At 49.2% G+C, this 72089-nt stretch overlaps 1 protein-coding gene across 1 annotated transcript; it reads right to left on the bottom strand.

The window, feature by feature from the left end:
* Nucleotides 1-31517: 31517 nt before the first annotated feature.
* Nucleotides 31518-70502, bottom strand: CNPY1 (canopy FGF signaling regulator 1). The gene is made up of 4 exons (XM_063098678.1): nucleotides 70404-70502; nucleotides 37319-37522; nucleotides 35472-35568; nucleotides 31518-31555 (listed from the first exon to the last, which is right to left on the bottom strand). Exons 1-4 carry the CDS (start codon nucleotides 70500-70502, stop codon nucleotides 31518-31520), a joined length of 438 nt encoding a protein of 145 aa, XP_062954748.1.
* Between the last annotated feature and the right edge of the window lie 1587 nt (nucleotides 70503-72089).

The raw sequence follows: 72089 nt of genomic DNA, 5'->3' as shown, positions 1-72089 counted from the left end.
GCCCGGGCGTACTGAGCGCACAGCGAATACGCAGACGCTGTCCGTGCAAGTGCGCTGGCGGGCGCGCAGGCGGGCTGGGGGCAGCCGTGACCTGGGGCCCTGCCGAAAGTCCTTCCGGCGCCCGCTGGCTTCACATCCGACATCCGCGGGCTCTGCTCGCCGCCTCAGCCCCCCAACGCCCCCGGGAGGGTCCCGGCTCCGCCGAAAACTGCGACCTGCCTGGTGGAGCCGCCGCGCGGTGGGAGGTTAATAGCGGAGCGACCGACGACAAAGGGCCGTGGTGCGATTCCCAAGGCACAGATTCACCGGGCGAGGCAGAAATCAGCCTCGGGGAGACGGACCTGCCCCCATCCCGACGCCCCCTACACACGCCACAGCCCTGGCACCAGGCCTCGGGGCGGGGACCCCTTTCCCGCGCATCTCGGTCCCATCTCGGAGGACTAGGCTCTCTCTAGGCCTTGAAGAAGGGAGGGGAGTGACTGATGCGGACGAGTAGGCCCAGGCGGGGCAGAGCGTGGGGTCCCCCGGACCCGGGGCTGGTGGGCCCCGGCGCGCGGGGGCTCTGGTGCGCTGGTGCCTGCCGCGCGCAGCGCGAACCCCGCGTAGGCCGTTCACGACTTTATTCATAATCTCGATCACTGTATTATGTTTATGCTGCCCGCGCGTTGAAAGTAAGAGGCCATTCTTAAAATTGCCTGAGATGTAATAATATTCATTAAAGTGTCTCCTAATTACGTGATTCAGTCAAGCGTGGTGCGCCCGCGCTGTCGGCTCTGGCCATGGCAAGGCCAACGACGATGCTATTATTATTGGTGGTGGCGGTGGCCTCACGCTGGCCGGCGGGATGACGGCCAGCTCTTCCGTTTAGGCTCAGTCCCCTCAGAGGGGCTGGGGGGGCCCCACGGTGGGGGCGGGTTTCTCCGGAACGAGTCGCGCGGACCAGGTGAGCCCCGGGCGGCTGCCCTTCTCCGGCCCCAGCCCCGGGCCCGTGCCAGCTCCTCCAGGCGGACGGCAGGGCTTCCCCACACCCTCGGGGCCCTCCGTGTCCCTGGGGCACGCCCGGGCCAGCTTTCTGGGAAGGGGGAACTTTGGGGCCGGAGTCCAAGGCCCGCCCCCTTCTGTCCCGCCCCTCCAGCGCTGAGCCCCGCGCATGGCCCGGAGCACAGACAAAGAGTCGCCGAGATCTGCCTCCCGGGCCGCCTTGTCACCCCCTCGGCCTGGAAGGCGTCCCAGAGGGGCCCCGCCCCCGCCTCCCCGGAGCCCCCGGGGAAGAGCTGCGGGCCCCGTGGGCCTGCGCGGCTGCCGAGGCCTGAGCGCTTTCCTCTCCGCAGAGGGGCTGGGGGCACGCGGCGGCACGGAGCCCGTCCCAGCGTCATGGCGAAGATCTGGAAGGGACTGGGCGCGCCGCCCTCGTCGAGACGTGACACTTGCGGCAGGGCCCGGCCGACCCCTTTCAGCGAGCGCTTCGGGCTTCTTTCCTCCCGCCAGTCCTTTGTCTGGAAGGGGACTGTCAGGCTGCGCCGTCGTGGTTTGCCCGCCTCCTTCCCCAGCCTCTACCCCCGCCACCAGCGTCCCATTCCTCCTCTCTCTCTGCTCCGTGGATGGGTGACCACGGGCCGCTGCTGCCCGCGTCCCCGTGCGCACCCCTACCCCGGCCCCTGCTCTCGGCTGCTTCGGGCGCCGCGGGATGTGCATCTGAGCCATCCCTTCAGGCCAAACTTTGTCCCCAGGGTCTTTGACAGCCTGCTCTCCCATTCCTACAACAAATGTGAGTCGTGAAAGCTGTCATTTCTTCAGATTCAGGTAATAGGAAAACGGCAAAATCGCCCAGGCATTTGCAGAATTCTACCCCATGCCAAGTCTAGTACTGTTACTATATTCCCCCCAATTTTTTATGGCGGTAAAATACACATAAAATTTGTCATCTTAATCATTTTAAGTGTACACTTCAGTGATATTAAATACATGGACATGCCGTGCAGCCAACACCCCCAGCCATCATCTCCAGAATTCTGTTCCTCTTTTCAAACTGAAAGTCTGTCCGCATCAAACACTAACTGCCCATTTCCCCTGCCCAGCCCCGGGCAACCACCATTCTACTTTCTATCTCTGGACGCGACTACTCTTAGTACCTTCTATGGTACTGCCACTATATTACTGCGAGTGAGGCTCCGTTTCCAATGTGGCTGGGACTGTCATTTTAAGTTTCATTGCACTTTCTGATGCTAAGCCATCCGGTTGAAGTTGGGAAACTCCCAGTCACCCAAATGAATGACGGACACGTTGGCTTCCAAGCCTCTGTTAGTTCAGGAAGAGACTGAAGCCTGCAAAGGAAGCTGCAGGCTGAGCTCATTTTCGGATGTCCGGAGGACTTCTGTCGCACACAGTGGCTTGCCGACAGTTTGGGTTTCGTGTTTTTCATGCGAGCACTTCTGTAACATCACTTGGCACTGAAAGAAGCATGGTTCAGTGGGAATTACAGAGTTTTGAAATCAGGCAACCCTGTGTTCCAGTCGCAGCTCGACTGCTCACTAACCGTGAGTGTGACTTCCTCCCCCAGAGCCCAGTCATCCTTCCCTCAAACAGGAGGAACTCTATTTGTGGGTTTCCTGCGAGGGTGTGTCGTAAGGTAGTAACACAAAGAGCCCGCACAGCGTAGGGCTGGGTGGGTGGGAGGTGTCACCCTCACCTGCAGGTGAGCCTTTGTGCTGGGCTCAGCAGCTGTGACCTCCACAGCCCAGGAGCTGTTTGGGGTCGAGCCCCTACACCTTGACTGCTTCTACCAAGCACTGAACCATCTATGTAGTTGTTTAGAAAAAGGAAAAGAGAGATACAGTGAATACAAGAGGCAATGTCCTCATGGTAATAACAAGTGGGCTGCTGATGGGAGGTGAGGGAGAGTGGAAAACAACACTGCCAGTACGAGTTGAGCAGTCTTGCTAGCACTTTCCAGAAACACTGCTACCCTACTGTTTTGAAACTGCTACTTGCGTGTTTTGTTATTGCAGGGCTCAAACATATGCATGCATCTTCATTTTAGGATTTTTATCTCCCACACTTTTCTTGACCCCCAAAATAAGCAAGATGTTCTGTCTCGGGTTTCTGTAGAAGCCCAATAACTCTACGTACCACTCTATTTTCCGTTCCAAGTGGTAATTACCACACTAGGCAGAGAGTGCCATCAGGAGGGGACAGATTTGGCTGACAACAGAGAAATGAATGTTTCCCATCACCAGGCGCCCAACTAGGCAGCAAGGGCTGAATGTCAGAGTGCGCCCTTGCACGCCCCACGTGTGCCAGCACCCGACCTGGTAGCTCTTCCTCCAAGAACGAGTGGGTGTCCTGATGGTGCGATGAGCTATTTTGTCTCAATGGTGAAGCGTCTAAGTAGCCCTTTTAAATTAATTGCTGTTCCTATAGCTAAAAGCATAACAGGCTTTGATTACATGCTAAATAGAATGAAACATAATCCTGAGTTAATTACGTGGAGATAATTTTATAATTATATCATTCAATTTAAGAAGCAGTGTGTTGTTAACCTCCAATTTTAACAGGAGCGATGATTCCAAATAAAAATCAGTCATAAACCTGGGCCTTTTAAAGGCCTATCAGGGCCGTCTCTTCCTTTCACCCAGTGGCTGAAAGTGAACAGCAGGGCGTTGACTGCCCACTACCTGTGTGTGCTCCCGCGATAGGGTGGGAAACACTGGAAAGTCTCAGACAAAGGGGGCTGTCTGAGGAGAGCATTTCCCAGCGTTGACCTGCTCTCCAATGCTAAAGAAGCCAATCTGCATTTCTATTCTGTCCAGCTTGTATGTGGAAGTAATGCCCAACGGTCCCTGGCTCTGTGCGCCCAAGAGAATGCCGGGGTCTCAGAGACACTCCAGCAGGGAGTGAATGTGTCCGAGGCCAGGAGCTTGGGGTGAAGGTCAAAGCTCCAGCCACGACAGGTGGCTCATTTCCTGTCCCAAACGCTAGCGCCCTTGGAGGGGGTGGCCGCCAGAGACCGCAGGGCCGGAATTGACTGGATTGTGCACCTGTAACTCCAGGTTATAGTCCCCCTTCTTCCCCTCCGTCCCCTCGCCCCCAAGCCGTGAAAGACAGGGCTTCTGGTGGCCTTGGAGGCGAGGCGACTCTGGCAGGTGCCATGTGGAGGCTGACTCAAGGCCTATTCCGAGTAGTTCTGGGGGGATTTGCGAAGGGCTGGAAGGCCAGAATATCAGGTCTAGATGAAGAGTTAAATGTTCTGATTCTTGAAGGTGACAAAGACCAGCCAGACCCACAGTGCCTCAGAGCGGGAGATCCACCGGTGACTCCTCAGCTCGTGGGGAGAGAGACAGGAGCACGCCCTGGGACTTCCGAGCCCCAAGGAAACAAAAACGGCATGTCAGAGGAAGAATGTAATACAAACCCACTGGAGTCACACGCCAAAGTGGCCCCCATGCCTAACGCTCTTGCGTGACAATGGCCTTTGTGCCAGGCGCCATCCGAGGGGGCTCGGCACCGCGCGGAGTCACGGCGCTGGACACATTTCCACGCAGGTAAGAACGTGGATGAGGGGCAGAGCAGCGGTGGGGGCGCCTTGCTTCTGCTCCATGAGATTTGCAGCCCCCAACCCACCCCCATCCCTTCCCCCACAGGGGTATTTCATTCGCACTTTTTTTTTAAATGCTTCCTAGTCAAACTCGAATACGCAATGAGGCACTGGAGCTTTGTGGCGGAAATATAATTAAACTGGTGAAAGATGTAAAAGCTGAAGAATGGGATGACATCAGGCTGATTTCACACTTGGCAGTCGGATAGCTGGGCCCAAGCCGCGCTCTTGCCACGCAAGGCAGATCAAAGTGCCCTGCCACTGCTAAAAAGGCAAAAGGGGACTTAAGTATGCTAATCCCCAGGACAAATATATTTTAATCTTGTTAGAATACAAGTTAATGCTGCAGCTCAGTGGCTGAACTTGGTCAGACAGTAGAGATCCATTTTTATTTCAGCTATGAATGAGGTAGACCTCTTGGTTTATTCATCAGTAATAAAAGTGAATTTACAAAACGAACCCCTCTTCGGGCTGTGTCACCCCCACCTTGAGCTTTCTGTGCTGGGTGGTGGGGAATTCCAGAGGCTCCCAGGATGGGACTCTCCCTAACACCATTCTTCCCTGTCCTGTCTGTCCCTCTTTTTGCAAAGGATCTTGATGGCCAAGAACGGAACTTGGATCATTTAGCAGAAAAGAAACAGGGAAACTCTAAAATTAATTAAAAGATTCTCCAAAGCACTCTGTTTCCCTTTAGGCCTGAGTTTTGACAACCAAACCAATTCCTTTCTATCAGCCCTCTCACTTTAATTTTTACAACGTCAATTTTCATTACTATTAATTATTTGCTGAGCTCCAACTGTACATTCAGTATTGCCCTGATCAGCAGGAAGCTCTCCCATGCTCGCCTCTTTAAGTTTTGATTCCTGACAGATGTGCATGTGTGTCTACGCACATGTGTCTATGCATGTGTGTATATGCACTTGTGTATATGCACATGTGTATGTTGAAGAAGAAAAATATCAGTCTGCAGAGCTCCCCACAAATAAAACCATTGTGGTAAAACATTATATAGAATCACAGATGTATCTGTACAGCCGAGCATGTGAATGAGTGTGTGTGTTTGTGCGTGCGCATGCTTATCTGTAAGGTTACAGAAGGTTAAACTGCCCTGCAGAACCTGCCTGCTAAATATTGCTGATGGCAGCTGTCTAAAAGGCAATTTCTGTCTTTCTGCTCCAGTGTGTGTTAGAATTCCCTCTGCCTCAGGCAGAAAACCTGACTCCCACTAAAGTGCGCATCCTTCCCTGCATTCCAAAGCCCCTCCTTTGCCCTTCTAGATCCGGCCCTCAGCAGGGGGCGGGTGCTCCGGGCTAACTGCACACACTGTCCCCGAGGCAGCTGGCAGGCCGAGGGGGAGGGGCAGCTGGCAGCACCCACCCCCCCCCAGACACACACAGCTTGGAAGGCCTGGCTGGGGTCCACGCCCCGCCCCCACCGTCCTTGGTTTCCAGGACTCAGGAATGTCTGTCCCTGCTACACGTCTCTCTGTGTACGAGGCACAAGCATGCACTACAATTACTGTAAACACAGCACTGGCAAATGGGAGGCTTCAAAATTCCAGGGAAGTGAAGCTCCGTGAAGCTCCGTGGCAGCAGCCGGAGACGCCAGGAGACAAACGTCTCGGGACCCCTTCCCCCCCACCATTCCTCTTCATCCCTTCAGTGTTTTGTCCTCAGGCTGTGGTCACTTTAAAAGACATTTCAGAACTTTCTTCATGTTTCTTGTCCTGGAAGTCAGGTTTCCCAGACATGTGGTTTATTGCATCTTTCTGTCTCATATGATAGTACAGCTAACACTTACTGGGTCCCTACCGTGTGCCTGTGTGTTGGTTTGCTGGGCGGCATGAGGAAGTTCCAGCAGCTGCGGCTTAAACAGCAGTTTGTGCTCACCGGTCTGGAGGCCGGAAGTCAAAGATCAAAGGGTCAGAGGGGCCTCTCTCCCTCATCTCTTCCATCTGCTGGTGTCTGCCAGCAATCCGGGACATGCCTTGGTTTGCAGAGCCATCACTCCGGTCCCAGCCTTGGTCGTCATGTGGCCTTCTCCCAGTGTGTCTGTGTCCACATTTCTCTTTTCTTCTAAGCACGTTAGTCTCATGGGACTTCGGGCCCGCCCTCATTCAGGATGACTTTCTCATAAGTTGATTACATCTACAACAGCCCTATTTCCAAATAAGGTCATATTGACAGGCTCCAATGGCCACAAATTGGGGGGTGGGGACACTATTCAATCCAGGATGGCCAGTACTCAGCATTTTGTGTAGATTATCTTAAATCACTCTCACAATGCACCCCACAAGGTGGGTGCTATTATTATCATCGCTGTTTCATGGGTGAGGAGACTGAGGCTCAGATAAGTGAGGTGGTCCCGGCTAGCACATGCGGCGGGCCTGTGTGCGCTCCTGTCCACCACGCGCATCACTCTCAGCTTCCTTGGCCGGTTGTGTCACGGTTTGGGCCTGGCCACACTGCATACATGTGCCTTGGTTTCCTCAGCTGAACCTAGAGGTAATAACAGAACCTACCTCGTCAGTGTGACATGAGAATCACCCCGTGAGCTCCTGTCAGGCTCTGGAAATCATGCCTGGCACACAGTGGGCCCTTGGTAAGTGTTAGCTGTGATTAATACGCAATACTCCTATTTCTAATTGGGAAAATATCAAATTATACACTCTTATGTGTTGTCCCCTGGCTGTTTCAATTTTACGTAAGTCTTAGCTCCCTTCTCCTACCTCCCTGAGTTGGCAAAATTCGTCAAGTAGCATGATGTAATGGAGCAAAGCTTCCGGAGTTAGCCAGACCTGGTAAGAATTCTAGCCAAGCCTGGCAGAGCTCTTACTGCTCTGTGCTTTGCCTCCTCACTGTACAGTGGGGAGAATTATACCTGCCTCAGAGGCTGTTGCAATCACATGTGTAATAAGCCTGGCGCAGAATAAACACTCAGTAAAAGGTAGCAATTGTTCTTGCTGAGGCAGGATCCAATTCTTAGCCTTCCTCCTAACAAGTGTGCATTTTCAGGGTTCCATTGGGTGCTCTGTGTTCAATGTGCCCAGGAAGATGCTGAGCACACAGTGGGCACTCGATTATTAATTGTCTAGCTGTTATTATTGCTATTATTATCTTTAACACTGCTGACTAGCTTCCCGTGCCCAGTTTGCACAGAGCAGACCAATAAAGTCAGGTGCTGAGGTTCTCAAATAAGAAGCTGGAGAATTTTCTGTGAGACTGAAATGCAGAAACATAAAACTGAGAGCAACTAAACACATAATTATGTGCCAGGTCAAACAACATGTACTTCCAGGCAGAGAAGAAGATAGGCATCTGGTTAAAACCCTTGGGGAAAGCTTCAGATGGAGACCTCCCCCACTGCACTTTCTTGGAAGCTCCATCAGCATGTGCAGGATGAAGACAGGTTGAAGGCGCCTCCCCGTCTAGGGCCTTGCCGGCCTTCCTCTCTGGCTCCTGTAGCTCTGCCAAGCGTTGGCCTCGTGGTGCTGAGAGAGCAGGTATGTGACACACCCGCCCCCACCAAAGAGGCCTAGTCATGACCACCGATGACAACAGTCACAGGCACTTGTCATGTGCTTAGGAGCGCTAGGGCCGTACAAAGCCCTGAACAGGATCATCTTGCTTCATCCTCACCACAATCGGGGAGATGAGTCCTGGGACTAGTACAGCACTAGTGAGCACAGGGGAGAAGCACCTTTCCCAAAGCCACAGGGTGGAAAGGTCCGAGACTCACCCCTGCAGGAGTAACTGCGTTTTAAAGAGAACCACTGGACGGCAAAGGCAACAGGAATGCCAGGAGGGACTAGCCTCCATGGGTATAGCATGCAAGCACAAATAATTGGCCAAGAGGACTGTGGTGGATAATGTGCCCAAACATTCCATATGCACCTGTGCACTTCCCAGCCTCTGCTGTTGTTAGGTTGGGGACACTGGGTTGGTACTGACCAGTGGTCTGGGAGCAAAAGTGATCCCCTTAGACCAGAGGTAGATGTTGGGGTACAGGACAGTGAAGCCCACATCGCCTGGATCCCTGCAGGACCGTGTGGAGCAGAGCCCTGCACCTCACCTCAGACGTGCAGAGATGGGCCAATGAGATGTCGCAGTTAATTTGTTAGCGCAGCATAGGCCCACTCACCCTGGCCGCAAACAACCTACCTGAACCCTGTATGTCACACCACAATGACAAGGGCCTGTCCATCCTGAAACTAGGGCCAGAGCCCGTTCTGAGAGCAGAGAGGTGTCTCTCTGCCTAGACTGTCCCCGTTTTTATTCCCTCTCCTGTTCTCTCTCTCTGGGTGCCCAGACCCAGGCTGGAAGAGGAAGATGAAGTCTCAGATGTCATGCCCAAATTGTTCCTTGCGTGATAAGGACTCTTTTCCGTTGTTACAGTCACTCACTCTGTAACTGTGAAAGGCAGAGGACGTCTGAAGGCTCTGCTTGAGGGCTGGGACATAAGTCAAGGATGAGTTGAGGTGCGCATGGTGTCCTCCCGGTAGGTGCCCGCATCTCCTGCCGCACTCGCTGCCAGCTTCGATGCCACACTGTTTAGACATGTCGATAGTGGCACCGTTCTTGGACTCTCCTCGGTGGGATCGGTGTTACTCCTCTTCCCCTCTTTGCCAGTGGAGGGTGATTCTGGGTGACACTCTTCTAACTCAAATAAACTTATGTTTTCATCTCTAACAACTTAGCAGGTGAAAACCAGGTGTTTGAGTGGACTTGTGCGACTCCTCTACCCAGGAATATAAAGGGTTTACTCACTACTGAATACCGAAAGCCGTGAGGTTTTTGTTTTTCTCTTGTTTTTCAGAGAACATCCGTCGACCTGCATTTGGAGTTTCATGTTATTTGCTAGCGCAGAGACAGGACGACGGTGGAGAAACAGGCTGTCATATGCAGTACAGCAGGTTGTTGACTGCCCAAAGCAGCCCGCCGAGGTGATCAAGTTCAAACCCAGCCTGCACTCTGTTCGCCAGGCTCTGTGTCCTGGCGCAGGGCTGCATCCACCTTGAGGAAAGTGTGTGTTATTCTAAATCACACAAAGTTGCCACCCACTCACCAGGGTTTGTACCCACAACACTGTGATTGCCCGATGGGGAGCCTTTTTCTAATTTGCACTAAGACGTTAGTGGCAGCGCTGGAAGAGGAGGCTGGGGGAACACAGACAAAGCGGGTAAAGGAGAGGCAGCAGCTTTATCATGAGGTGCAGGTGCCGGCACTTTATTTTACTTCAAACAGAACAAGTGAAAACTCAAAAACAAGCGCCCCAATGACAAACCACCACTGCCTAGGTCTCTTGATAGACAGGACAATGCTTCATAAAGAAGGTATGTGTGTACGTTGACATATAGGGTCTATATTTTTCAGCAACTATTGCCCCCGTCCTTGGGGTGAAGCACTCCCCGCGGGGACATGGAGCACGGCTGTGCCTCTTGCTTTGGTCAGCGAGATGTTGGCAGCGTGTGTGGCTTCACCTTCGCACTCTGGGGATTGACCATGAGGAGAGGACGCTCCAGGTAGCCTGGACTCCGTTTGCCACTGTGGGAAGCAGGTGCTTCTGGAGGGGGTGGCTGCAGCATCCGTGAGGGGTAGAGGGAGAGTGTCCATCTGCTTGTGTTACAAACCTTTGCTGAGTGTCCAGCATGCGCCACCCTGGTCCCCGCGTGGGGCAGGGTGTGACCCATCAGATACGGCCTCCACTTTCCCGGAGCTTGTAGCCCTGCTGAGTGTCAGGAGAGCCTCGCTCGGAGAGCACCAGCCACTCATAAGCGTGAGGCTGATGGCGATGGCCTGCAGATGGGAAGGAAGGACATTGTCCTACACATGGGCCACCCTAGATCTAGGCGTTTCCTTCATTTCTTTGATGACCAGACACAGAATGGATGGAGACTTTTCCTTCTCACACCTTTTCCTGTCACAAACGACATCCTGGCAGTGAGGACCTGTCTTGCCACCCTCCTCCGTCCTGGGTCCCCCGAGGCATCACACCCTGTCCTGAGCCCTGTGTTCCTTTTCTTCCCTGGTGTGGACTTCCGTGCCCAATGCCGCGGCCAGTGAGGGAGGCAGGAGCGGGACTCCAGGGCCGGGGCCAGGCCATGAGGAACCCATGGAGAGGCCGCTCTGCGATCTCACAGCGAGGTTTGCACTGTCCCGTCACTGACACCACCTGCCATCTCCCATTTCAGAATCTCGTGTAAAATCATGTTCCAAACCAACAAGAAGATGACAGTAACAAGCTTACCACTCGTCGTAACTGAGCCCCTTCTGTGGCCGACGGTAAGGCTGGGGGGCCTCTGGAAAGCAGTGTGTGTGCAAGAAGGGACTTGACGCTTCTCCCCCTGACCCCTGTTAGAGGAGAGTCGGGGTGGGCGCCCAGCAACAGACAGCCACCGGAGGAGCTGCTGGGGTAGTGGAGAACTCACCTCAAAGGACACACGGCAGGACTGCATCTCGATGGCTTCCTTTTTGGCACATCAGCTTTTAAAGCCCAACGCACCGATGGGAGGGAGAGACCAGAACATCACACTGTACCACCTCGCACCCACAGTAAGAGGAGTGTGTGTCACCAGAATCCTGTCCATGGTATTCGTGAAAACCCTGTCTGAACACATAGTGGGCAACATATTTGTTAAAATAAAAAATAAAAAAAAAGTTCCGGCCATATCTGAGAAGCTTAGCTGCTGCCCGAGGCCCAGGTACCCGGGACGGTCAAGACAGCATCTGGGTCTCTGGCCGACTGTGGCTTGTGGCCACCGCCTGGGACCCAGTCACCTGCAAGCCAACAGTTCACCCAGCAATCTACCTAGGCCTTGGCCACATCACTGAGAAATGCCTGCCTTGTTTACGTCCAAGTGGGCAGCTTTGGGACAAGCCCCACGCTATGGGGGATGGAGAAGGTGGGGAGCGGTGCTCTGGACACAGAAGGCCCCTCCCAGACCAGAGGCCTGGAAGCTGGGCCTGAAGCTCCTCGTGGCAAGAGGCAGGTAAACGGAGTCAGGAGGGTGCTGCTGGTGGGCCTTGGGGACCCTACCCTGGGGGGCGACCAACTGTGCCCAAGCAGAGGAGGGAGGTCCACAATTGGCCACGAAACCAGAGTGGGCATCTGCAGTGCCCAACCACAGAGGCTGGCGGCAGCTTGTCCAGTGTGGGGGTGGGAGGTCCTCAGGGACACCTGGCAGATGCCAGTCCATGGAGGGGCAGGACAGGGCAGACCACTACAAGTCAGCACTGTGACCAGGCCCAAAGAGAGACGCATTCTGCAACCTGGGAAAGACGGCTCCCTGTGGCTCGCAACAGACACACCTGAGTGCTTGACACCAAATGCTAGTTGTTTTGAGGATATGAAATCAAACCACGATATGTAGTAAAAAAAGAGGACAAAATCTTGTTTTCCCACTGGCATTGTAGAGACTAGTGGGGCAGCTTCAGAGCATCTGAGGTTAGATCTCCCACTGCTAGTAGGATGTTGGGGGATCCCACTGTTTCCAGGACCAGAAGAAGGGCTGGAAGACCACCATGACCAGCAGGACCAGGGCTAGGGAGCTCATAGCTGGTACCAGGACCCAGGCGTCAGTGCACACTTGCCCTGCTGGTGCCCCGTGGCGCAGCCCTCGGTCCCCACCCTGAGCTGAGCCCACAGGACCTCCAACTCTGAAGGTGGGGAGTAGAAACCAAATTTGGAAACAATACCAAAAAAATAGGACTAGTTCTCCCTTTTTTCCTCCTATGCAAATTATAGTTGCCTTTCTCGGTCTGGTCAATTCCCACCACCAGTGGGAGGACCTTCTTAGACATCTAAAACACGACGGAAGCCATACTTTACTACCTGTTCACTGAGGAGGTACGTAATGAGTGCATGGGATGATGAATTGAGTGAGGCTGGTAAATGCAATGCTCACAACAGCACCTCAGGCCTTTGACAAAGTCTCCACCGTCTAAAGCCCTCACTTATCCAGCCCATGGGCATTACGTCACGTGAGATGGATTTACAGCGGTGCCAGTTAGGATGCTTTTAGTCACTGGTAACAGAAAAGACCAACTCAGACCAGCTTCGACAATGAAGGGAATTTACTGGCCCACAAAGACCAAAGTCCAGCAGTGAGGTGGACTTCAGGTAAGGCTTGGCCAAGGCTCAACAACCTTGCCAGGGGCTGGTTTCTTTGGGTCTCTTCCCTTGGCGTGGTGTAGGTTCCACACTAAGGCTTCTTCTCTACATGGATACAAGTTGGCTTCTAGCAAAGTGGGGCCATGAGCTCCCTGGTTCACACCCAGCTGGGGAGGGACCCCCGCCCCCGTCCAGGTTCCATCAGCTCGCAGTGCACATTTCTTGACGCCTCATTGGCTCGCATGAGGTCATGTGCTTTTTCTAAGCCAATGACTTGGTGATGCTGACTGACCCACCCAATCAGGGCCCTCCCTGTGCTGGGGGCAAGGCCACCCTTGCAGACCTGGAAACACTGGTCCTGCATAGAAGGAGGGGTGGAGAGGGTGGGCTGGCATCCTCCTGTTCAGTCACTGGCTCCTCCTCTAGCCTCGACCCAAAGGGTACTGTCCCTTGTTGCTAGTTCCCTGGGGCCCCATTATCATCCCAAGAGGAGCAAAGCCCCTTTGCCACCTGCCCAACACCTGCCTTGGGGCTCAGATTTCATGAAAATTTCTCTGATCAGCTCTCCACCCTTGGTGGCTGCTCCTGCATCTTTCTTCGGATATGGGAGGCCAGCAGGTCCTCAGTTGTCCCCCAGAGGTGGTTTCCCTTGAAAATAGCACACCCCAGCTTCTTCCAAACCCCGCTGCCTCCTGCCCTGGGTCTGAGGCTGTCTGCTGGCCAGCCCACCCTCTCTGGAAGCCCCTCCGTCTTACTCACTCACGCCCCATCCTGCTAGGTTCTCTGTCTCCCGTAAGGTCACAATTACTGGGGAAAGCTCAAGTGTCCCTCCAGGCACTCTGATCTGACTCACTGGTCACTAATGAGACTGGAACCACAGGTCCTAGTGGCCCACTCTCAGGGCTGCTCACTGTCACCAACCACACTGCAGTGCTGTGGCTTCACTCAGGCTGGATGGAATCCAAAACAGGGGGTCAGAGGAGGGTGCTTTCATGAGGGAGGGTCCTCCTAGAGTCAAAGACACTGGCTACTGGGGCTCCAGGGTTATGGGAGGGGATACACGGATATGGTGGCGAGGAGACCCAATGGACAGATGCAGGCTCTGCTAATGGTGTACCGGTCATTGAGGCCCAGGAAGGACTGTGTATTATTGTCACTTAGTGAAAGGTGTTTGGCGACTTATACAAAATTAATTTCTTGACTGTGGCTGCAAATTCCCAGGAATGTGTTCACACGTCAGAGAGAACTAAGAGCACAGTTGCCTGTTATGCGAAAGCCTGAACAAAGGCCGACGGTGGTGGGACAGGAAGTGCCGGGTGAGGGGAGATGTTGACACTGCAGAGAAGTAAAGCACACCTCCACGCATGCGCCTCCACCCTACCCCCAATTGCCGCGAGGGAGGTCACGAGCAGGCGCTGGGGTCCCAGCTGTGTGACACTGGGGATGAGACTTCACCTATCTGTGCCTCAGTTTTCTCATCTGTAGAAAAGGGATGAGAATTATAGCCCTTCCTTCATCAGGCTGCTGGAGGACTGATGGACACCAGGCCAGGACACCTGGGACTCATGTGTGCCTTGGCTGCTTGGGACATCTCCTTCTAGAGTCAGGCTGGGGTCTATGGCCCCTCACTGAAGCCAGAGGTCATAGCCCAGCTGTGCACACAGAACCTCCCTGTGCGCCAGCGTGCAAGAATCAGACAGTGACCAGTAGCTCTCCACCTGGGAGTCCTCTGCTCCCGCTTCTGCAGACCCTACTTTGTCTTGCTTGTCTGGTTCAGTGATTCCCAACCTTTTCAAGTAAAAGGATCTCATTTTAACATCTGAAGACTTTGAGATCTGAATCTAGATGGTAGTTATATTTTTAATACCTTTTGAGAAAACATATAAAGACCAAAAAAACAACTTTGGGTTCCGAGGAGCTTTTAAATGGCTTTGCATTTGACCAGTCATGATAGCGCTCCCATGTATCCAAGGCCTAATTCATAGATGCACACATACGAATACACACAAATACACAGATGTTCAAGCACACAGACATCCTCAAATACACGTGTAAGCTAGGGTGCTATAACAAACAGGGCCCAAAATTCAGTGACTTAAAGAACACAGAAGTTTACTTTCCCTCAGGACATACTCAAGGGACTCAGATCATGGGCAGCTCATCCCTAGGGGTCATTTAGAAACCCAGATTCCTTTCCAGCCCCATCCACTGGAACTTTCTGTAAAGATGAAGACCTGCCATGTAAGCACCATCCCGTACGGTAACCACCAGCATGCGTGGCTCCTGGGCATTTGAGATGTGGCTAGTGCAACTGAGGAGCTGAATTTTAATTTTATTTTGTTTTAATTAGTTTGAGTGAACTGGCAACGGGGACTGAGGCCACTGTGTGGCACAGGCCGCTCCTGCCCAGCCCTGGGGCCAAGTGCCATCTGCCCGCCAGAGCTGTGTCTTGCCTTCCCATCTAGACTGTGCTTGTCTGGACATGGGAGGGGCAGGCCCAGTGTCTCCAGCCCAGGCTGGAAGTGGTGTACCCACTCTCTTAACATCCCATGAGAAATTGAGTCACATGGCCACACCGAGTGCAAGGAGCCTGGGCCTTGGCCCTGACCCGCAGCCCTGCTGGTTACAGTGGTGTTACTAAAGAAGGAAGGAAGTTCTGGTGGGCAGCTGTCTGAGCCATGCTATATAAACCCAATATATATTATTTGTCCTGTCTTCAAAACTAATTGGTGAGAACGTGGGTTTGCAGGCCTTTTTCAATAACTCCTTACCCCAGGGGCCTGTGGCAAGCGGGTGGGGACCATTTACTTGGCTCAGCTCTCAGCTCAAGTCCTTATCTGTTAGAGACACAGCTGATGCTGAGACAGGTGTGAGGCACAGGCAGAAACAAGGTGGGGGCCTACCCTGCCACTGACCCTCTCCACCCCCTTTGACCTCCGGTCCCCATCCTACAGCTGACACTGAGGCGTATTCTGTGGTCCGGGCCTCTTTTTTTAAAGTGTGTTAGAATACGTATAACATAAAATTTACCATCTTAACCATTTCTAAGTGCACAGTTCAGTGGCATTAAGCACATTCACATTGTCGTGCGGCTGTCACCACCATCATCTCCAGAACCTTTTCATCTTCCCAACCTGAAACTCTGTATCCCTTAAACACTAACCTCCCATCCCCCTCCCCAGCCCCTGGCAGCCACCATTCTACCTTCTGTCTCTATGAATTTGACTCCTCTAGGTCCCTGCTGTAGCAGGTGTCGGGATTTCCTTCCTTTTTAAGGCTGAGTACTATTGCATTGTATGGAGGAACCCACAGCCTGCTTATCCATTCATCCGTCGATGGACACTTGGGTGCCTTCACGTTTTGGTTATTGTGAATAGTGCTGCTAAGAACATGGGTGTGCAGATGTCTCTCTGAGGCCCTGCTTTCCATTCTTTTGGGCATATACCCGGAAGTGGAATTGTCGAATTACATGGTAATTGATTTTTACTTTCTTGAGGAACCGCCGTTTGGTTTCCACGGCGGCTGCACGTTTTGCATTCCCTCCAGTGGTGCACACCGTCCGATCTCCCCATTTTCTGGTTGATCGCAGTGGTCTGGCCTCTTGACCCTGCGTGTCAGTCTCTGCACAGAGCGAGACCCTGTTTTGTTCTTTCTCTCCCTTTGGACCTGGCTCTACGTTGCCCCCCTAGCAGGTGCCTGGTCAGTGCCCCATGACCACGGCCTCAAGGAGCTGCCGGGAGCACAGTCCCTGCCCTTTATAGTCTGCACAGCCAGCCTCTCTGAGGAGGAGGGGCGCATGACCCCCTCCCCAGGACCAGGCAGGGGAATGACCAGCTTGGGGCCCAGTCCCAGGCTGAGTCCAGCCATTAGCCACCAGCACTGTGGCCTTGCACTGGTCACTCTGTACCCCTACTGCCTCAGTTTCCTCATCTGTAAAGAAGGCATAATAGTGTGTACTTTGCATGGCTGCAGTGAAGATGAAAGGAGAAGATTTTTATAAAAAGCTCAGGACAGCCCCAGCATGGTGTGAAGGGTTCAAGGGGTACTAGCACGATTGTTATCAGCACTGCAGAATCTCTGCACACCCACCTGCTGCTGCTGTCCCGCAATACCCCTCGATGATCCCGCAGCCCTGCTCAGCCCCTCCAGCTGCCCAGCCCAGCGGGGGCAGCTCCACAAATGTCTGAGGGGGGCTGCCAACCCTAGAGGTTCCCCACCTCTTCCCCAGGGCATTCTTTCTGCTCTTGACCCGCCCTGGGTCACCCCCTCTTAGCCCTGCCCTGTCCCCAGCCCCTGTGCTGGTCTCTGGACTCACACTGCCTGGACTCTAAACCTCATGCGACCACTTGGGGTGAGGGGACCACGGCCCCGAGCCTCAGTTGACTCTCAAGGGGGTTAACAGTCTAGTCTCGCAAAGCACCTGGTGGGCAGGAAGTGGTTCATTACCCTCATGCACACGCTGACGCAGGCCCTGGTCCACTGGACTGCGGTCGTCTGTTCAAAGAGATGGCACCTCCAGAGGCACCTCCCCTGGGCCGAGGGTGAGGGAGGGTGTACCTAAGGGTACTGGTTGGTTTTGGACCAGCGTTTATTGGTCACCAAACTAAAATGTTCTCCTTTTTCCTGAAAATAGACTTTTTTCCCAAGACAGATGCTGGGCTAGGGAGATGCTGCTGGCCAGTGGGGCCCTGGCAGCCCTGGCAGGCCCTGAAGCCCCACACATGGCCCAGGAGAGGGCCCAGGGACCGTCTCTCCAGGTGTGCAGGGAGCGGGTAGAGGGCCCTCCGTCCCACCATCACCTACCATCCTTCTGCACAGAACTCCAGCCTTATACCTGAGCTCGGTCTTGACAGGCTCCTTGCCCCTGTGGGGCCAGGCCCTCCTGTCCCAGCTGCTCTGGAGACACATCCCTGTAGCAGTGGGACGCCCAACCCGAGCCCTGTACTTGGAAGAGCATCACCGAGATTCTCCCGTCTGTGTGACTGTGCTGCCTTTGAAGGCCATCCCAGTCCCTCCTGCGGTCCTGCGCACTTCCTGCGGACGACAGCAGGGGCGACACCTGCCCTGCCCGAAGCAGCCCGTGCTGCACCTGTGGCGACGTCTCCCAGCCCCCGTGCTGCCCTGCGACGACTCTGTCCTCGGCCACCTTCCGGCCCCCACAGACCCTTCAGAGCCGGGCCTGTCTGGTCACCCCCTCCCCATGATTTCCTACTTGTTCTACTAAGAAACTTGATCGTTCAAAATCTGGCTCCGTCCACAAATATTCACGGTATTCTGTAATAAGGGCCAGAGAGCCCCACACCTGGGCTGGCTCAAGTCCTGCCTGTTGCCCTGACCTGGTGACACTCCCCTCCCTGTCCAGGCAGCTCAGTCTGGATGGTAAGTTTCTCAGGCATGTGAGAAGTAGCACCAGTGTGTACTATGTGCCAAGTGTCGTGCCATGGGCTTCGAGTCCTCTCCTGGGCGCCTCACCACAGGCCCAGGAGGCAGACACTCTTTCTGCCCTCTTTTCCAAGTGGAGAGCTAAGGCTGCAGCACCCAGCTGGGATCTGAGGCATGGGTCTTCCCTCCCAGCATGCACAGCACTCTGTGGGGTACAGCAAGCTGGACCAGACCCCGTCTGCAGCCAGATGAGAGGCTGTTCTGCAACGAGCATCCTGCACCTTGCACCTGCGTGGCCGCCGGCGGGGAGCCTGGGCTCCACCTCCCCCTGCAGCCCAGGCCTCACTTCCCTCGGGAGGCTCCCCTGCCCTGCCCCCTCCTGGGCAAACCCCGGCGAGCAGGGTCCTGGACCCCGTGGGTAGACGAGGGGTTGTACCTGTGGAGCTGGTGGGGGCCGGCCAGGAAGAGGCAACTGCAGGCATCACCTAGGAAGAGTCGGAATCATCCCGTTGGACCATGGCCAGGGGTACAAAGGTGACACAGAGAAAATAAAGCTGAAAGGAGGACAAGGAGGCCCTTGATTTATTTGGATGACATCAAGGGCCACTGTAGGCTTTCTAGGGTGACAGATCAGAGCTGTACTTCTGGAGACTTCTCTGGCAGCTGATGGAGGACAGACTGGAGAGAGGCAGCCACTGTGAGAGGCAGGAGGAGGTGGGCAGGGCCCGCACTGGCGTGAAGGGACAGTGGCTGAGAGTGGCGGCTCCGAGCGGGGCCCGGTAGCCAGCGGAGCAGGCCTGCTCCCACAGAGGCCCTTTATCTGTCCTCCTTGGTCCCAGGCTGTGTCCTCCTCCTCAGGCTGTAGGAGAGAGGCCCCATCAAGGTGACCTTTTCCCACTGGTTGCAAAGGGCAGCCCCACTGGGACCACCAAGTCTCCCTGGGACCACCAAGTCTCCCTGGCTATACCTCCGTGAGCCACGGACAGCATTCTGCTGCTAAATGTCATCGGTGCTCACATTCATACCCGACATGTGGAGCGGTCCCAGTCACAACCTTGGGCCAGTAGGAAGTGGGAATCCTTGGAGACAGGGAGCATCAGCCCGAGGACCTGCACCCCCCAGGGCCCCAGACTTCTGGTCCCGCCCCTCGCACGGGCAGATTGTCCTGAGCACCGCTGCCCAGGACTTCATGGTTCAGAAGCCACCAGAAGGCAAAGGGTGAATGGCGGCCACTCCCGGACCACTGCAGAGAGCCCTGGGAAGGGGCCAGGCGCTGAATGGCCTTCGGGCTGCATGCATGGCTGCGTTTTCTGTGTGCCGTGTGTCTTTAAAAGTGGGAAGAGCTGATGCCCAAAGAGAAAAGGAGGGACATCTCAGGAAGTGGTGGGGCATCTGCTGTCACAGGAGAAACTCTTTTAAATTTATAATCAGGAGCCCAGGCGGGGACACACCCTGCCCCGGCCGCAGGGCCTGGTGGGACAATGAGGCGCAGACAACTGCTGGGGTGGCTCTGGCAGCAAAGTCGCGGCTGAGCTTTTCCAAGAAGGAAAAAGACCAGAGAGAGAGGGTCTTGACACGAAGGACCGATGTGGCCTTTGGTTGAGGCTGAAATTCTTCCTCACACCTGGGATTGCTACAGGATGTTGCTTCTTTCCAACATCTGCATTAATGTGTTATTTTCATATACTTACAACTGCCTGTTAATTCTTAGCAGCCACTGTCACTAATAAACAAGAAACTACTTCTCTATAAATCTGAAACTCTCCTCTGCAGCCCCGCGGCACCCGGCATGCCAAAGCTGTCTAACCACTTGGCACGCAGGGCTGGGCTTCTGGAAGTTTCTTCCTTTCTCCCCTGGGAGTCTTGGCTGCTCCTTCTGGACCTTTCCCCAGGAAGAAGGGGAAGCTGAGGCATAGGAGGGGCTGCCCCGCCCCCCTCCGCCGTCGCCATGGTGAGCTGCAGGCATCCCAGCGGCTTACAGGAGACACGGTTGTAGGACTTGATGCGCAGGAGAGAATGGGGCGGTGGAAGACGAAGCTTTTGTAAAACGAACGAACAGTTTAGAGAACCCCACAGAAACAAAAGGGGGAAATGAAGACGATCCAACAAAGGCTGCAAGAGCAAAGGGGATCAGCGACAGGCTGAAGCCACCGGCTGGGGGCAGGGCTCTGAATCACCCAGCAGAAGACGCACGGGGTGTGAGAACAGGGAGGTGGACAGGAAGGGTGCCCTGTGGGCAGGACGGGATGGCACAGGAGCTGGGGGTGAAGGACGAGCGGCAAACAGCAAAGCATGTGCTGCAGAGCAGGGCTGAATTCACAGGACGGGGCTTAGAAACCCCAGTGGGACCCTACGGAGGACAGGCACTGAAGGCCCAGCGGGGACGGCCCGCGGCCACTCCGCCGGCCAGAAGCGAGGTCCCTAGCACGGGTCTCTGAGGGCAGCTCCTTCCCTGGCACCCCCGACTTGCTTTCTAAATTCCCAGATGTACTTGAATGTCGAGATAAAGACACGTGGAAGGAAAAAGGATAGCCCTGCAAGAGCGGACGGGCAAGTCCTGCAGGGCAGAAACCAATGGGACAGGGGCAGCCCTGGGGGCAGAGCCAGGAGAGGGATGGCACCGGGCAGGCCGGGCTGGAGCGCCGTCATCGCACATGGCACAGGCAGGAGCGTGGCCGCGCCGCCCTCCCCCGGAGCCACGGGCACGGGGTCTGCAGGAAGAGATGGCTCATCCCACGCGAGGACTGTGGCGTGGCAGCGAGGGGCCCCCGGGGACATGGGCGAGGAAGCCAGCCCCAAACAGCAGGGCGGAGTCCCTTCCTGGGGAAGTGCACGGGGAGTGGGCGTCCTGGCGGGGGACGGTGCTGCCCCAGGCTTCCCGTGCGGCAGCCCTGGAGGCCGGGACGGTCATGCACAACGCCCGGAACGCAGGCATGTAGGAGGAATCATCCTTCTGATTTACGAAAACGGTGCAAGAGACCAAATGTCCACAATTTCATTTAGACTGTTAGTTAAATGAGGAAATAAGCATGCACCGTTGCCTTCTTTTTGGTGTATATTTCCAGAAATGTTTGAAATCAATGTGCATTTGGGGGGGGGCTCACTTCCCCAAAAGTGCTTTATTTAGAGAAAAACTTTGGGTCACCCAGGACCCGAGGACCCCACGGCCACTTCCTCTTTTGCCATCAAAATATAATAAGTGGGGTTTATGGTCGGCTTATTTGTAAATATCTACTGCTTTTAAATCTGAAAGTTGGTCTGAAGGGTTTCTTTAAGCAGTCTTGTGACTAATTGGACAGCGCTACCAAAAATGAGTACTAAGTATTGAATTATCAAGGCTGCCTCCGAGGAAATGAATCTTCTCATTTTCCACTAATGGAATCATTCTGTTTATGTGGTTTGGGTTTGGGTTTTATATTATCAGGAACTCTTATCCTGTTTCCTAAGATGTTTTTTAGAACGTTTTGTAATTTTAGCAATGGTCTTCATCGTTGGAGGAATAAACATGGTCAATTAACCTTTGGGGAAGATTTTAGGATAAAAATCTCTAGATTTGGGTTCATTTCCAGACCGAAAGCTGAAGAGGAGAGAGCTTGAGACGGCCCGGCTGGCCCGTGTGCCGCCGGCTCCTCTGGCCCGCTGTGCTGCACTGGGCCCCTCGCCCAGCCTCTCTGTGCCTCATCTTCCCTCCAAGCAGGAAGACTGACCTCTGTTTACCTTAGAGCAGAGCTCTCAGTGTGAGCTCCGTGAACTTGGGTGGGAAAGGTCATCCTCGTTTTTCTGCTAAGGTATCTCTAACTGAAATCTATCAGTTCTTTTCATTAGGAAATAGACGTCAAACCACAGGAGGATTTATCAGCGCCTGGGACACTGTGGCCAGTTTCAACCGCAGACACTCTCGTATCTCGTTATAGTTGCAGGAATCTCAGAGTATTGTTTTTCCTCATCCCTCAAAATTTGTCAAGAGACTAGCTGCTAGATTTTATTAACTACATTACCAAAGAAAGACATATCACAATGAAAATATACTTTATGACTATTCTAATCTGACCTGTTTCCTTGTAATCCTGCACATTTTGTTTTAAGCATTTGAGTACATTCATCTGAGAAGGGTTTGTCCACAGGTTCCCAAGGCTGCCCGCAGGATCCACGGCATTAGGTATCGTTAAGAAGCTCTGATTTAGAGAGATGTCAGAGGCAAAACAAACGTTTGCTTAAAGGGCTGTGGGCTTTCTAGGACAACAAAGGAAGAAAAGGCAAGGCCAGAGAACAGTATTACTAACATGGTGGCGACAAAATAGCTATGAGAAGGTAAAGGCTTGACCCTGTGGCCACACCCTAAAGTTATTTGGATTCAAAGCAGTCAGTTCCTGCAAGGGTGGCTTCTGATTGTTCACTCCTGGGTGCCTTCCAGCTCTGTAGGACCATGTGGGCATCGGTCTGTCTATCCCCTGCCCCATCAGCCACATTGGCCCCGAATGTCTCACCCCACCCTGAAGAACTGCAGGGTGATGCTGTCCCCTGGCCTGATCTGTCTGCAGCCCAGGACACTGTGCTCAGCCCAGCACACCTGCACATATGTGTCCACGGTGGTCCCTGTCTGATCTTTAAGAGAGATGTCTCCCATGTATAAGCCCATGTCTACTCTGTCTTAATGAGCAGCAGCCGTGCTGCCGAGAGGGTCCTGGTCTTCTGAAAGGAAGTGCTTCAGTGCCAACGCACCATGCGCTGGGCTCCTCACGACATGTGGGCCTGAGCCCCATGGCTACTGCTGTGGACACCCAGTTCCTGCATTGGCACCTGGAGCTGCTGGGACCCCCCATCCAACATTGCACTGACAGAGCCTGATGGTGGCAGCCAGGAGAGCAGGACCCCAGGCCTGGGGTCTTTCCTTACATCACTCTCCCCATCTGAAGGGCACCCAGGGAGGTGCACGGGCTGCGGTCAGGAGGGCCAGCTGTTAACCGTGGCTACTTGTGGGTCTCCGTACCCTGGATCCCTCATCTGCAAGGTGGAGGTAATAACGGTGTTTCTGCACAAGGTTGTTGTGAGGATGGAAGGGACTTGTAAACTGTAGAGGGCTGTACCAGTGTCCATTGCCATCACTATGATAACAAGAGCTCCGGAGAGCTCCCAGGAGCCCAGAATCATCTGGTGGGAGGTTCAGGCAACTGTCCTGCTTGGGAACCATGGGGCAGGTTTGAGTGAGTCCAGGTTCTCCGTCCTTGGACTGAAGACCAAGGAGTTTCCCACATGGGCAGGGCTTGTCCTACTCCTCCCACAGGGGCACCAGATCGCTCTCGGGGGACTCTGACGATGTCATCAGAAATGTGGGTCCAAGCCTCCGTAAGACTTCCTAGGACAGCAAGAAACCTGGGCAAGACCGGTGGACACTTCACCTGCCACACACAGGCCATTACCAGTATAACCCCAGCACCACCTTCCCACATCCTCCTGGAAGCTCTGAGAGTTTATCTGAGGGACATTTTCCAGAAGTTGCTGAAGATTCAGCTATAATAATTAACCTCTGCATTGTTCTCAATAGTAAAAACCTGAAAATAATCTGTGACCTAATATAAGAGAGTAGTTAAATAAATGTGACATGTAATATGTGAAATAAATACTTTGCAGCCATTAAACGTTATGTTGTAGAAGAAAATTGAGAAACATGAAGAGAGATTCACAATACATTGAGTGAAAAGGCCAGGTCATAAAACAGTAGACAAAATATAATCTAATTTATATACATATATATGAATGCACTGTGTACTCACATATATACATACGTGTACATATATGATGTAAAAACTTGTCTGGGTGATGGAATTGAAGAAATTTTTTATTTTTTATTTTTTAAATCTGTATTTTCTGAATACATGTATTTCTTTTTACTTATAGGAAAAAAACAATTTTTTTTAATGAATTTTTCATTTTGTTTGGTCTGGTTCTAAGGAAAGAAATCCAAGCTCAAGAGGCTGATTTCCATTTTCCTTTGCAATGTTCCTGGATGGGACAGACAGAGGTGGCAGAGGGTCACCATCCCATCCAGCCCTGGGCCTGCTTGGGCCTGAATGGCCCCTGAAAAGCCTTCCAAGGACAGAAGGTTCCTGTAGCATGGCCAGAGCAGGCCCAAGGGACTGGGGAGGGCACTGAGAATGCCCAGGATGTCTCCGGCCAGGGGAGGGGTCTTGGGTGATCACGAGTGTGGGTCCCTGATGCGAGCGGGAGGAAGCAGCAGACAGGCCCACTGGTGGGTGTGAGACTGAGGAGGTGGGACCAGCAGACGAGTCCAGACCCCAATCAGAGGCTCCACAGAGTGAAATCTCAACGGGGGAGAGTCACCTGACTGAGGGCCTTGGTCATTAGGCTCTGTCCTCATGCCAGGCTTTCAGGGGAAATGACCAGGATGCAAACTGACCACAAGCACTGAACCAGATACACGAGACCAGAGGGATTCCCTCTCTTCTCGTGCACCCCGATCACCCTGGCATTGCAGGAGTCTCAGTAGCAAATAAAAACAAAGTGGCTTCTACTCTGCTGGAAATTAGCAAACGTAGATGAAATGATTTCACGATCAGAAGTTGTGTTCAGCTTGAAATTCCAGCCACACCCATCCGCTCAGCCTCGCAGGCAGGCAGAGAGCTTTTTCCTATCGGACAGTCAGCTCCATGCACGGCCCTTCGGGGTGCACACGATTCTGGGGGAGTCCGGGGAGTCCCATCACTCTCCATCCTCCTGAAATCCGAGAGCTGACCTGGGATCTGGAAAGTTCTGTCACATGGCCCAGGAACACTCACCTTAGTTTTTGGCCCAGGGAAAAGCCTAACTGAGGAGAAGCTCTGGAGCAAGGTGTTCAGGGTGACCCACCTGGGTGGGGGTGAGTCCCTCCTCTGTCCTCCCGCGGGTGCCAAGTGTTCCTAATCCTACTGCTTAGTTCCCAGGACGAGAGACACCGAGGGCTCTGTACTTCTTCATGTCACTCGGGTCCTCGCCTGGCTTCCTCCCCTCATTCTTGCCAGTGGCCACTGGCCGGAGAACCCACCGTCCTAATCAAAATCTTCCCTCGCTGCCAACAGCCTCCTGCACCCTGACCACTGATCTCAGAGGAGGCAGTGGCCGCCTCGTGCACCCGAGTGCTGGTGGAACGTAAGGGGACCGCCATCCTTCACGTGACAAATCCCCGCCAGGCGTCCCTCTGCACCTCTCCCCTTCCTACTGCACGTCCGTCGGCGAGGCTGCCACCCCAGTCTCGCCTGGAGGTTCCCCTGCCCCATGAGGGCCACCTCGAGGCCACCCTCCCCTCTTCACTTGCTGGCACGGAGCACCCGGCGTGGGGACATGCAGGTGTTTCATGAGGATGTGCCCACTGGGGCACAAGCCCACAAGGATGAGGGGGACGTGCCGCACAGAGGTGACAGTGGGCGGACAGGCAGAGGGGCCTGCTGGCTATTTATGCTCTGTTGGGGGGGGGTGTTAAACAAGGAGCAGTCTTAAAGGAGGCCATCATTACGGACAGTCACCCGCTGCCCAACACAGCCTGGCACGATTCCAACTACTTCCGAGGCCTGCGAAGGCCGAGGGCACGGCCCTCGGACCCTGGGCTGCAGGCCGGACACCCGAGGTGCCCCCCACCTTCGCTCCGGGGACACGTGGGGCGGGCTGTGCTCAGACGACTCCCCGGCCACGCTTCTGCAGGGGACACGTGGTGACCGGCTCTGAACACCAAGCTGTGCTCGGGGCCTCCCGAGCTACAAATCACTGCCAGGGTAAGTGCGAGGGAACGGTCGGCTCCTCAGTCCCCGCTCAGGTCACAGTGCTCTGTGCGAGCCTAACGGGCCCGCCGCTTCTCCTTTGGGATCCACATTGATCAGGGTAAGGACAGTCTGTCTCAAGGGCACAGGCTGCTCAGAGCCAGAGGCAGGACAGCCCGGGAATCCCAGCACCACTGCCAGACAAAGGGGCTGCCAACCCGGGCCCTCTCCCCTGCCCTGGCCGAGGGATCCTGCTAGGCCAGCTGGTCCGGTCGCATGGGTGTCCTTGCCAGGTACAGCAGTGGCCTGGTGCCATCTCTGGTCCCACTGCTGCCTGCCCTGAGGCATGAGGCCGTGGGGACCACCGTCTAACCCTGTGCTGCTGCGTGGGAGGATACGTCCCTCAGCTGGGAATAAATAGCAGCAACCAGCGCGGGAGAACCAGAACCAGAGAAACTAAGGTTTTCCTGGATTGGAGACCCGGTCACCAGGTAGAAGGAAGAGTATTTTTTAAAAAAAACCTCGAACACATTTCTTTCTTAAGCCTCAACATATCACACCCTTTAGTACGGAAAGTCAGCATCCTTTATTTGGCTTTGTTTCAGGGTGTTTGCTTTAACATCCATGCTGCGCCAGTTGCTCAGCCCTGTCTCCCAACCCTGACACCTCTTTCTGCAGGACATGGTAGCACTAGTGGGTGCGCAGCACAGTTGCTGAGCTGTTTGTGGCTGCTGAGGGAGAACCCGGCACACCCGCAGCCACATGTGGGCTCCGCCCGGGCCTGGCCCACCGGGCCTGGAATCACGTGGGGCTTTCCAGTGGGGCTTCCACTCTCCACACTGGTAGAGGCGTCAGTGCCCACAAAGTAGAAACACAAAATGGAGCTAATTTGCAACATCTTCCACACACACACACACGCACGCACACACACACACACACACACACACGTGTGACCCTTTAATCTTAGGGCATCAATATTTAATCATGGCTTTAATTGCATATAAAGGCAGTTCGAGGGTATATTTTCACCTACAGGTCTAATAATTTAGTGACACTTATTGAGCCTGCATTTGTATTAGATTTTGTTCTGTTTTAATACCACGTTGCTTTAAATAGGGTCCATTTTGAATAGGGACCATAAAGTCTATTTTTCCGTTCTCTGCTTTCTTCTGTAAACCACAGGGCATGAAGATGCTCCATAAATGCCCTTTAATGAAGAACAGAGCCATAAAGACTATTTCTATCGGACAATGAGCATCTCCTGATTGAAATCTTCCTTCTCTCTGTTGACAATGGTGTCACCTCGAGGACTATAGTCACCCTTTGTCAGCCAATATCAGAGAATATGCTGTAGAGAAATCCCCACCTGCTCAGAAAGCTGCTGAGGCAAACCCTTAATATAAACTGTCAGGAGTACATTCTAACTCTCCAGGTGCCAACCTCGCGGTTCAGAAAGTTTGAAATGGGTGTTAATATTTTAACTTATCGCTTATAGGATCTTTCTGAGTCCCAGCCAATCTTAATCAGCTGACACTGGGCGTCCAATGCTCCATTATATAACTTGCACTCCTTAGATTTTGGTGTATGAACATTCCTGAGTTACCAGAATCCTTATCTGCTCCAGGGGAGGTCTCCACACCTCTGAGTTGGGTGATGCATGAACCAAGTTTGGGATTCAGGACCTTCCCTACCCCGTGGGTTGGAGGGAACAGGATTGTCTGCTTACTCGCTTTTGCCTTACTGTTTGGGCTCCCACTCTGTGCTATTATGTTTTTTTTTGGGGGGGGGGCTACAATTTGACCCATGGTTTCTCGAAATCCGTGTCTCATAGTAACAGCACATATGGTAGGACCGTAATGTATTTCCAGTGTGACCTCATAGCACTTTTGTTTTCCAGCAACTTCTTCATAGATGAAATATGTTTAGTGAATGGCCTGCTAGTGCAGGGTAGAATATTTTCTATGTCTGTTGTGATTTAAAGTATTTTTTTTCTTTCATGAAAATCTTGAGATAATTCTTTAAGGTAGGGAGCACAGGAATGATTTATTTTCTTTAAGGAATTAAAGAAATTTCCAAACACTTTTTCTCTGAGATCTCCAGCTGTGAGCAATCAAAGCTCTGGCTGACTTCTCTGTGTCCTGATTTTATTTATATCTACGTGTGTGCGTTTGTGTGTGTACAGCTGCGTATCTGTTTCTTTCCCTCTATCCATCCATCCATCCGATGCTGAACTTTCTCAGAGAACCAGAAAGGTGGGGAGCTGAGGCTGGCATTTTAGGCTCCACTTCTACAAACGGTCCTTCTGAAGCAAAGCCTCATTTTTCTGGTGATGAGCCTACAAGCAAATAAGCCAATATTATGTCAGACATAATCACCATCTCCTCCGCTCAGGGTGGATCATGAGGAAAGGACTGTACAGAGTAGCAGACCCTTCCTCCTCGGCAAGCCCTCGGTCAGCGGAAGGGGCGGCCAGGGAAACCCCAGGAGAGAGCAGCTGCACCCAGGGTCCTTCCCTAAGGGGGTCTAAGGGCAACAGAGTTGGACAATTTCCATATTTCAATTTTGTTTACTGCATTTTATATTTTTATCCACTTAGCTCTTTTCTCCAAAAGCAAATAATCAGAGGAAGTTAAGAAACTTACAAAGGGAAATGAAATTACAGAGAATCTTAATAAAAACACACTTGTATTTAACAGCTATATTTTTATTGTGATGACTTAATATCATTGTTAATTGCATGTCGGTATTAAATAATTAAGAGGGCTTCAATTTAAGATTAACCCACAAATTTGTAACAAGTTTTAAAACAGACCACAAAAATCACATCAAAGAATGGCTTTTTTCTCATCTTCCATTGCAATCTGAATTTTAAGATTGATATATCACTTAAAATTTTTTATTTCGATAAAGCTATTACCTATATGAATAAATATCAATTTAAGCCAAGAAATAAAGAGGTCTAAAAAACAGGACCAGCAACTGACTATTTTTTCAGGGCTTGTCTTAGTAAATACAGTATTGATCTTTCGCGTTTGGGACTCTGGCTCAATTCCACTCACCCCTCATCGGTGAAATGGATTCACTGGCCTTGGCTTATTCTTAGCAAAGAGTAATCCACATAACAAAACCAGACGGCTCATCCCGGCCAATCTGGTCTTTTCTTTATGAGCACAGGTTCACACAAATCTTCCACGGAGACCCAAACAAACCATCTCATAAAAGCACAATTTAAAACCATCCGGCCTCAAACGTGTCTTCTCTCCTCGTTATTTTAATAAGCACTACCCCCCCACCCCCCAGTACTTCTCCAGAATTTTTTTAACCTAGAATTAGGTTGCTTTTCATCAACTCTGAGAAACTTTTCTTTCACATCCTAGGTATTGCTTTGTTTCTTTTGTTTTTAGGGTTTTTTTTTCTTTCTGGCTTTCTGTTTTTATTTTGTTTGAGGTCAATGAATGTCATTAAAAAGGCAGGAGTGTGGTTAAGAGAGATGCTGAAGTGAGCAGCTCCTGCATTCATTCCTATTCATTAGCAAATGCAGCACAACCTGACAACAACCCAGAGGGAAAAAAGAATCATCGCACCCTAAGAAAGAAATTCAGTGGTTTGTGTATTATCACTTGAGTCTAGTTTTATCAGTGACTTAGTAAGCTACAAGTATTTACACAAGTTTAACAAGTTCGATCTGGAAAAATTTTCTGAAAAGAAAAAATATAGAAGTCATGAGATACAAAAAATCATGGAAGATGACAGGCCACTTTTACTGGGAAATCCAAGAAAAGCCATATTTAGGAAAACCTTAGATAATTGCTTTAAGAGTCGAGGTGCCTGGTTCTCTCCATCCAAAGCCACAGTACTCACACGTGTGACAGGTGTCCCTCAGCAGGGAGGTGCACCTCTGCATGTTGGCTTAGGTTATGAACGGTAGCCACGTGTTCTCAGCTTCCACCATTAGCCTCAATATTGTCTATATTGAGAATTTTTAATGATTGTCCATGAGAGTATGAATTACTTCCACAATTACAATCGTTACATTTTTCACGAAAGCTTTCTTAGTGTCACGGTTCCCGCTAGGTTCCCGCGAAGGTCACTTATGTCTTAAGAAATAATGTTTCTGTTTAGTGCATTTACTAAGAAAGCCCAGCTTAGAAAAATGCTCATCACTTACTACTACAAATACTAGATTAATCTTAAATAGATGTTTAAATAATGATATAGGGACTGTTCTTAAATAACAATTTTACTACCCTACTGGAAAATGGTACTGATTGTCCTTAAATCCTATTTGCATTTTATACCAGCTGGAGTGCGGGTTTGTTCAGTTATGTATGATCTATAATATGTACTCAGCCCCACACATACCCAAAAAAGTACACACTTTCTCAGATTCCCAAATAAGTACCTTCAAAATCTGACTTGTAATAAGAGTTAGGGGTTGGGGGTGGGAGAGGAAAGTGGAAATCTCTTCCCCTTAATTCTGCTAAATTCTCCTAAATTTAAGAATCGTTTACTGCTGAAGAGCCAGTTGAATGATTTAAATACTGGGTGTGCTTTCTGGGCAATTATGTCACAATGTGGCACACAGTTTTAGCTCTTTCCAGGCAGAATGTACATCATCCTGCCCACTCAGTTCTCACTGGCAACAATAGTACTTTCTTTTTAAAACAGGTGTAGACTATACCCTGACATCTTAAATAACAAAGTAGGATTCCACTGAATGCAAATTTAACAGAGACAATGAAATGTCCAAGAGTGGCTGTTCTTACACTTTGTATTACATGAAGTGTGGTCAAAAGGTAATTTCCCACCACGTCTCACCTCTCCTTCCATCTCCACACTTCACGGAACATTCATATAGAAGAATGATAGGTTATTTCGTAGTAAAATCTACATACGAATCTACATATATTAGCCAAAAATCTTTAGGAAAAAAAACCAGGACACTTTGCAGCAAAACAAAATGTGGTCACTAGTGTCATCTTTTAATACATTATGTCATAATAAATCAACTTTTGAAATCATCTGAACCCAGAACGTGTGTTTTAGAAAGGCCAATATAATTATTTTCACCATAAAAAACATTCATTATTTTTTAAGCATTCCACTAAGTTTCAGAGATGAAGAACTTTTTAACCTTACGATTTCTAGAAATTTACCTTTCACTCCTGTTAAAAAGTGGGTTCATTTCTTTCACCAATAGCCATCCACAACCTGGAAGACCGAGTCTGGAGTTGGTTGCAATATATTTTCTTAAATTCATGGCCAGTGAAATATTTGAGAAATCAGATCAAGTTCTTACCAAATGGCACACTACACTTGTTTGTATGCATATACACTTACTACGAAATATACAGTACAGATTATAAAATCCCTGTTTAGTTTATGGTATTTCTTCACTTTTTTTCCCACTGCCAAATTAACTTTATTGCTAAGCCTGTTTTTATCAAAATCTGGAAGGGTAATTTAAGTTTTATGTACTTCTCAGCTTCACCTATAGAAAATGTCAAGGTTTATCAGTATTCCACATAACACATTTTCCAAAAGATATCATACATGAGACAAACATGGTATAAATCAGACAAAAACTTCTTATCACAAAAGACGACATGCAAACATAAAATCAGACATTGACCTTTGGGGATGTGACTTTACTCCTCTCTATAACTAGTAGCACGTCATTCCTAGAGTTCAGTATGATGAGTAGAAGATTCACACAGATCTGGAAAAAAAAATTAGATAACATCACAATCAAATTAAATACCAGCCTATTAAGTCATTTACATTTTGCAAAAGGTACATTCTGGTGGAAGCATATTTTTTAAAACATTTATTACGGAAAATTCCAAATATACACAAAAGTAGAAAGAAGGGTATATCTACTCCCCTGTACCCACACCCAGCTTCAACTATGACCAATGCTCCTCTATTCCTGTCTTGTGTTCCAGTCTTTTTGGCCGGAATATTTTAAAGCAAGGCCAAGGTATTGTGTCATTTCACCCATGGCTATGGGAGTATTTAAAGATCGCTCAGAGACATTTCATACCTTGTAAGGGGTACAGTACACTTGGCATTTAATCTAAGGACCAGACAAGCAACTAGTACTCTGGTACATACTACTTTTCCAATTGAAAGCAATTAATGCCAACTTTATTTAGAAGGTTATGGATTATTTTGGCTACGTAATTTATTTAAAATATGCCAGCCATTGAAAGCAATTATTTTATATATTAAATTTAACACCTCCATTAATGCTAGGAAGTGTACACAAAAAGGTAAAAAATGCTCTTACTGTAAATGTAAGCTAAACAATTCTAGATACTTGATTTTTTTTCCCCATGCACTCAAAATGGTTATGTGGGAAATTTGTCAGTCACGAAGTTTTTAAGTGTTAAGATTTGACATCAGAACAGAAGGAAGTACAGTGTATTTACGCATTTATATGTATAACCTCACACAGGCTATTTTACAAATACCTCCACAAATGCAAGAGTATTCATTCATCTAGAATCTCCAGTGATAAGTTCCTCGCCTAGAATGGAATATGTACCATTTTTAATCACGACTCTATATTATATTCAGATTTTAATCATTTTTAATTCAAGACACCTAAATGACCATCTGGAGAAGTGTGGGTTATATGCCACCAGATATTCCACCAGGAAAATCTAATAAACTTACTTTTACTGTTTGCCTAGAAAAAAAGGGATTTTGTGAGGAATAACCTACCACTACTTTGTCTCATATTCAAGCAGAGTATAAGTATTAACTGTTATTCTGTTTGTTGTATAAAATTGTTGGCATCCACGGATCCATCTGTAGTCTTATAATCTTTCATTAAGATTTTTTTCATTCATCAAAAAGATGACACATAATGTTTATGAAAATCTCACTGATGTGTTATTTTTTAATCCAGACATAGTCACATTAAATTTGACATAAGATGTTTTCTGCATTTTTCCCCATTTATTTTTGTGCGTAGGGTGAATGCTAGAACCTTAATGTTATGAAGAGTCTGCGAATGCACCGTCATCTGCTCACATATAATTATTATTATATATTATATAATTAATGTATGATCTACATTAAGTAGAAAAATGCAAAATTCATATATACACAAAGAGTATATAAGTTATAGACAGGGACTCAACTTCCAATCAAATCTCCAGTTCTAGAAATATCTGTTTTGTAAATAATTATTTGTCTTCCTAAAAGCAGTACGTGAACATTTTAACAGCTCTCAGTACATTGTCTTGCACATAGTATACACTCAGTAAATAGTTATTGGTTTATGTATAGTTTCGTAACCTCCAATACACACACACACACACACACACACACAGTCACATCTTTAAAATATCATTTAAACTGTGGAGATCATATCATAGCAAAGCTGTTGTATAATAAAACAAGATAAAGTATTGCCTTTACAAAACAGAGCATAAATGTTATGCTGTCGTAGGAAACTTACTGTACTTGTATTTTAAATTACATTTGAATGCATCTGAAGTTCTTCTACGATATGACAGTCCCACCTTGTACATCTCACCTTGTACACAGCGGTCTGAAACCATTCCAATATGTTAAAATGTATTCCTTCCTAGTGGCTGCAGATGCTCGGAGGAATTTTTATCATTGATGTGTTATTTTAGCTTTTTCTGGCAATAATTTTTAAGTTCGAAAAAACTTTCCACCTTGTTATTGTGGGGTTAACTTACTTCAGCAGCTGTTTTTTTAGGAGGAGGGGTGTCTAGTCTCTTTTTAAAGTCAACTTACTCTCAGTTTTAACTTATGAATGGTTTAGAACATCCATAAATATATTCCACGAAGAAACACAGCCTGGAAGGACTCCATCCCGTGCACCGTGCGCAGCCATGGGGCAGTCTCCACTGCTGAGTGTTTCCATTTCGCTCAGTGGTTCTGCTTAAAGTGGCAAGTACTTAATCAGTTTTTTTAAAAAATCAAATGCTAATTAAGGATTACCTAATCATGTTTTATTTTATACTAGCAATACTACACATGTTAGGTTTATTCTTTAAGCTTGTATTTTCTCAAGGTTCATGCTAGTTTTTATTTCCAATCATAAATATTCAGGGGGAATAAAGAGAGGTAGTTAATGTAATTGAAATTAAGTCGAACTGCTGAATCTTGGAGCAGAGTCTTTCCCCAGAATCTTACTGTTTAGAAGTGACTACTGCCGTAAACAGTTGGTGAAACTTTTACAAGTCCTTGTGGAACACTGGAATGAATACTGATGTAGCAAATTATTTGCATTTTTCATATAGATGATTATGACAAGACCAAACCCTTTATAGGGGAAAAATAGAAAAAAAAATCAAATATTGTGCATCACATTTTTGCTTATATCTTAATGAATAATACATCTCTGAATTGTTTGAAAACTTTAAAAATACTTTTTTTGGGAAAATTGTGGCTATGAACTTATGTGAACTTCACAGATTTCTACATTATATATCCAACGTCAAAGAAAAAATCTCAGACTCCTAAACAATTCTGACTATATTATTTCACTGCATTCTTCTGCAAAGTCCCATTAAAGTTGGATTTTAAACAGAAAACAACTCAATTATCTACTCAGAATAAGAAAACTAACTGTTCTGTTAATGGGGGATTTATGACCCTCTTGCTTAATAACTTTTAATGACATAAATATTTATCTACAAATGTGCAGTATTATTTTCATTTACTAAATATTAGTAAATATTTATCATACAAATGTGCAGTAACTATTATTTTGGCACTAAATTTCATACAGTGGATGCAGGTGTATTATACTTTGTCATAAACAATGGCTAAATGCTAAATGTCTCAAGCTTCCACGTTGCTTACAAGTACTCCATTGCTTTAAATCGTCTTCATATATGCCCATTCATTCTCTTCCCAAAGATACCAAAAAAGAATGCACGACTTGTACTGTATTCTCATAAATGTAATGAACAGTTTCGAAAGGATATGACTAGAACATGTATGTTCACACAAACGGGGGAAGGCCAGTGGTAATGGGATTCAACTTTATATGTAGTAAATAAAGTTCTGCTCAGTTTTTCTAGTTTTTGAGTGTGTGTGTAAAACTATGATTAAATAAATTTTTTACCCTCTGAGCCAGGAAAAAAAAAAATTTAAGAAGTATATACTCTAGAAAGAGAACCTAAAAATATATATATATATCTAGCCCCCACCCCAACCCAACAACAAAAAACAACTTGAAGAATTTCTTACAAAATAAAAATCCCACCTTCTGCTGGAAGGGCAAATACTCAAGTCATAAAAAAAGGTTCTCCTTTCCTGGTCCAGGATGGAAAATCCAATTTCTAAAAGTTTTTTAAAAAGCAAGTGCTTTGGATTGGTCTAATTCTGAGCAAGAGTGAACTCCTGAACGACTGGACGTGAAGTATTTTGGAATTCATTTCAAATGTCAAGGAGAGGAGGTAGCAAGCGTGAGGCCCACAGCCCGGTGGCTTCTGCTTATCTGTGTCCTCTCACACGGGTCGTTTCTGGTGCAGGGGACCGGCTGCGGGGAGCAGTGAGGCTCGGCCTGCAGACACGACGCTGCAAGGCTGAGTGGGAGCCGTGCAGGGTGAGCGCGGAGCGAGCACATGTTACATCAGACACAGTACCTGATTTTTCAGTGCACAGCTTGTCAGCTAGATAGTGTGCCTCCTGGGCGATAAGTGAGAATATTTCATCTTCATACTCCTCTATTATAGTTTCACACTGTAGAAACATAACAACAACACATGTGTACACACGCAGGAAGCACCTTGTTAGGAAGGACTTAGCAACATCTTATTAGCTCAAAATATGAAATCATGGAACTGAGGTGGTCCATTTTTATGAGCCCTTTTGCTTTAATACATCATTGCACTGGATCAACCTTCTCCCCAGAATGTCCACTGAGTAATTTTCCTGGGACTTCATTAAATGATTAGTCGTGCTAGAAGACATGGGAGGATGAGGAAGGAACAGGGCTCTTTGTATTTGTTTCTCTCCCTTAAATTGGAATTCAAGTCATAGGAAGAAATGGGTCCCCCGTGTTAGGAGCTGAAAAGTCTCAGTGTTTTAATTATTATTACTTTTAAACATTTTAAAGAACGCAGCTCCTTCAAATGGTTGAGCCAGTTTCCTTCAGACTTAACATAATAACTCGTTTTATGGTTTGAAAGTGCGAGAACAATGAAGGCTTCTCAGCAATCAAAACAAATGCATCTTCAACTTCACTGTGCAGAACAAGCCTGACAGTTGCTTGGGGACGTTTCTTTCACACCATTTAGAGATGCAGCCAAAATTTCACTTTGCTTCCCCCCCCCCCAAAAAAATCTGATATTTCAGAAAAGAAGGAGCTCACATTTGCCCCTGCATTTGAAAACCTTAAATTCTCACTAGAGTACGCTTCTCCGTTAAAGAGCTACCAGGCTACACTTTTAGGAACTGTGAAGTTTCTGAAGGGCATTCACTAGAGACTTGGAAATCATTTTCTGAGTTTATTAAGCAAGACTGTAAGAATCTGAAATGGCATTTCACATATTTAAATTCCACTATAATGTGTTTATTTAAAGCCCGTGAAGCACAAACACACTACTTACTCTGCCGTTCCTGTTCCGCAGCACCCTGAATTATAGTCCTTACTTTCTAATTAAAGTGAAATCTTCAAAAGTCAGCGAAAGCCCTTATTTCAGGGTCTCAGTATGCCTGGCATTTTGGCCCAGGCATGAACTTAATACATTTTTTAAACAGGCCTGCCCATCACTTTGTCTGAATTCAACAGCATTAAGTAAAGTGAAATATATTGCAATATATTTGGCCAGGCACATTCTAGCAAGCCAGAGGCCAGCAGTCGTGTAAAATAAACATTGCAGTAGAAGGACATTTGGCATTAGGCCAGCTATCGTACCTAGGCCTTTGTTTAACTTAGTTTGTGCTAATGTTCGAATTAACTCAGGAAAAAACGCTGTCTCCTCTGCGCAGCCTCAGGAAAAAAAGAGACCACTGCTTCACTGTTCCTCCACCACTGGCTATAAATATTTAAAAATGACACTCGTTTTCATTTGGATTTTAACCTAGGAACCACAGCCCTTGATTCCTCTTGTGGAAACCAGTGAGACCTTCCTTGGCGACAGGACGGACAGAAACCACTCCTGAATCCCCACATGAGCAAAGCGATTTGAGCAAAACAGTGAGCAGACAGTGTCTTAAAGTCACTGGGACTTGTGGACAGCACTTTCTGTAAAATGTCACTTGCACGTCTCCATCGATCATCACGAATACCACAGCCCCTCAGGTGTCTCAAAGGGGGTGACCAAATGCACGGTTAACACGCAAGAAGCAGCAGGACAACAAAGTAAATAGATAACATTTCAATGTGCATTTTAATGTTCAAGGTCTGGAAACTCAACAGCAACGAGACAGTAGCAAACAACCAAAAAAGAATATGTTCATGGGTTCACCTGCCCAGAAGAGAGCTTACCGCGAATTTCAAAGGTCTGTAAGCGTCAGAATAAAAAAAGAATTTTTTAAATTCTTTGTATATTTTGTCTCCTTTCCTTGGAGCGAATCTCTTGAAAGTTCTCTCCTTAGTCACAGGGTCCTCTTCGAGCTTGTAGTCGTTCATTCGCTCACATACTTTCTCCAAGAGGTCCGCTAGGAACGCTTCTGACTGCGCCAGGGGCACCTGTGAGAAGCACGGCGAGGAAACGCGTCTTAACGTTACTGCTGTCTCAAAGGGCCTCCAGTGAGTACACAGGGAAACACACACAATCCCACCAGTGCAAACATGCATTATTTACACCACGATATTAGTTACGTCCCGTAAGGGGTTAGCGTAGATTCTAGCTTTAACAAGTGCATGCATTTGAAAGTGGGCAGAATAAACTTGCATTCAAACTAGAAACTCTGCCTGTGCCTATGCTCACTTTAACAAGGCTTTGAACTTGCAGAATAAAGCAGGAATCACAGGAAAGGGCTGTTATTAACTATGCACTTGTCAGAGAGAGAGGGGGAGGGAGGGAGGGGACGCCTGCCTTGCTCCGAAACTCTCCTGCAGTCCGGGGAGCCCAAAGTCTTGCACCCCCTGCCTCCGCTCTGGGTCGCCCGCCCACCCGCTGCAGCCGTGGGGTGCCCGGGGCTGGAGTGGAAGCCGGGCCGAGAGAGGAAGAGGAGCTCACGGGACGTGCCTGCTCCCCGGCGGGCTCCGCGGCAGCTCCCTGGGGAACAGCAGGCGCGCGTCCCCGGGCGCCCCGTCCCTCCGGAATCCGGCGAGGATTCAGCAGGACCCTTTGGCCACCACGTCCGCCCCGGGCGCGGGTCAAAGAGCACCCCTCGCCCTTGGTAACGGAGACAAAAACGCGCGGGCCGTCTAGACGGGTCAAGGTGCAGCGGGCTGCGTCCCGCGCCTCCCTCCGGAAGGGGGCGTGGAGCCGCCAAGGGCGCCCGAGCGCGCCGCGGCCTCCGCGGGCTCCCGCCACCCTCCGCTGATCAAAGCACGAGGCTCGCATGACAGCCCCGGTGAAAGGGCCCGCATGACAAATGAACTCGGTCTCTGCAGTGTCGCCATCTCCAGCCTCCATTGTCCCCTTTCAGACGCAGTATGAACCTTCCGGTGCCAGCGGCCGCGCTGCACTCACAGGCGCGCTCGGGCGCACAAAGGGTCCCCGCGCCCCGCCGCCATCTGGCCGCGACTCTGGCCGGCCCGCGCGCGGAGGTGACAGGCGGCGGGGACGCGTCTGTGTGCTCCGAGTCCAGGCTCCACGTTGCACACCCCAACACCAGCGCCGGCGCCCCCCGTTTCCGTAAGGAAGCAACTCTGTGGGGACGTTTAAAAGAGACACGGGAGGAGGAAAGAGTCAGAGAAATTAGGCCACTGGCTGAGCTTCACCTGCACCTGCCACGTGCACAGGTAACAGCATCCTTCCTTCCGCTCCGAGCTGGAGCCGGTTGGAGTCTGAGCTGCTCTCAAGGACCTCGCGTTCACATGTGCAGTGCAATAGCTGGCCTGGAACGTCCCGGGACCTTGTCACTAAATTAGCGTCTTAAAAAACTCATTCATGAATATTTAAATGTTTGAAAATGTCTCCAGTCAAAGACAGCAACGTCAAGTGGCCCAAAGTGCACATTTCAAATACAAGTTGCATTTTATTTGTGACTTATTGTGATTTTCAAGCACCGTAAGTTGTAAAGATTTTGAAAACCAAGACATAGGTTAATAAGCAAAACTGAAAATCTGTTTTCTTAACTGACAGGAACAAAGGATTATGCTTGTACTGATCACTGAAAAAAGTTATAAAACTGAGGTAAATTCTTGAATTATGATTAATCAAGGCACATCATTAACAGAATGATTATGGGTTTTTATGGGTTTTTTTTCTTCTGCGATGCATGTGTCTCAAGTATATTTCTTCATCTGGTACATTCAAAATACAGACAGTTTCTGAATGTCAACAAAGCAACATTTTACTTGCAAGTGAAGAGTACGATCTTTCATTTAAAAAATCTAATTTTAATCAAGAAATTCATTCTGTCTCTCCCTCCTCTTCCCCCTCCCTTCCCCATGGCAAAGCAAACAGGCTTGGTACTTGGGGGTGGGGACAGAGCGATATGGCAGGAGGGCAAGAGGCTGATGGCTGGAACAGTGCTTTTAGAAACTCAGCTCTGGGGACAGAGCAGCAAGCACCATCCTAATGCACCAGGAAGTTCATGTTGAGTAGAGGCCACTCTAGGAACTATTTCTTTAAGGTGTCTTAACATTCTGAACTGTGTGCAAAAATTGCTGAGCATACAAGTTTTGAGCAAAATCATGACAGTCACGTGTGAAAGGCCTTCCACAACTTATTTTTGAGAACCTTTTATTTATTTCCTGGGTTGCACTTTTTGAAAACAGTCCCCCACATTAAAACTTTTCACCTAACAGTGGATTGTTTCCCTACTTTGAAGGTGTAATTTTGTATGTTTGAATAAAGTACTGTGGTGGCTATTTTAACACAAATATATCACAACAAGAGATCAATGTGTGAATTTCTATAATTTTATAAGTCTCTGAAGGCTTGCTAGCTTTTTGATGTAATTAGCTGGACTTTTGGAGTAAACATTTTTTAAAAGTAGAAAATGTTTGCCAGCAAATGGCTCAGAAGGCACCACATTACAATGTTCTCTAAAAACAGGAAAGGGAAAACACCCAACATGAGACTAGTAAAATTCGTTTTACAGGAGATTTACAAAATCTTAAAATCCCAAAGCATCGGATTTCTAGAGACAATATTTGAGAAAAAGACGCTTATGCTTTGCAGCTCTTTATACTTTTATTAAAATGTACACAATTAGAGTTTAAAATGATTCTACTCAGCTGAAAGATCTTCAGTAAATTTAAAGACTGTTCATAGAATAATTGAGCCTTTTCCCCCCAATGTGTTTCGATTATGAGTGCAGTAAGTATTGGGACAAGCAGAGTAAAACTGAGTCTTTCTTTCCGGACTGCGAAGGTTTTGAATAGTGCTCGTCAATAAAGCAACTCCTATTGTAATCTGAGGGAGCTTTGCCTCCACCCTCGGAGGACTGTCTCAGAGATACTGACCTCATTAAAATATGAATGAAAAGAGCCACCATCCTTGTATCAGGAGAAAACCCATTCACCAGCACAGTTTTCTTATCTGCCATTGCTGTTACACATAGCTCATTTGGTACAAGTTATAAATGTAAAAATGATTCCCGATCATTTCATTGCTGTCTTGGAGGACCCCAATCAAAGTAAAAGCTAACTTTTCCCAATTTTGAAACCCACCTACAACTCTAAATCATGTTTCGTATAAGCTGTGTCTATTTTTTTCCCCGTTTAGGCTTTTTCTGACCATGTGCTTGTTATGTGAGCGATGGAATGGGGTGGGTGGGATGCCCCATCCCAATTTTAAAATGGAAAAAAGTAGTTGAAAGTTCTGGCTTTCTCTAGAAAACCGGAGCTCGGGAGTTTGTTACAGACCACTGTGACAACGCTTTAATAACAGTCAATTACAAGATGCGCCCCATGTTTGTTCATTACTGTGTCTCTGTTAATCTTGTAGTAAATTTCTTGCTTGATAGCTATCACAATCAGGCAGGAATACAATTATGTCACAGTGCACAACTGGAAATGGAAACTGTCCTCGTGGTGGATCTATCCCTGCCATTACAGTTTGACAATCTCCAGTAAATTTAACTCAACTTCGTCGTTATTTTGGAGTGTTCTTCAGATCTGAAACGAGTACTTAACCTGTTTAGTGACTGATTGTTAATTTCACAAGGTTACAAAGATTTTCTTTCTAGAGGTTTAGTTGATGTAGAAATTTTAATTGCATTATAGCAAATATTGCACCTAGTTTAATCACTAACTTTTCATCCATAAAAATTGAAATCACTGCTGATATTAGTTAAAAGTCAATATTTAGAAGTGAAAATTCAAAGCTCCTTTGCTCTAGGCTACAATAGAAGGATGAATTCAGAAATTCTTGTAAGCTGATGAGATACGTAATTAGCTTTTATGTTAATTGACTGCTATGAGTTTGTTGTATAATACTTCTTCATATAATATGCAAATAGCATAGACTGTTTAGTTTTATTAGACAATATAATTAGAAATCTAGAGGAGCTCATTTCAGTGAAGCATAATAAAGGCTGATAAATTTCCAGTGCTCAGTGTATCAGGAAAACTGAACTGCATCTGGACTTAACCAATAAGAGAGATTTGAGGTAGGCTTTATGAAGACGGCCAAAATCAGCAACAAATAGCAGAATTAGTGCTTCCAGCCTCCCAAAAATTCCATATTTAAAGGGTGAATTTGTGCTACCCATAAAAGCTTGGAGGGAAAAATACACAGATTTCAGTACAATTTACCACAGATAATGCAGTGCATTTATAAAAATAACATCTAAATTTTGCCTCCTATGATTTGAAAAATGGAAATAAGTCATTCTTACTATTTATGGACATATATCAATAACATGTACACTCAGATTGTTTTTTTTTAAAAAAGTAATAAAATAAGAACAATGTCATTTCGAGGGGAAATTTTCCCAGAATTCAATTACATTTTTTTAAATTCTGGAATCTGTTTTCAACTTAACAGTGACAAAACAGAAAAAAAAAAATGCATAATGGATCGGCATTAATTATCTCCAAACGGGGGTCGTCTAACTCAATTTGACTTTTTCCTGAAGTTAAAAAAAAATTCACACTTTCCTTTCATTATTAAATACAAAATTGGCACTGCCATTTGGTTTCATGTTTTAAAAAGTATTCTGCTAGTCTTTAAAAAAACAACTTTAATTTTCAAACATTTCAGGTAAAATGAAAAGAAATATAGCTATCCAAATGAAAAACGTTGTAGTTTTTTAAGCTCTGTTAAAAACCATCCAAGCAAGGATTTGGGGCCCGATGCATTCTGCACTCTGGGCTTTGCCCTCCAGCTGGCACGGCTCAGATGGATTTCACTAGTTTTGGAAAAAAAACCTAGTGGAAACAAATGACAGTGCCTGGAAGGAGAGAGGCAGCAATACTGCAACGTTAGCAGAGTCTGATGTGAGCTTGTTCATGGGCTCAACAGATGTTTATTGAACTCCATCTATGTCAGAAAAACACACTTGTCTGATTCAGACTTTTAAAAAGAGAACTATTATGTGATTCTGAAAAAAAATAAAAATTAAATTATTGAAAAGAACATTGGCCCAGAGGTGGTCCAATAAACATTAATTGATGGTAACATGACCCTGCATCTATCAATTAAACTAAGGATTAAATACAGTATCTGTTTCCTTATTTTACAATTTTCTGCCCAACAAAGATCTATGTCTTTCACCATCTTGCTACTGAAAACACAGCAGTGGATGAGTGGTAATCTATTTAGAATCACCTCTGCAAAACTTTCCCAAAATAGAAAGATGAAAAGTCACATTGTTGGAATCTGTTATGGCATTTACCAACTTTGTCTTCTGAATTCTCAAGGGCAAATGTCAAGATTTCTTTATTAAATGTTAGAAGTCTAAGAAGAAAAGGGGAGAAATGAATTAGATGATGAGTTAAGAAACTCTGGGTGCTTCATCACTACAGATGTGAAAACACAATCACACATGCGTGCACACACATGCACACATCCTCTCACACCACACCATGCAGACATGCATACACACATGCACATTCACACACACGCACATGCACATTTGTGCACAATACACACCATATGATACACATGCTCAGATACGTGCACATTCACACACATGCACACATGCTCACACACCATACCATGTGCACGCTCATACAAACACATGCATGCACATGCATGCACAATATGCAGCATACAGTGCACACACTCATACACACACACGCACATGCTTACATACATGCATGATACACACCATATGGTGTACACACTCAGACACACACATTCACAGACATGCACATGCGTGCACACATTGCACACATACACACACCACGCGTGTGCTCATACACACATGCAAAGTCACACATGTGCACAATTAACTCATATGCCCACAGGAAATGATGCATACACTTATAACACATGCACACTCTTACATAATGCACACATATACACATACAGGGATTATGCAGAAGGGGCCAGCTGTCCTCGTAGCTGACAGGCTAACCAGAAAATGTCTCATGGCTTTTGGGAGAGGCTGGGGCAGTGGCAGGCAGAGGCAGTGGGGCTTTCCTGACACTGCCCAGCCTGACCCTCCATCCATTCACAAGGAGGATGCCAGACCGGGAAGCAGCCTTCACACCTCAGGAGAGGTGCCACGCCCTGCTCCAGCTCACTAAGCCTCCACACCCTCATCCTGGCCTCAGCCCCAAGTTCCCAGGACCCTCTTACACCCTAGGAACAGACCTGAGTGATAGGAATGACAGGCTGTCTACCTCCCAGACCCCCAGCCTAGTCTGAAATCATAGCTGGAGAGCCACTGCAGGGCTCTGGATGCCACCTGTGTGGCACACACACATTCACACACATGCACATGCGTGCACATATTGCACACATACACACCCAAGGGACAGGGAACAGCAGGGCTTCTGTGCGTTCCAGATGCCCAACATGAGCCCCTCCTTCCATGACTTCTCAAGGGTATGGTCTTTCTGGTCAGGTTCATATTGATAATGAGAATGCTGGGAAGCAAGAGAGACAGTCCTGAGCTAGGACAAAGTGAGGCCTCTGCACGCAAGGAGAGCAGAGCCTTTTCCCAAGGGACATTCCTCCTTTCCTGGTTCCCATTGGCTATATGGACAGCTCTCTCCTTTAAAAAAATTTTAAAAACAAAAAACCCGTTTTAATGGAAAAAGTAACACATTCATTTGAATGCTTTTTTAAAAAATCCAAAAAGAAGAAAAGGGTGAAGTAAAACATAGGGTTCATACCTCCCCCAGACTCTTCCAGCCCCAAACTCCTCCCTCCACAAAAAGAGGTGTGTGCCTCTGTGTGTGTGCTCATGCGCATGTCACGTGTGTGCATTGCGTGTGTGCACGTGCATGTTTGCATGCGTGCACGCGCATGTGTGTGTATGTGTGTGCGTGCCCCTTCTCTTCACACTGTTCAGTGGTTGCTTTGTCTTTCTCACTTGTAGATCTTGGGGCTAGGGGGGCTCATTCTATGTCCAGGATGCTGAGGGGACACATTCCAACAGAGTGGATCCCTCCTCCAGTGGCTGTTATGCTGCCTGGCCACCTCTCTGCACATTTCCACCCCCCACAGCACACAGACATTAAAAGCTGGACAGAACCTTGGAGAACCCTTAGTAAACCCTTCACTTTTCAGATGAGGAGACTGAGGCAGAGAGAGGAGAAAGGACTTGCTCCAGGTACCACAGGCAGTGCCATGGAAACCCAGCCCAGCCCAGCCTGGGGCTCACCTGACGCTTCTGAAGGTGCCATAGCCTGGCTGGAGCAATGGTACCCTGGCCAAGGCCCCTATGTGGGGAAGCTCTTGACGGCCAGACAAACGTCCCCACCTTGGATCACAGTGTCTCAAACCTGGGGCACCGTCTCCAGGAAATTCCTGCTGCTGGGATGATGATCGGGCCATCCCTTCAACCCACCCCAGTGCCTTCTGTTCTCTCCTGTAACCTCACAGTCCTTGTGGAAACCCTTGGGTGACCTGTCACAGGCATCATCTCTGTGGCGACCTGGAAGATGCACCGTAACTGCTGTGTGATTGGGATGCTGGCTTCCTTGGGGCCAGAGGTCTCTGTGGCACAGAGGTGGCTGGTCCCCCTCGCCTTTAGTTCTGAGACTTGGACTGCTGGTCCTTGAGGCATTTTGTTACCTAATCCACCTCAGTAGCCACCACAGCATGCCATACCCCCACCAAATGACCAGGTAGGTCACTGTGACAGGCCAAACAGGGTCTCCAAACTTCCTGTGTTGAGGTTCTGACTCCCGGTACACCAGAATATGACTGCATCAGGAGACAGGGTCTTTAAAGAGGTGATTACCCTTAAATGAGGTCATTGGGATGGTCTGTTTCCCCATGTGACTGCTGTCCTGACAAAAGGAGGAGATCAGAACACAGACATGCACAGAGGAATGACTACGTGAGCACACAGGGAGAAGACGCATCTACAAGCCAAGGAGAGAGGCCTTGGGAGGAACCAGCCCTGCCAAACCTTGATCCTGGACCTCTAGCCTCCAGAGCTGTGAGAAACTAAACCTCTGTGGTTTATGGCACCCGTCTGTGGGACTTTGTTACAGCAGCCCCAGCTGATTCACAGTCACAGACCATGAACATGAAGTCCTCCAGCCTCAACCCTTGCTAGCTGCAACCCAAGCCCGTTAAACCGAATGCTCAAAAAGAACAGATGCCTGTGGACTGCTAGAGAGCCCAAACCACGAGGAGATGGCTGGTGAGGCCGACCCCCAATGCCGAACACCACAAGCTGGCAGGTCTGCTTCTGCACATTTGCATAGCAATTGATCATCCATGTTTCCCATGGCAACGTGGTGGAGGAGGGGGCAGTGGGCCTGGGGTCTGCCCAAACACCCAAAGTCCAGTCTGGCTTTGCTTATCAACCGACCATGGACAGGGACAGTCACTGACCTTCGGTAAAACTGGGCGATAATGACCGCTCTTCTCATGTATCTGATCAAGTCAAGTTACTGGCAGGAAAATCCTTCAAAGCTCCTGATGTGGCACATAAAGTTGCAATGTTATTATTTTCCCTCTCACGGGCCATGATTGTTTTAGATTTTAAACACCTTTAAAATGACACAAATTTAAGTAGCCCAGAGTGATTTTTGTACTACCCCTAATGACAAGTGAGAGAGACAGAAGAGACACTGTTCTTCATATGCCCCAGAAGCAAGGCAAACTGGGCACCTCCATGTTGTCAGCATGCTTTGCAAAGTTTGCCCGTGAAGCCCTTCCTGTCCACCCCCTGCTTGCCTTCCCATCTTCTTAGATTCCTAGACCTGCCAGTGGGGCGTCCAGATCCTCAGTACTCAAAGTGCAGTCCATGGACCAGCAGCCCTGGACTCCCCTGGGAGTTTGTTAGTGTTACAGAATCCCAGCCCCACCCACACCTGCCAACACCAGGTGATCTCTGTGCATAGTCGAGTGTGAGCAGTGCTGGTTTAGAATGAAATGACGATAACCTGACTTTTTTATTTTCTGCTTTTGTGCTTTATCTAGAAAAAGCACACTGACAGAGACTGGAGGAAAGGCCACTTAGTACAAAGAGATACTGATTCAAAGGCTTGTCCTTAAAAACACTACTTTGGGATGAGCTCAGAAAGGTGCCTTGGTTCTCAGGCCGAATAGTACAAAGACAGCACCTTTGGGAGAGCCAGGCATTTGCAATATCTCGATGAGTGCTGAACTTGGCGAGACCCCATATCACTAATTAGAAAACACAGTTAAGAGCAGAGATCTTTCACTGAGGCTCAAAATAAACCAAGAGAAGCAGAGAGGCATGATAAATGGGTATCTCAGCACCTGGCACCTGTCTTATGGCACCTGTCTTAGAGTAAGGTCTTTTATTACATTACTAGGGCTGTACATGTTCTCAAAATGGCTTAGGTCATTCTCCATGTCGTTATTCTCTCATGCGCATTTCTGGCCTCCAGAACGCACAGCCTGCGAGGAGTTGTGTCCGAGGTTTCACACAGCCAGGTCTGCGTCACCAGGAGTTGTTTAGGCTGAGGGGCCCCCCACGAACTGCACGCTGCTGCACCAGGCCCGGAATGTCCGTGGCACCCCCAGGAGGAAATGCTAGGAAGAGAAAAGGGTCGTGTTTTCTCTGATCCAGCAAATTCAGGTCATTCCAGAACCAAATCCAAGCAGCTGAGAAATGGTTTTAACACTTAACACATCAGATATTGCATCTCCTTTCAGCTCAGTTTTTTCGTTTCAGAAATACCCAATTTTGAGCAAGTTATGACCAGACATGCGATGGCTTCAGGTAGAAAAGGGACAGATCATCAATAAACTGTTGAAGTGTTTGAAGAGCCACCACACTTCAGCGGCTGGAAAGAAAGGGTCATCTGCATCGTCTCTGCTCTTCTACGGATTCCTGGATTCCAGTTCTGTACCATCCCTGCTGGCCTCAAAAGAAAGGGTGTAAGATATAGAGAACTGATTGAGACCAAACCCAGCCTATATCTGTCGCAAAGAAAAAGAGACTATTAACAACTCAATTTTGTTCTTGTTAAATAAAATATTTGTGTTGTGTTTTGTTTACTTCATTTAGGGCCACTAGTAACCGTGAGTCTCCATAAATCAATATGTTCACAAGCTGAGCATTCAATAAGTGCTATTTTTACTCAAGCAATGGAATCTGAAAGTGAAGTGAGAAAAATCTACTCACAATCTTAGCATCCTGACAAAGCAAACTGTGTCCCTTTTCAGTCTTTGTCTGCTTGTAACTCCAATTTTATACCCTCCACTCTGCATATTAGCACTAAATTACAGGCATTTCCCTGGTGTTACATTGTCTCCACGTCCTTATTTCATGGTGGAACAGTGCTTCATGAGAATTCATAGCTCATCTCATGGTTCCCTGACTTTGGGATGCTTAGGGTATTGACAACATTTTTTAGTGATCAATAACTCTGCTCTGAGTATTTTTGCATATGTGTCATTTTTTTCCCTGTTGTATTACATTTTCAGGACCATAAATGTGGGGTCACGAGGTCATTCTTGATGAACATTTCCGTTCGTTTCATCTTGTAGGCTCACATTTCTGGTTGAGGCATGAAACCATACTCAGCTAACAGAGGGACATGTATAAAGCGAACTATAAACCGAATCACAACATCGGCTTCTGTAATGGTCTCTCCCACTCTAAAGAGACACAACTGCAACAGCGGCAGCTCATTCATGGGGATTCCTCAGAAAACTTCAGCCGCTGTTCCTCCTACGCCGGGTGCACAGCGTGGGCTCCACCGTGGCTGGAACCACAGGGAGGAACCACACGCTCCTAGGACAGTGCCCAGCACCTGTCGGTGGCAGCCTGTCATCCCTCTTCAGTCCTTCACATCATTGTCACCACGTTGGCCCCTGCTAACTTTTTAAAAAGCAAATAGATGTGAGATAATTTTGCTCCATTTGAACAATTGTTTTCACTATTTAAAAATTAATAATCCCAAGAAATAACATTAAATCTCTTCTTTCTTGATACTCTGTGCATTTGGATAAATATTATGATTTATTATTATTAAATATTATTAATATTTATATTAATATTAATAAATAAAATTTATATTAAAATATTATATACTAAATATTATTATTTATTTCTATTGGTAAACACTCAAGATCCTGGAAGAGGGTTATGTTTCTAAATTGGGGATAAGAAATACTCCCCCTATAAAGTTCCTGGAGAGAAGAAAAAATATATATATATATATTTTTTTTTAGAAACATGATTTTTAGCTTTTTGATTGAAACAATTAATTATGCATATTTGTGGGGTATGGAGTTGACGTCAATAATTGCGTAGAATATGTGATGAGCAAATCAGGATCGTCAGCGCGTTTGTCATTACAGTATGTAATCATTCTTTGTGTGCATTAACCAATGTCTTGCTGACCCCCTCCCCCTCCCCTTTTCCCACCTCTAGTAACTACACTTCTGTTCTCTTGGAGAGAAGAAATCTTAGTCCCGCGTTCTTCCAGTTCCAGAAATCCTTGGCTGTGGGTGGAATGAGCCTTGCAGGGAAGTTGCCCACCAGGCTGTGGGATTGCCGAGGCCAAGTGCATCCGATGAACTCCACGCAGGGCTCTGAGCTAGGGGCTGCCAGGAACAAAAGCGAGTGGTGTTTTCTGATGGGCATGGCGAGGTTTCTTCACATGCAGGGGACCAGAGATGACAGACAAAAACACAGCCCGAGTAAAGAGAGTCTGGTGGGAGTCACGAATCCAAACAAAGAAGCCCCATCACTCCATCACTGTTTCCTGAGCACCTACTGCACACTGGGGAGAGTGCTAGGCCTGAGGACACAGCAGGGAACAAGCGGAGGGGGGTCCTGCCCTCCCAGATCTTGTGGGCCGGGACTGAACTCACATAGGGAGCAGGTGGCCGTGGGGCGCAGCCTCCCTCTGTGCAGGAGTTCCAGGTCACCACCCGATTATATACAGCATGTGAGCTAAGGTTGGCTTTTACTTTTATAAAGGATGGAGAAAAGGTCAAAAGGAGAACATTTCAGGACACATGAAAATGATATGAAATTCAAATTTCAGCATCCATAAATAAACGTCCAAGGGACACAGCCACGCCCATTCACTCGCATCTCGTCCACGGCTGAGTGGAGTGGTGGGGACAAGGTCCCCGGAGACTATGGACCGTCTTCACAGAAGAGCCGGCCCCGTGGTGACCTCACCAGGCCCCGCAGGTGTGCCCGCCTGCTCATGCCCCCCAGCGCCACCTCTCTTCTCCCCACTGTGTGCCACCGACAGTGCTTTTCTGCTACACAACACAACTGTCGTTCCTCTAAACGTGTGCAGCACACACATGCATGTGTGCACACACACACGCACACCCGCACACATGCAAACAGAGCCGCGTGGCTCCAAACGGAAGATGCCGCACTCTCCACCTCCCAGCGTTACCTGAAGACTCCTGGGCCAGGCCCCAGCGATGGCGCTGTGAAACCCAGTCCTCCCACAGCCTGGTGAGGTGAGCACTACCACCTTATGGCCTAGCCAGAAAACCGGGCCTGGAGGGACAGCCGCGGAGGGCAGGTGGGGAGGTGACTGACACTCCAGGGCGGACACCCAGCAAACACCTGTGATTTGATTTCCTCTTGGCCGTGCTCCCCGTCTCCGCCTGGGGTCCCTGCCGTGTTGAAATCCCCTCTGCTCTGCCTCTTGGCCATGCTGGGTGCATGGTGACAATGCCAGATGCCCTGCCAGGGGCCTCCATCCCTGCCCTGGTCCATCCTGCAGAGTTGGCAGCTCTGTCCCCCTTCAAAGAGGAGGAAACGCAGCCTCGAAGAGATAAGGTCTCTTGCCCAAGGTCACAAAACTCGTTTACATACTGAAGCCAGAAGATGGACCAGGGCTATGTGGTGTCAAAGCCCTTCTCTGAGTGTCAGGGGCCAGAGGGGGTGGACGCCTTCCTGTCCCCGTGGAGGTGCCGGCACCTCTGCAGTCCTCCAGAGGGCTATGCGCACATGTCTACACCTCCGTGCACATGCTCCTGGGCTGCTCCTTATGGTGCACCAGTCACGCCTAGCCCCAGGCAGGTGTCTCCAAAGGCACGGTTCTAGAACAAGCAGCGTCACAAAATGCAGTCTCACTTCTGGGTCATCTTTCTCCAAGATGATCAGTGCATCACTGTCCCGCAGAACGTTCTATGGAAAGAACCATCTGAGAGGGCCAGGCTCGGAGCTGCAGCCCGCTGAATCCTGCCTCTGATGCTGTGCGGTGCCCACGCGTCTTTCAGCTCCTTTGTCCTGGGGGAAACAGTGGCAATCCTCTAAACGCACCCCATTATCCTCCACTCGCTACCCGATTTGTGGATTCAAACAATTCTTATTCAGTGGAATAAGGAGCAATTAACAGGACTAGGGATTTAGGAGGATAAGTCATGCCAGGCAGTCGTGACAGCTTGTTTTGAGTGTGACAGAATTACAAAATCTGAGGTTAGATGCATTATGTATTTAGACTTTTGTGCAGCATCTAATACCAGGCTTGTGAAATTATTCTTGCCAAATGGTCTGAACCAGCCTGGATGAAAACAGTCTCATGCACCAGAAAGTGACTCAAAGACCAGAAACAAAGGACAAGTGACATTGAGGCATGCACCCAGATGGGGGTTGGGAACGGCGGAGGAAAGGAGTGGTGTTTCATGAGGGGCCATAAAGGTCAAGGTTAGGGTTTGTTTCCTGTAACATTTCCATTATTGATCTGGAGGGAGAGGGCATGTGCCGGCCACTGGGGCCATGTGGGAGGGTGGGAAGTACCAGCCTCCACGAGGTGGCCCTCACCCTGCAGCTGCTTCACAGTATCCAAACATGAAGAGGGGACAGAGGAACTGGAACAGCGTGGGGGCTGGGTTCATACCCATCCCAATACGCCATGGCCCAAGAACACCCCACAGCAAGGCACGGTCGGGAAGACGAGCCCATCAGCTTCGTGTAATCAGAGAGTACAGAGAGCCCTGGGGTCGGCCAGCTGTAAAGCCCATAGTGGGCTGAAGTGTCTCGCAAAGAGATATGCTCAAGTCCTAAGCTCCCGTACCTGTGAATGGGACCTTATTTGGAAAAAGAGTCATTGCAGATGTAATTGGTTAAGATGAGGTCATACTGGATTAGGATGGGTTCTAGTCCAATATAACTGGTGTTCTTATAAGAGGAGAGAGAGACAAAGACACACAGCGGGAAGTTGGCTGGGGTGACTACAGAGGCAGAGATTGGGGTGACACATCTTCAATGCAAGAAGCACCATGGATCACCAGCCACCAGTATAAACTAGAAAAAGTCATGGAGTGATCTTTCCTCTGAGCCCCCCAAGAAAGAACCAATCCTGCCAACACCCTGGTTTTGGACTTCTGGCCTCCTGAACTGCGAGAGAATACGTTTCTGTTTAGGGCATCCAGTTTGTAGTACTTTGTTACAGAAGCCCTAGGAAACTCATCCAAGCCTGGTTTTAGACATGAAGAGCCAGCAGATGGAGTTCCATGGCCCCATCTTACCCTCAGGGCTAGAGGTGGAGCTGTAAACTGAGGCACTCTGAAAGCCGCAGGTGCAGGGGAGCAGATTCATTTTCTCTCCAAGATACCAGTTACAGAAAAAAATGTTCCTGTCCTCTTCGGGGCCCATGGGACGATTTTGGTCAGTTAGGTAGCATCTAGCCCAGCCACTAGCACACATTGACATTGGTGGTCAATCCCATCTTTTGTCTGTACTTACGAAACAAAACACACACACTGCCAGCGTTTGGTTAATTAACCCTAACTGTGCTAAGCTACTATAATTTTTAATTCTCTCCCGTCACTTCATACCCTCTGATAACTATTATTTTTCTCTGTTCAGGAGCGTTGAATCATCTGGTTTTTTTCTTCTGTGAGGATAGTATAGCATTTAATTTTTCTATATGTCCAAATGCTAGAAGCAATGCTTTTCCTCTTAACCAGAATATCTGGTTAATCAGAACATTGCACTTCTGCCCATGTTATACACGAGTACACTGTTACCTGTCTCCAACTTTGTTCCAGCCAATACCTGTAAAACCAGAGCTTGTGCGGGAGCCGAGAGAAAAAGGGAGCGGCGAGCCTGGGCACCATCTCAGGCCCACCCCTGGACCAGCAGGGCTCAGCGTACATAGAGCTACTCTCTGGACAACGTGGCTTTTAGACCGTAAAGCCACACTTTTTGTGTCTTGTCTATGAAACACCAGATCTGGTCTCATAGACTCCTCATGTCATGCTGGATTTGTTCAGTTAACAATGATGTCATAGACACACCACTGTCAAATTGAATGCCCAGGGGTTTAACAGGTGATTCTCTCCTTTTTTCTCTTTGATATTCTATCACTTTCCTAGGGTCGTCACAAAACAGCAGAAACAGTCCCAAAACACTCCACAGAAGCAAGACAGAAGAAATGAAACAGCTTTCGCCATTCATTCATTCATTCATCCTTTCATTTTACAGAAACTGAGAACATACCATGAGCCACATATTCTGCTACGTGATATAGGGAGAGGGAGGACAAGATAAAAAATGTAATTAATGACAGAGACGTATTGTAGTATACAAATAGCCAGAATAAAATGTACAGTTTAATAAACGTTCTAAAAAAGCTATAAAAAGATGCGATGTTCGGAAAGTGTGAGGGAAGATCTGATAGCCCAGTTTCCCACAAATTCATCTTTTTAAAAAGCTAACAAAGTGTTATTCCAATTCAATGGGGAGTGGGGTTCATTTAATAAATGGTGCTAGCACACGTGCCTGGATATTCACGTGGAAGGAAAGAAAACTGGACTCGATCCTCACACCTTATCCAATGTTATATTCTACGTATATGGAATATATACACATAAAATAAAAGCACAAACTATTGGAAGAAAATTCAGGAAACCATTTTTATAGCAAAGGGTCGGGGGCCTTTTCAAACAAGACAGGCACCAAAGCCATCGTGGAAGGAGAGCTGTCTGTGTGGTAGGCAGGGCACACCACAGATGAACACAGCCCAGGATGACATGCGACAGGCAGGCTGGACAGATTCACAACCCAATAGAAAAATGAGCAAAGGCTACAAACCAGCAACCTGCAACAGGAAAACTGAAGGAACACCACACTCGGGAGAAAATGCTTAACTTCACCAGCAGTCAGTGAAAGGGAAATTAAGATAGTAGTGACATACCATTTTTTGCTTCTTAGATTACCAAAAATTAGAAGAGTGATATTATTCAGAGCTGATAAAGATGCAAAAAAGCAGGCTGTCTCTTTCACTGCTGCCAGATTGTATAATACGGCAACCTTGGGGAAGTCATCCAGCTACACGGATTCGGGTTAAATGGACATGCGCTGTGACCCCTGCTCTTCGAAGAGTCTGTCCCATAGAAATCAACTTAACAACCCATAAGGACATATGATCATGGAGGTCAGTTGCTGTGCAGTAGCAAAACACTGGAAACACGAATGTCCACTGGCTCTAATTGACTGGGCTCCTCCACACGCGGTGCAGCTGTATTTTTGTAAGTGAGTTAGGTCTCCATCTGTTGTCCTGGAGGATGTCCACAACGTGTTCTTGTTAAGTGAGGTGTCTCAGTCTGCTAAGGCTGCCAGAGCAAAACGCCACAGACTGGGAGCTTAAACGGCGAAATTTACTTCTCACAGTTCTGGAGGCTGCAGGTCCAAGATCGAGGTGCTGGATGGTTGGGTTTCTGGTGCCTTTGTGGCTTGCAAACAGTGGCCTCCTGGAAGTATCCACACATGGCAGAGAAAGCGCTCTGGTGTCTCTTCTCTTATAACGACACCAGTCATATTGGATCAGTGATCACATTTAACTTCCACCCTATGACCTCATTTAACCTTTATCACCTCCCTACAGACCCTGCTGCAAGTACAGTCACATGGGGAGTAAATGCTTCGTCATATGATTTTGAGGGGATGCAATCCAGCCCATCGCAGGGGGAAAGCACTTAAACCTAACATTTAAACTTGTTGAGCATTTCCACATGCTTTAGAGGAATATACATACAGCATAATTTTACTATTATTTAAAAATGACAAAACCCATAAAAACACTAATACATGTATGAGGGTACTTAAAAAGTTCGTGGAAAGATTCGTATTACCCTTCAGTTCTATTTTTCCATGAACTTTTTGAGGTGCCCTCGTAAGTGCTTACACACATTTGAGTGAGCCTGCAGACATTCAGGAAGGTGTGGGAATAGGACAGCTGGCGGAAGGGTGGATTACATACCCTTTCTCTATATATCTCTAATTAAAATCATCATGGATTGCTTTTGTAATGTAAAGTGTTTAATGAAGAAACATTTGAAAACATGAATATCCCACTGTTCAGAAGTGACTATCCCACTAGCCCAATTTGCGTACAACCAGGAAACCTCTCAGAGCACGCCGCGGGTCCCTGGCCCACCGTGAGGCCCCTGTTTGGGGATCTGCGGGAGCCCAGGGAGGCCGGGTCTGTGTGTCTCATGGCCTTGACCACCTCCATCAAGAGCTCCGGCTCTTTCCCTGAAGCAGCTAAGCAGCTTGAGAGCTGTCTTGCTAAACAGATGATCTTATTAGTGGAATTCAGTAACCCTCTAAGATATTAGAGATGAGCCTTAATTCTACACTTTTCTATTGAAGGGAGAGCAGAACTCTCCAGAACGCCCAAACTTGGCTGGTTCCGATGTGGCAAGAGAGACTTCCTTCCCTCTGACATTTTCAGAAAGTTCATAAAAGAAGGGCATGAGAAGGGCCCAAAGAGCCTAATTGTTTCTCCACTTAAACAGTGGGCCGTAGAGTGAGACCCCTTTTAATATAAATATTTGACTTTCTCCATTGCAGTTGTGTCCGCACCAGCACTTCCTCTAGTCACTTTGGATCCATCTGTCTGGCCGTGTAGAGCTGCCGTGGTGCCAGGTCCCAGAGTGCAGACTCCTCTGTTCCTGGGCAGTTGGGTTCAGTGGCTCTGACCATCCGGCTGTCTCGGTCACACGTCACTCTTCCTTCCCGTCGCCCACTCAGCCACCCCATAGAAACCACGTGGGAACAGCTTCTCTGTTCCTACTGGAGAGCAGAGGCGTTCGAGTCCAGTAGGGGGCAGGAGGGGGCGGCACTCATGGGCAGGCAACTACTTCCACGCAGTGCCACATGGCTCCCGTGTGTCCTTGAAGATGTGCCATCTCGTTCTCTTTAGATTTCTCTTTTGTTAGAGATCTGGTTATAGACAGAAACAGCTGCACACTAGCCATGAGTGTCTGGGTTCTGGAACCGGGGAGTCCACAAGGAGGGGCTGGACCACTCAGCTTCGGGCCAGGGGAGCCAGAGGTTGGGAGGAGCCCACAGTGGCACCTCTGACTCCTTCACAAGCAACCAGGACACGACCCTTTCTATGAAATCTTTTAAGACAGGTAGGTAGGTAGTTTTTTTTTTTTTTTTACATTGCATGGACTGGATTTGGGCCTTGACCCTCCGATCTTCACCACTGCAGGACCCTTCGGCATCCACCCTCTCCCGTGCCTCGTGGATCAGATGCTTCTGGCCTGTACTTGTTTCCTGAGGTTGCCGTAACAAGGGACTGCAAACCAGGTGGCTTAAAATGACAGAAATGTACTCTCTCCCAGTTCTGGAGGCCAGAATCCCAAGACCAAGCTCAGCAGGGCCATGCTCTCTCTGAAGGTCTAGGGCAGGGCCCTTCCTCGCCTCTTCCAACTTCTGGTGTTGCCGGCGATCCTTGGCGTTCCCTGGCTTGTAGACGCATCCCTCCAGTCTCTGCCTCAGTCATCACCTGGTCTTCTCCCCCGTGGGTCAGAGACTTACCTTCTCATAAGGACACCAGTCATTGGGTTGGGGCCCACCCTACTCCAGCATGACCTCACCTTAACTGATAACATCTAGAAAGACCCGATTTCCAAATAAGGGCACACTCCAAGTTTCTGGGTGGATGCGAATTTGGGGGGACAATAGCAACCCAGTGCACGACCTCCTAGATTTGGGGCCTGGTCCTCCAGGCACCTTCTTTGCCTCCTGGTCATCTGCCAAGCTCTTGAAAATGGTCAGAGGCCCAAAACTGGGAGCCAAGGTTTTCAAACACTGGACAGAAACACAACTCCAGAAGGTTCATTTTTTATATACCTGCAGCCACGAGTTTCTCCAAACACTGGCATTCTGGATCTGAGTAAAGAAAATTCCTGATCTCCATAGAACAGGGTTTCTCAACGCTCAGCACTCTTGACATTGAGGACCCGGTCATTCCGTGTGGCGGGGCCTGTCCCGTGCCTCGTGGGGACTGAGCAGCTTCCCTGACCTCTACCCACAGATGCAGATAGCATCCTCCCTACTAGTTGTAAAAACCAAAAATGTCTCCAGCAATTTCCAAATGTTCCATGGGAAACAAAACTGCCCCCAGTTGAGAATTCCTGCTGTAGAGCCTGGTTCCAAAAATAGAAACTTCTGCTCAATAATCCTGACAGGACAAAAGGCTCTCTTGGCTCTTCCACCTGAAGGTCTCACTGCCTTGGTCTTCCACACAGTTTTGTGTAAGTCGAACCCCCTGTGCAGTATGGCTTGACACTGCTGGCTTGTAGACCCTGCCCAGAACCAAGCTGACCGAGCCTAGACCCGAACACCTGGTCCCCCCAGGGGAGCAAGCCTGGCACTCTGAGGTCTCTGCAGACAGCAGGTGCTACAAAACGTGTGGCCATGTACTCTGTCCTCTATCTGCTAATGGGCTTCTCATTCTAGGCAGAATTTTTTTACAAGGAGAACTTGGGTTTATACTTTGCCAAAATTCTTGACAGTTAATCTTCTTTACCTTCTATGCTAATTTTTTTTTACATTGAAATTGAAAGAATAGGGTTCATATTCGGCATGAGACTCTTGCTTGATACTAAGCTAACATGAAGGATTTCTCTCCCCACCAGTTTGCAAACTTAATATGTAGGTAATTAGACTAGTCATGGCATTTACATTTGGGGGGTTTGAATAACCAATTTAGAAGTTAAAAAAAGAAAAGTTTGGACGGTGTGTGAGATCCTCCGGTCCTAGGCCCAGGTTTGCTGAGCATGGTCTGTTACTGCTGAGCTCTCAAACCCTTAGCTGGCCGGCCCCAGTTAGTATCACGCTGCTCAAGTCACGGCTTTCTCTTCCTTTTTCTGGGCAGGTTAGGGTCTCTTAGGATACTGGGCCACCCTGGGAGCTAGGGATGTGCCTGCCGAAGGAGCCCCAGCAGGCATTCAGAGAGGCCGCGATTCTTTGCTTGTGTCCCCGTTTCCTGAGAGCTGCTCAGTTGACCCTTTGGGAGCTCTTGCCGCTTTCAGCTTCACACAATCAAACAGGGCAGACAGCAGACAGGAAATCCCAGCAAGAATGTCAGGCGAGTGGGGGATGGTCTGCAGGGACAGTGCAGGGACAGAGTCCAGGGAGATGTCTCAGAAGTGGGGAAAGTGTAGTTTTGTTTCACCTGTTTGCTAGACGCATAGGAGGGCACTTTAAAGAGTTCACAGAAAGACTCTCATCTTTCACTTCTATTTTTCCACGAAGTTTTTGAAGTGCCCTCACTTAAGCCTTGAGCTCCTGTCACTGTCAACCTAGAATGTCCGGAGGCGACAGAAAGAACCTCAGAGAGAGCAAGTCACCTCTTGGCTGTCCACTGTCCTCACCCCTCTGCACACCTTCTGCTAAAGTGTAAGAACCAAATCAACCTGCATTCCCGATCGACTGCTTGGCAGATACAATAGAACATGTGTAAACATCTGTTCAAATAATAAATGGGATTTCCCTCAGATCGATGTCTAGTAGGATACTCCACAAGTAGAAATGGAACTGAAATCTGGAGAGAAAAAAATGGGTTCTGAAAATTCAGCACAATTTTTGCATAACTGATTTATGGCAAAGAAAGTTCCACCTGCTCCACACACAAAGAAAGCTGTGTCTACACGTGGCCCGTGCGGACTTCATGTCTTTCTTGGGGACATTGTCTTCCTAAACTATTCTTTGGCAGTGGTTCTCCATCCCTTTAGGACTGGGACACCGGATTATCCATTGCTTTATTTTATGGTACCTAATGCCTCCTCCTAAAAATGTTGATGGAAAACTTTTTCAATCAAACCCAACTGAAAAGAATTTGAATTTACAAGTTCCACAATACCTCTAGGAAATCATTCCATATCATAAAATGGGGAAACTGTCATGCTGTGGGGGTCAGTCTGGCTACAGACACGTGCTTTACTTTCTCTTCGTGTTTAGCGTCCTTGGGAAACAGCACAAAGTTCATCTGAATCAGGTAGGCAAATGTGTTCCCTCAAATACCACCAGCCTTGCTCTGTAGTCAGGAAACAAAATATGCTAATTTCTCCATTTTTGCTCATTAACAACCCCAAATCCCAAATCGGTACCCATTCAAGGTTCTTACTTGCAGATAAAAGATCTGGACACATCTAGAGACTTTTGCTGCAGTTAGAGTAACTAAGGGTAAGGCACTCCACGGCAGCGGGCACATGTGTGATATACGCCACGTACAGGGACCTGCAGAACCAGGGATTTCCAAATGGCTTTGCCCTCCTGTGGTCATCTGCAAACCCCACAAAGCCCTGGACAGAAGTGGAGGGGCTTCTCTCCCCGGCCTCCCCGCCACTTCTGCACCAGGCAGGGAAGGCAGGAGGAAGGAAGGAGCGGGCGCCCCGTGACTCAGAGCCCCACGCTCTCAGCTGGGCACAAACGAGGCTGCTCTGACATTCAGTCCCGGACGCACCCACTGGTCAAAGAGGGAGGGCAACAAGAAAGTTTGCACCATTTCCACCATGATGATCAAAGTGAAGGTGCTGTTGGTTCCCTTTATTTTCAAGTACATGCCCCGGTGAGGGGAAGAGAGGACAGCAGCGTTGGACGGTCGACAGCTGGAGAGTCCCCGCAGACGAGAAGGCGCATCCGTGCTCCGGTGACGGCAGAGAGTCCCCCAGCGGGGTCGCCTGCTGCGCTCAGTCCTCCTGCTCAGGTCTGAAACCCCCAAGTGGACGAGTCTGAATTCCACTTGCCCACGATGTCAGGCATTATGAAAATCCGAGCACCTTTGACCAGAGAAGCAGTATCTGTGGGATTAAGGCCATTTTCTTATCTAGAGGAGAAAAATGTGCAGTCTGTAATGACCTGCTTCTGGTGGCAAAGTCCATCCTTCGTGCCTCCATCTAATGGGACAAACTTTTATCGGCTTTGCTCTCCCTGCATTGTTTCAACACCCACCAGGAGGATTAACAATAATCTCTTTCCCTTTTAATTTTGTGTCACCCCTCCCCCCCACATCCCTTGGGGACTAGCATGAATTTTTAATCCCTGTGGTTTGGGGAGGAGGAGGGGTTGTTAACCCTTGTTAAGGTGGTGGTGCCTTCCTTCAGAAGCCCTGGGGAAAAGGTCCCCCTGCTGGCCCTCCTGGGAAGAGCACCGGGTCCCCCCAGGCCGCCATCAGAGTGCCCACCCTGGGCATGCACTGCCCAGGTAGGCAGGCGAGTGCCACAGAACTGTTTAGGGGGAGAAATGTGCCTTCCCTTCCCCCAGCCCCCAAGACGCAGTCTCCTGATAGCCTAAGGTCCCCACATGGGTGCCTAACCAGACTGGTGCAGCTCACACCCTCCCCCATCAGATACAATGACCATGTCTCACCCCTCTTTGTTCAGAAACAGGTGAAGGCAAACTCCTGTATTTGTGTTGTGTGCACACACACGTACACACACATGCATGTCCAGGCACACATGCACACACGTAGATACTCATGCACACACACACAGACACACAGATATATATGCACATATACATGCACACACAGAGACACACATGGGCACATACCTGCACACACACATGCGCATGCAAGCACATATACACGCGCACGTGCACACATGTGTACACACATGCACACACGCATGCATACACAGACACATATGCACGTGCACACACATGTACACACATGAGCACACAGACACATACATGCATGCATACACACAGACATACACAGATACACGTGCACACACAGATGTGCACACACAGTCACACATGCAAAGGAGGCAAATGCTTGTTTCTGTTCCCCTAAGTTTGCCTTTGCACCTGGCCTATCGTCATGTGGGGCTGATGAGGAAGGGGGCTGGCTGCAGGGGCTTTCTTGGCTCCATTACAGTGTGGGGAGCACAGGTGCATGAACAGACAGCCCTGGGGGGCCTGGGCCACAATCAGAGGGTTCGCCCCCTCTGTGGCAGGAGCAAAGGGCAGGGGTATGGACTGGAAGGTGACAGGACTCCAGCCTCTGGGAGAGGGCGCAGGCACCCACAGCTAGTGTGTGGTGCATGGGCTTGCTGGGCACTGAGTGGGCAAGCATGGGTGGCTCCCCCCGCAATAGAGACAAGGCTGAGGGCAGGTCCTCAGCCGCACCCAGGAGTCTGGCATGTAAGGACCACAAGAGGCATGGACTTCATACCTGCACGGGGGATGTAACTGAGGAGCTTGGCGTCCCCTGGGCCCAGTGGGCATGGAGCCTCAGCCGGGGCAGACCTGCTGGAGTGAGTGAGAGCTGCCTGCACTTGTGCAGAGAAGAGTGTGCCACACCTAGAAAGGAGGCTGCCCCCCTCCAATGCAAGCAAGCAGAGCAAGGGCAGCCCGCACGCCCCAGTCCCTATTACCAGGTCCAATAGCTACAGGCCTGCTGCCAAGCCAGGTCAGCATGCAAGCACTTCTGGGACAGACCCACACTGCACGTGAGCCGCCACTGAGCTGGTGACACAACTTCCCTTCCCGCCAGCCCCTGCCTCCAGGGAGGCGAGTGCTGCTGGGCCCACGGCTCAGGTTCAGGAGAGACCCGTCTCCTCCCTGCTTCTCTCTGACTAAGTGTGAGCCTTTTGGGAGGGACACTTTGACCACCACAGAACACTATGATACAGAGGAACAATTATCCAAAGGCAGGAGAAGCCAAGAGCCTCTAGGTCCAAACCCTCAGGCATGAGAGCAACCAAACATATATGAGGCATAAGCGTGAACTCAGGATATGTACAGAGTTCACAAGAGTAAGACAAAAGGTTTTTCTGAAGGACGTAGAGGAAGACTTGTATAAACAGCACATACCACGGTGGCAGCACCAACTAGTGTCTTCTAACATCCATTGCCCCTTCCTTCCTCACACACAAACTCCAACCTTATTCTACAAGGCTGGTGAGTGTGGAGGTGACACCCAGTGCCTGTTCCACCACCTTCCCCTGGGCTGCAGAGCTAGAGAGCAAAACCCAATGCTTCCAAGACTCATCTGCAGCTAGAGCTCTGTAGGGGACTGAGGTCTTGCTGGTTGGATGTGTTCACAGGTGACTTGGAGCAGGAGTGGGGGACAGCTGTCTTCTGACTGTTCCTGCTGCTGTCTCTGGTAGGCACTGTCTGCAGTCACTGGGTTTTCTGCAGCTGTATCCAATGCCCTGTCTTGGTTTGGGGTATGAAGAGGGCATTTGTGGTATTAAGAAGCAGGGTTTCCTTTATTTTGCAGGTTCAGATCCAGCAAGCACGTCGTGGCCTTGAAGTCAAGGTTGCACCTGCTGCGGGTGCGCTTCCCGGGCTCTCACTCACACTAAGGCAGAGTCTTCCTGAATCAGATGGTACAGTCGCAGCTGCAGAGGGAGCAGCTCTCTGGTGGCCCAAGTGTGCTGTGTGGAAGCATGCAAATCCCTGTATTAAATCCCTTTCTGTTTACATTATCTCGAGTGACTCATGTTTGCAGCTGGAGCCTGGCAGGTATGTCACTTGGTGCAAGAATTGGCTGTGGGCAACAAACCCTCAAGGATGAGAATCTGGGGCTGGTCATGTTGGAGGATGTGGGGATCTGGTTTCCATTGCATGGCAAAGCAGGGACTTGAAGCATCATCTGCAGTCCCCTGCAGTGAGGTCCTGTGGAAGGCAAGGCTTTGGACAACCAACTGCCTGCTGTGTAGACAGGCCTGTGGGCCGGGCTGGCTATTTCTGCCTGCACTGGGAGGTTAACAAGCTTATGGGCTGCTCTGTGCTTGAGATCTGCAGAACAGGTTTGAGAAAATGCCACTAATGCATTGCATCCAGGGACACTGAGGTGCCTCTCTTTACCCAATGCTGCCAGGCTTCTCCCCAGTGACCAGCATAGCAGATGCTGTTAGAGGGCCACCAGGCTCCATTTCTTTCTCCTCCTGCACACAGTTTGACTGTTTCTAGCAGCTAGGTGGGAACATGTGGCAGAGTCCCAGCCATGGGATGTGAGCAGAAGTACGATATCCCACTTCTAGATCCACCTGTAACAACTTTCTTCCAAAGGAATCCTCCACATTGTCTGCTTCCCCACACCTGCTGAATGAAGAGGACTCTGAGGACTGGAGGAGGGCAGAGCCATAGGTACAAGAGCCTGGGTCCCTGAGCGACCATGTGGAGTGCACTCCCCTGCCAGCCCACATGGGCCATGACATGAGCGAGAAATCCACTCTCATTGTGTACAGACATTGAAACCACAGGGTTTTACAGTCATTAGCCTACCCTGACAAATACACTCTGTAAAGAATTATGGCAGCATTTTAAATAGAAGTCTGAGTGACAGTATTTCTCTTTTTTAATAAGATAAAAAGAGAAGGAGACATAAATAGAAGATTGTGTACAACAGAAGTCATCAAACAAATTAAAAATATATACAACTCCAAGTTTTACGGTCTTGAGGACACGAAGTATTCATTCATTCATTCATTCATTCATTCTTCCTCTTCCTCCTCTTCTTGTTTGAGGGGAAAGGAAAATGAAGAGTCTAAGCAGAGGAGTCAGGGTATTTATTACTGAGCACACCAATGTCTGCATTTCCTCGTAGATGGTTGAGACAGATGAGATCAGCGTGTCTCAGAGGAGCAGGTCCTTGGCCAACTGGACAGGAGAGAGTGCGGCAAGAGGTCAGGGGGAAGCTGCCTCCCTTCCACCCTGGCTACCTATGACTCTCAGAACCCCAAAGGACGAGTGCACGCCGACAAGTATAGAACAGAGCACGAATTACCAATGATGACAAACGGCCAATGTGACTGCCAGAACACAGGCGCCACAGCTCGGGAGAGGGACACATAACAGCCTTTCGTCAAACAGTTCGTGCCTCTTATTAAGAATAATGCTAGTTTTTGCAACTGGGATTTCTACAATAGCATGGAGTTCTTTTAATTTCTCAAATATAAAAACCAAAAAACTTTGATTGAGTTTTTAAATTACAGAAATAATAATGTGTTTGTTATAGAAAAAAATTTTTTTAAAGATAAGCGAAAGAAAAGAAACTCAGCAGTAACACCCAGAGAACACCTATCCACACTGCACTGTGTCCTAAGACTCTTTCCCCAGCAAATAGACACCTACGCATAAGAGGTCATCTGTACGCACTGGTTAATACTACCTCTTTTTTGCACTTAACAGGAAAACACTGTTCTGAATGTTTCCACATGGCAATTTACAACTTCCCATGAACACACTTTTATTCACAGCTGTTGCTAAAGTTATTTATTAAGGTGGCATCCACGGGCCACCATCTCCACAGAACACGTGTTAGGGGTGTTTTCCTGAAATTCCTGGTTGCTGAGTGCAGTTTCCAGCCCTGTAATCCATCCACACAATACCCCTTTCTCCTGCTTGCAAGAAAATGCAGGAAAGTATGGGGACTGTCCCCACCAGCCTTCTTTTTAGACCTGTCGCCTACACTGGGGCTCTGGCCGTCCCCCCCCCCATCTCCTGGGCCCTCTCCACCCACCCACGTGTGATGCTGGACTGTGGCAGATCTGATGGCATATCACCAAAGAGCCGTCCTCCCCACTTCATGCTGACTGCACCGGGTCCGTGCACCTCCCTCACGTGCTCAGGACAGGCCGAGCCTTGGTTCCCCCCTGCTCCACCCCTGCCTTGGTCCTAGATCTATAAAAGCTGCAGATCGATCACTAAACCCAATGCTATTACTGCCATAATATCTAGACTCAGAAAAGTTCTGATTTTTTCCGCACAGGAAGTCAGGAGTTGTTGTGGCATTGTTTGGGTATTAATAAATCTTCCCAAGTGAGACATCTTTAGGCTACTGTCCCATGCTGGGGATGGCCATCTGCTACGGTGCTATGGCAGCTTTCTATTTTGTGGACATGACCCACTTTTTACATTGCAACCCATTATATAAAGTGTCATGAAACAATACTTTCCTCTTCTAGAAGATGCAGTCTGATATTTCATATATATATGTATTTTTTTTTTTACATGCTGTTTTCACTCCACTAAACTAATTTTATGACCGACTAGTGGGTGGCACCATTCCTGACGGACTGGACCCCGCCCCGCTGCCGCCTCCTGCCTGGCCTGTTATAGTCACCCACCCATCTCATTTTATTAGCAAACAGGGCCCATGTACAATGGTGCAGTTTGTTTAAACAACTCTGGGAGAGAGTTGTTTAAAAAATTGAACCAAAAAGGTATTAGGTGCTATCCCAAACAAGGTTTTGGTCTCACTGTCACTGTGGTGGATTGGTGGTTCTTTCTGTGTTTGAACTTTCCAAGTTTCATAAAGGACATGGCCCAGTCCTCACACTAGCAGAGCAGAGGACCCCTTCGTGCTCTGCCCTGTCATTTTCTGCTCAGGCGCTTAGCAAACATGTCCTGGGTCCCTTCTAAGTAACATGCACATCAAGCTGGTAATCCTGTACCTGGTGACTAGAGCTCAGAGTTTCAATATATAAAAGCAAACGTGAGTTCCCAATCTCCGACTCCCAGACTCGGGGTCCTCCACGACAACAGTGATTCGTTTAAACTCACATTCCCAGGGGTCTGCCTCGCTTAATTGTTCGGAGAGTTGGATAAACACTCGTCTGAAAAGCAAACACAAGCAACTGCTTCCAAATTGTGTGGTGCTGTGTTGCTAACTGTGTTTTACCAAAACTTCCATTAACCCAATTTGTTAAAAAATAAAGGAGAAGCTACTGCAGAGCTGTAAGGCTGGCTGCATTTTGCTGAACAGACGTGGCTTTGTAACGACGCAGGGGACATGTCAAGTGGGAACGTTCCCACCTAATGCAGTCAGCGGGGTGGTCTCTCACCTGTCACCACCAACCCAGGTGGGTGAGGAGACGCTCTCTGAACTGTCGACTTCAATGAGCGCCCCGCTGCAGAACCTCCCCTGCCCGCGTGACGGGGGAGGGGACCCTTGCAAGCGCAGGATGAGGGCTCTGCATGCATCAAACAACACCAACACGATGCTGCTGTAAATGCAAATTTAATTTCTTCTTTTAAGGAGGATGGCACTGAAAACCTTGACTAAGGAGAATATTCCCACCAAAGCAGGCAGTTGTCCCTGGTAATTGAGGTCTACGTACATCGTATATGACTAAATAGCAGCTCCCGCATCCTCCTCAATTTTTATAGGCTATCCCATAAAATCGATAACATTGCAGACCTCTGAGCTACCTTGAGGATGATGTCAATTAAGATAAATGAGACTTATTTTCTAGTAATTCCCAGCACCCCACGAGCCACCCCCTCCCTTCTGGCCCACTCAGCGGGTCGGCTGAGGTCAGGTGGAGGAGGCCGATCACGTCTGGCTTTGAAGCCCCCGCAGTCCCCTGAGTGGGGAGCAACTGTTGGGTAGGTCTTGCTCGATCGGAACCCAAGGGAAGCTGGGACCCCTTCCCCAAGGGTCTGCCACCCGCCCATGCCAGGGATGGAGTGCTGATGCGCACGTCCCCTGTCGTCCTTCCTGGGGGATGCTCACAGCATCACACTCACCCTTGCAATCACCACTCAAAGGAGGGTGAGCATTGCTGCGCTCAGAAGCCACTTTTACCCATGGCGGTGCAGTCTGCCTGGGGGGTCTTCCAGCTGCCGTCTCACTGGGGATCTCCCAGGGCTGTTTACTTGGGAGGTCCTGGACACATGGGAGGGCATGGGGAGGTTCTACAGGAAGGCAGCCAACAAAGGCTGCATTTTCCTGCCGGCTGCTGTGGGGGTGACCAGTGCTGAACTCCACTGGGGATGTCCTCGGAGCCGGTGCCAACACACTTCAGAGGTGCTCCCACGGAGTAGTGCTTGGACACCCCTTCCCTGGGGCTCCCAGAGGGGCTTAGTCCCTTCATGCACAGTTGGAGGAGGCTGTCAGGCAGAGGCACATCTGGACACCGTCAGCGGGAATCCTGCCCCCAGCCCCAACCAAGTCCTACACAGTCCTCCAGGGCCGGGACTCACGCTCATGCGTCCAGAGTAGGGGGGAGGAAAGACCAGACCAAGGGCTCAAAGCAGGGCTGGCTCAGAGCCAGGCCACGGCCCAGTGGGGACAGCGGGTGGGAAGGAACGTGGGGATCCTGACTGATGGATGTCCAAGGCTGGGGCCCGGACTCCTGCAGCCCTGGGGTGGGCCTGGCAACAGCACCCCATGGAAGTCTCTGAGCGCCCCTCTGGCTCACCAGGCTCATTGAGCGACCATAGGGGCTTCGCTGCTAAGACTCACACGGAAAGAGTCATGAACAGTCACAGGCTAGCAGGTTCCTCTAAAAGCCACACGTGCTGCTAAAGGCAAAATAAGCAGAGTGGAACAATGCCAGGGTGGCGGGGTGGAGGGAAGGGGCAGGGGCGCTCACCTGGCGCTCCCAGCGGGCAGGGCTGTGTGCGGATCCCCACGGATTCCAAGGGCTTCTTCAGTGCAGCGAGACGCCCAAGCCACTGGCTGTTGAGAGGACACGCGGGCCCTCCTGTCCCTCATCTGTGTCTGCCTGAGCCCCTCGTCACGCCAGGGACTGAGCAAGGGTGGGGTGGGGGGTGTCTACAGGGCTGCTTTCCTGCCAGCTGCCCTCTGCGGGTAGATGGGCACCACCAGCCTGCCTTGAATCTTCTTCTAACCAAGCGAGGCCTGGCCTGGAGAAGCCGGTCCACACCTCCCTTCTGCCCACACTGCCCTCCCCAGACTGGCCCCAGCACCGGGCCAGACACGGAGCAAAGAGCCCTGCGTGGACACAGGCCACTTTGCACATCTGTCGTCCACACTGTGTTGGAGTGGCCAACTCACTTCATTTCATCCCCTGCCCGCGTAGGAGCGCGGGTCCTCAGAGGGCCTCTCCTCCCGGGGGAACGGGCTACCCAAGGACCCTCAGCCTTGAGGACACAGCATGTGGGCCGGTGTTTCATTCCATCCACCGAGTGACACAGAAGGAAGGACAACGTGAGGGGATGTGTCCTGTCACCCCGTGGCCAGCCACGCCCCCAGGACCCAGGGAGCTCCTTGTGTCCGAGGCCCCTTCCCAGGCAGGATGCGCATCTCAACGACATGCGGCTCTGCCCGTTCTTTTGTTTCTTGCTGAGTGCCAAGCCGAGCACACACATTCTGTGAGCCGCACAGCAGAAGGAGACACACCTCTGTGGTGACACCACCAGGAGCAGCCACCTGGCCCACAGCCAAGAGGGGCAGGCGGGCGCGAGATGAGTCGGCGCCCCAACTTCACATCGCGAGACCCCCTGCTTGTCAAGTGTGGCCACGAGCCTTCTGGTGGAGAAGACAATGCTGCGGGATCCCAAATCACAGCAAGGGACAGTTTTCTAAGTGGGAAGGACAGAGGCCATCTAGTAGTTTCCTGGGGAGGATGGGGAACTCTTTCTTTAAAGCACGGGTGCTCTTGGGACCACTTTGCTGTGTTAGCCAGAGTCAGGGGAACTGACAACACCCCGCATAAGGCCACACCATTTCAAAACATGGGGGCTTTAAAGGACAGTTCTCCCCGCAGCACGGACCCACCCACATGTGCACAGGGTGGCTTTGTGACGCTGATCTCCAGTAGGTCCAGCGGGCAGCAGCCCCAAGTGAAGACATCACCCAGGATGGCACCAGCCCTCTGTGGCCACGATGCTGAGATCACCCCAGTCACACCAATGACTGTAGCAAAGGGATCTCTTTCAAATTACCCCGCAGCCCGGGTGGATCTGGCAAAATTAGAAAATTAGTTATTTCAACTTGATCACCTCGAAGGGGAACATCCTTGAAAACAACAGAAGGTAGGGGAGGGTCATGACCTAGGTTCTCCGGATAAGTTTAATTTCATCCCAAGAATAAACACCCTGGAAAGTCGTGGGACTGCTAACCACAGTCTCCTGGGTCAAATCCTCCAAGGACGCAGCGTGAGAGCACGGGGGACAGAAGCTGGAGCAGGCACCTCCCAGATTCCCGCAGGCCCTCCGTCCACCGTGGGCCCTGTGGATGCCACTTAACCCACTCTTCGTGGTCTCATCAGTGTGTCAGGGGTAATATTTATTTTGTAGGGCTGATGTCAGGATCAGAAATCACTCACAGGCTGTCGTACAGCAGGCTGTCAACAGAGGGTAACCTTTCCTCCTGGGCCGCCTCCTAGTGCCAGCTCCTTCCACTCCCCATCCACGTGGTTCCCTAGTTTGTCTCCTTTCCTCGCCTTGGTCACCCCCTTTAGAGAAAGACTCCTTCCTTTCTCCTGGCCCAGGTGCCCCAACAATGGCTCAGGTAACCCACATCTTAAGTCATTAAGACTTAAGAGACATTAAGACATTAACTGAGACATTAAGACTCCGTTTATCTGTAAAGCTGCGCTAGCCAGCACACATGCACCCACACACGCGCACACCTTCCCTGGCCCTGCTTGACGGTAGGAAACGGCTTCAGGACGGGTATCAGGGACCAGGGCTGTTCTGGGGTGCGGTGGGTGTGGAGGGTCATGCCCTGCACTGAGGTCCACACAGGAGCTCGGGATTCCTGGATGCAGGTACCAGACCTGCAACGGAGTAGTGTCTAGTGACGTTGTCAGAGAGATGCCTCTGAAGGGTCCTTCCCCATAAGTACCTTGTAGGTACCAGTGAGTCCAAGAGAGACCCTCAAGTTCCCAGTTTTCTCCCGTGGGAGGTGCTGACTTGTGGATCAATATTCCTCCTTTGTTCATAACTTAGGCAAATTAAAACCACAACACGCTTCCTGTAAAGGGGTCTGTCACATTTCCACAATCCCACACACCATGGCATCCTGCCATGAGCCTTTCTCTGTCCCTGCTCCTGGCCACTTCCGATGGGCACACCATTCCAGGAAGAGGGAGACACACAGACAGCCTACCTGTCACTGCTGCACCTCTAAAGCAGGGTGCAGGGTGCTAGGACAAAACAAAACAGCAAGAAATCCAAAACCAGCTTTAATTTAGCTTTGCATGAGCTGGCTGATATTGTAGAACAACTTCCTAATAAGATTTCACTTAGAATGACATTGAAATGGGCTACGTATTCTGGCCACTTACCACCTGGGTGCTCAGAGGGAATGTGTCTCTGTAAGCATGCCAGAGACGGGAGCCCACATGTGCGATGGTCCACCATCTGGTCCCTCCTGGCTGCTCAGTCCCCACCCTCACAGTGCTACCCACCACGCCAGATGCTCGGGGTGGGCCTCTCTTTGGGTGGGCTCCGGGCATGAACACTTCTTCTTTCCCTAGGCCAAGTGTCCGAGTCTGCCCAGGGAGGTGGGTCTTGCACCCCGCACCCCCCACTAGAAATCTGCAGATCTTGAAGGGAGGAGGGTGTGGGGTGCCCGGAAGGGGGTGCACAGCCTGTCAGCGTTTTCAGGCTGTCCCCTTAGCCTCCCTGGGACCCCTGCTGGCCTCACCCAAGAACCATGGCAGCTCTATTTTTATTCTGATGAACAACAATGCCAAAATGTCTTCCAACTCAACAAGACACAAAATTTAGGTGCTGAGAGAGAGACTTCAATTTCAAGCTTAAAGATTACTTTGGGTCCCCCAGGACTCAGAAGCAATTTAGAGCTGATACCCTGAACAAGAGAAAGGTTAGAAGATTAAGACCAACTGCTGTTTGGATAAATGGTTGGTAATTGCCCATATCCGCAATTATACACCGACACGTAATTTCTTTTCCGCTACCTTCCTCCTCTCCTGCGTCCCGTCAGGATTGATTCGAATGGAGCCCACCTTGGTCTTCTTCTGGCGAGCCTTGGTGATGTCGTACTCCATCTCATCCATCAGGGCCCTGCACGCTAAACAAGACACAAAACAGCATGATCAGGGAGAAGCAAGCGTCTGTGGGCGAGGGGCAGAGTGAGGCCCGGCGCAGCGCTCTCCAGCTGGAACGTCACCACCGCGTGCTCTGGGAACAAGAGGAACGCCTGTCCTCGGCAGGGTTTGCAAAGATAGCCTGCCCCGGGCCCAGTTCCTTTGTATTTCCTTTTGTATCTCTCGTTTTTTAAAACACAGATGTTTTATTTTTGCATTTAAAATATGCTTTTTCAAAGAGTGAAGACACTCATGCTCTGAGTGTCAGACACCCCAAAGCCCCCCTGAGTTCCAGTAATTACACAGAGCAGCCTCTGCATTATAGAAAAGCTTTGCCCCAAACTGGACCCTGCTCCCAAAGATACATTTTTGCTGGATTTGAAGTCTGAAACCTACTTTTTTTATGGGCTAAGTAGCTGGTTTTGTCTCCCAAGACCCATTCTCCCCTCCGTTGCAGGCACGTGGCTGCCCAGTTCGAGGCAGCTGGGGTATGGCCACAGCACTAAGTTCTCACAGATAAAAAGTAATTGAAGTGGCGCCTGCAATATCTGCTCCGTTGGCTGAACTGGAAACAGATTTGGGGTTCCCATCTTTGTCCTATCTGTGGACCAGAAGCCCAAAGGGATGGACAAGCAATATGTCATGGATTCAGTGTCCTGAGTGGCCATGAAGCACAGGCTGCCTGCCAGTCTGGACCGGTCACCTGGCTGTTAAACAAGGCACAAAGTCTCTGTCTCATGCAAGCCCTGAACTTGGAGGCTCTTTGTTAGAACAGCATAAACTTTATAGGCCCAGACTTTGACAGGGCTGTTAATCTGCTGCATTCAGCTCTACCTTCTGATCACACGTCACAGCATGCTGGCGGATAGCACAGCCTGCACAGACTGGGACAAGGGCTGACCATAGGCACAAAGAGCTGGCACCTGCATGCGCCTGTGTCTGGTCCCCATGCTGGGCTTGTGCTTCCCGTACACAGTGTGGGTGCTCACCATGACCTCGGGATGACCATCTGAGGGCCACCCCCATCCCACAGATGCAGCTCGAGAGAGGGAGTCACCCAAGGCACACACAGACCAAGAGATTGGGCCTTTAGTCTCGTGAGCCCGCTGCCACCCCGACCTGCTCTTGCTGCCAGGTGACCAGTCACTGGTCACTGCCATCGCCTGCCATGGAATGGTAAGTCCAGTGAGCATCTCTTGGGTCTCTGAGGCCTCGAGCAGAGCCAGTGGCACTGGCTTGGGGTGTCCCTGTCAGCACGTCCATCTGCACTGACCGCAGCATGCAGAGTCTGCAAGGCTGCCTCCAACAGCCGCTCCCCAATCTTGTCTGGGCTGGAACTTTGGCAGCCGTCCCAGTTCTCCTGCAGCTAGGCGGGGCCCTGTACCTTGGTTCCAGGACCATGAGTTCTGGAACTTTCCTAAAGAGCAGATACTTGCCCTGTATCCCTTCCCACTGTTAAAGCGGGGTCCCGGGGCCTCTGAAGGGCACATTTCTGTGCCAACCTGGACAGCATCCATCTGTCCTTTACGAGAGAGATGCCCTTCTGGATGGTCTAGG

Source organism: Cynocephalus volans, chromosome 6 (genome assembly GCF_027409185.1).
Source record: "Cynocephalus volans isolate mCynVol1 chromosome 6, mCynVol1.pri, whole genome shotgun sequence".
Classification (NCBI taxonomy): domain Eukaryota; kingdom Metazoa; phylum Chordata; class Mammalia; order Dermoptera; family Cynocephalidae; genus Cynocephalus; species Cynocephalus volans.
This window is presented reverse-complemented; position numbering and strand designations above follow the sequence as displayed.

Excerpts from the sequence above, each read along its gene's own strand:
- CNPY1 (XM_063098678.1), bottom strand. The coding sequence starts at position 70,502 with ATGGATGAGATGGAGTACGACATCACCAAGGCTCGCCAGAAGAAGACC. Across the intron at positions 35,569-37,318 it reads ACAGACCTTTGAAATTCGCG|TGTGAAACTATAATAGAGGA; the intron begins GTAAGCTCTCTT and ends ATGTTTCTACAG. Across the intron at positions 31,556-35,471 it reads GCTGTGCACTGAAAAATCAG|ATCTGTGTGAATCTTCTACT; the intron begins GTACTGTGTCTG and ends TTTTTTTTCCAG.